Raw genomic sequence first — 70,783 nt, 5'->3', positions numbered from 1 at the left:
TGTGGTTATCTGGACCACAATTCATTCTTTTCTTTTATGTTTGGGTGCTACACAAAATTCAAAGCATTGTAACTATGTCCTATAAAAGAGCAACAAAATAGTAAATGCCTTAAATATGCTATTTTATACTAGAAATAATTCTTTATTGCGGGGGAAAATGTGTGCTCTACATGGGCAAAGACCATTTATTCAATCCAATATTCTATTTCACAATTGCAACAAGTGATGACGAAGTATATTGATTCAACGAGGTATTCCGGTACTTCGGATTCAATTAACTTCATAGCGAGCTTCTTGCTCGACAGCTATGGCAATTATTTATTATCCTGACATCAATTTTAGGGCCGATCCGATATAACATAGGAGATTCTTCGTCCATAGGCTAGGAGCTCTCCCCCTCAATTCATGATGAGTGTGCTATTAGGATTGTCCTTTTCTTTTAATGTTTATAGTTCTAGATTGTTTCACCTTGACCTGTGTTCTACTCCCCCTTTTCCTCTTCTCCGTTGAGGTAAGTGCACCAGGCTAGCTGCTAGTGTTGAATTCGTTATCAACTGCGCTAGTTGGTTTTGGAAGATATGCTCTTCTACTGAACACTATCCTGAACCCCGAACGTTACGCAATTCCATTATCAACTAGTTAGGCATACTTCTTATATGTGCACCAGTGATACTTGCGTGCAACTTTCGTCGCGTTCGGCTAGAACATTAAGAGTTTCAGCGGTATTCAATGCAAATTCGATGCATCGTGTTACCATACTCTCTCTGGGTCATCTGCTCGGTGAATCTAGTTGAAAATACCCATTCTTATAATTCTTGCTCTATGAGAGGTAGGGTATGTACCATAATCTTCTAAATACTAACGCACTTATTCTTCTAGCCTACTCATTCATGAGAGTAGCTTGGAGGCACTAGCGAGAGTTTGAAATGCTAGATCAAATTCATCGAGTCAATGCCTATAGCGCGATTGGATTAACGGTACCATAGAGCTTCTTGCTCTACTGTAATTAAAATATATCAGAGATATTCTAGATTCAACAAATTTTCTAATCCGTGATGCCAGTCATCTTTCGTTATTCAAAAATATGCGCAAATTAAATGCTGGTAAAATGCACAAGTGTTGCAATATAATGGTACACAAATTTCCCGCAAACAATTCCAGTATATACTATGAAATTCTATTCATTTTACCGCAACAATATTAATTAAAAGTAATAAAAGCATCACAAATAATCAATAATCGTAAATGCGATAGATAAATTTCACAATCATATATATCAGCAATAAAAGTACCTGAAATACAAAGTTGAGGTCGAAATTCAATGTCCCGTGGCTCTTTTATGCAAGAATATGATTTTGGTGATATTTGCAAATTTCGAATGCCACTCAAACAAATATTCGAATACAGAGGGTTAATTGTGTATTTTCTGAAAAATCCAGGGTTTAAAAAGGCAAATTTCCTATGCAGTGGAATATGCACTTAATTTCCAAAAAATACGAGGGCAGTTTTGCAAAATCACGGGAAACTTTCCATTTTTCCTTTTTCTTTCCTTCTTTTTTTTTTTCTTTCCTTTTCTCTTCCTTATGCAGTTATGCTTTCCTTGTTTTCTCCTCCCCCGATTGCGTCGCCTGCCATACGCGGCAGCCGGCCGGCGGCGCGCGGCGCGTCGGCGGTTGTTGGCCGGCGAGCGGCGGCAGTGCACCCGTGCGGCGGGGCGCGGCCGAGGCGGCAGCGGCGCGGGCGCACGTCGGCACCGGGCATGGCGAACCAAGGGCGGCGCGGCGGCGGGGGCGCACGGCTGTGCGGCGGAGCGGCGGCAGACGTCGGTGGCGCGGCAGCCGACCGAGGCGAAGGGCGCGCGTGGCGTGCGGCCCTTCGTGGGTGCGGCAGACGGCCAGGCGGCTCACGGCTTGACGCCGTGCGGGGCGGCGTGGGAGCGGTCTGGGCGGCGCGGGGCCGTGCAGCGGCGGTCGTGCGAGCGCAAGGCAGCGAACGCGGCCGGATGCGGCGGACGGTGGGCTTGCCAGTGCGCGACGTAGCGACCTCTGCTCCGGCTCGACCAGGCCTCTGCGGGTGGTGAGGCACGGCGCGGCGAGGCCGACGGCCGGCAGGGGGGACGGTCGTGCAGCGGCTGCGCATCCCCCCCCCCCCCCCCCCCCTTTTTCCTCTTTTTCATTTTGTTTTGTTTCTTGTTTCCTCGCGGTGCAGAGCGCAGATCGACACAGCTCACGGCGGCGCGTTGCGGACGCGGCCGTCATGGTGTGAGGCGTGGTGGCCGGTGCGCGGCCAGAATGGCACTGCTTGTCGCCTGGGTGTTCTCCCCTTTTCTTTTCTGTTCTTTTTCTCTTTCCTCCGTGGCCGGTGCCAAGAGTAGCGCAAGCGGCGGAGCGACAACCGGCGGCTTGGCGGTTCGTCGCTTGGCAGCCCTGCGGTGTGATGCTCGGTGTTCAACGATGTGTTCGACCATGGCAGCCAACGGCGAGTCCACGCGATGGCATGCTCTGTTGTCTGTCCCCGTCTGGCACTGTGTGGCAGAGGCGCATCTCGTGCTGATAGAACACCCCAATCGGCTTGTGCCGGCAACTCCAAGTCGGCAATGGCGGTGTTCATCGGGAGTCAAAAAAAAAACAAGAACGAGAACATAGAGATGAATTCGTTTTCGCGATTGAATCAGCGGGATGCAATGCAAATCTTCGAGTTCTTACCCTTCTTCTTTCTCGGTCTCCGGTAGAAACGTCGTGCTGATAACGTATTACACAACCCCTCCTGCTACCGAGATAGTCCAAGAGGGATTGCGTAATTCTACAAAAGTGGAGACACAAGATATGAGAGTGTGGCATCCTTTCTCATTCATCCATTGCATTCTCAAGTGTACAATCCTCCTCTCTACTCCTCTATTTATAGCCATTCCCTCTTCCACCTTCCATGTTAAGTGATGGGCCCAATTAATGGGTAACTGGGCCGGGCCTTCATGGGCCGGCGGTTTCCTAACAATAACCACCGCAGCTTCGCAGCATGTCGACACAAACGCTGTAACCAACCAGGATACTATTATTTTCACCTGCATTTTGCAGGGGACACACTTAAGCTGTTGTGTTGTACTAGTACTACTCCCTCTGTCCAAAAACAACCTAACCTAAGAGTTGGATACTCCGTCCAAAAAAAAAAAAACCTAACCTAAGAGTTGGATAGGACACAATCTAGTACAAGGTATCTGGATAGACGCCTGTCCAGATTCGTTGTACTAGATTGTGTCCCATCCAACTTGTAGGTTGGGTTTTTTTTGGGAAAGAGGGAGTATTTTGGAATGAAATTGCTTGTTTTTTTGGGGTAAAGCACTGCCCCCAGCGATAAGACCATTTACCATGCTCCTATGTGACGTGCGGTTCCAGGTGCCACTATAGGAGCAATGCTGATGTGGAGGAGATGGGAGGTGGGGGACGATCTTTTGCAAGATACAGTGGGTTTGCCGGAAAAAGACGCCTGCCCAAAACCCCGCAACACTCCTTGACCTCGCCTCCTCAACAAGATCCAGTGGCCAAGAGGAGGGCTAGAAACAACATACCCAGATCTAAAGCAACGGTTGCCGCCTCGATCGATCTAGTTGTCACCACCCCGATCTTGCTTAAAGATAATGACCGGTAGGGGTGGGCAAAAAAAAAAACAAAAACCGACCACCGAACCGTCCCAAGTAGCGGTTTTGTGGGTTTTTGGATGTACCTTTGGTTTTTATTTTGGTTTTGTTCGGTCCTTTGTTGTATCTTTGGTTTTTTATATAAACTGAAATATTCACCTCTCTCTCTCTCTTCAATCTTTTCCTGATTCCCACATGCACCCTAAATCCCGAATCCTGCATCCCGCCAATGCACAGCAGCGGCATTAAGGCTCATATTGTCAGCAGCAGTGATACAAGGTCAAATCCACGTCGGTGGCACAGCCGCATAGGTGCGCAGATCTGCAGCATAACAGCGACAGAAGTACAACGTATTGGGCGCAGGGACGGTGCGAGAGCTCATCGTCAATGCAAATCTGGATATGCGGTGGTTCACGCATGCTCGTTGATTGGATGAGAGCTCATCGGCTTGGGGTGAAGTAAATGTACAGGAGTTAGCAGTGGGCTCGGGAGCTCAACAACGGCGTCAAAACTCGTCATAGGCATCGGAGCTTGCTTGGCATAGGCGTATGCGGAGGCTCACCGAAACGCGGCGGAGTAGGAGCTATATGATTCGGTGGCCTACCACTCAGCTTGAACAGGTATTCAATTCTCTTCGGTAAAAACCGCGAGTAAAAAAGCCAACCCGGTTTTATTCGGTGTTCTTTTCCTCGATTTCATATTTTTTTGGATCATGTTTCAGTTGCCATTTTACACAAACCGAATGATGCGGACATCACTACCTCGGATACACACAACAATCCTCCAACGGTCATTCAAGGACTGATAACAAGAGCTCGTGCGCGACAATTAAATTTAGAGGTGAGTTCGTTCCTATGTTCTTCTTTGTATGAATTCGAGAATAGATTGCTACCTAATGATTATATTGTGATTAGGAACAATGGAGGGGACAAGGAGACACTTGGAGAAGGACTTAGAGCCATGGAGGACCATCGGGGACGTCCAAGTCAAGGTGGAGGCCCAAACCAAGTCGACGTCGGGTGCAATTCGGGGTCCAGGACCAGTCTGCACTAAAATGGGTGCCCAGGTCGCATACGTGCTCGGATTGGGGCGTTCTTTATATGGATGGAAAGCTAAGAAGATAATCTTTCCAATGGTTTTGGTCTCACATCCAAATTCTTTCCGAGTCAACGGGAATTGACCGAAGAAGTTGACGTCCAGAATCTGTCCCAGTGCTGCGTCACCGTATTTGGGCCTTTGGCCTGTGTATCGTGTTGGAACCCATTAGGGTTGCGTCGAGAGGGGTTTGCACGACCCTAAACTCTATATATCAGTACCCGCCGTCATCTTTAGGTTTTTGGGTTTTGCTTAGATTAATCTGTCGAGAACAGTTTCGCCGCTAGATCGGTTTGTAAGACCCCAACTCGTGAGCTTAATCATTCATCTGCAATTTTGGTTGTTTTTCTATCTCGTTCTTGTTTGTGTTCTTCGATTGGCAAACAGGGATTAGCCTTCTCGGCAAGGTCATCCGCGTTTCGACACGGGTGATAACCAGAGGAGACGTGGTGCTGCGATTGCGGGGCTCAAGAGCGTGCGCGTTCAAGAAGCCGGATCGATTTGTGTCGCGACTCCGTTCAAATCGTTGTTTATCAGAACCTTTCGGAAGATCGGGAACCCTAGTGCACATCAAGTGGTATCAGAGCTCTAGGTTCACCGTCAGGTTCGCTCAGTTCTTTGCCCTAGATTAGTTTTTGTTTTTCGCAATTATCCTAGAGTCTATAGAAAAGCCAAAAAAAAAATTTAGTTGTTAGTTACCTTAACCTAGACCGTGTTTAGCCTTTGCATGATTCTTTTTAAGAGTCCGTAGTGTTGAGTTTGAGTCCTAGTTTAAGTTCCTGTTGCTAGTCTAGTGCGTGTTTTAGTCTAGTCGTGTGTTTGTCCTTTGTAACCCTAGCCGCTACCTTTCACCGTGTGTTAGGGTTCATCCTTTGAGAGCCGTTTCCGCCATCATAAACACCCATCCAGATCACCACGCATCACTAGAACTGTCTGTTCGAGCTTGCAAAATTCGAAAATCTGGCTTGCAAAATTGTCTGTTCGAGCTCACAAGTTCCTGCACCTTTTTTATAGTGGTTTCAGAAAAATCCATAGGCCACATATCTACTCCGATTGAGCTGTAACATGGAGGTGTGCCTATTTTTGTGTTCTGAAAAAAGAAAAAATATCAAAAAAAGAAAAGAAAAAAAAAGAAAAGTTGATTTCCACTAGTGCCTATCTGCCTGTTCAGTTTTGTAGTTTTTGCTGAAACTCGCCGAAGCTTGCCTGCCAGTCCTTCTTTGCTGCTTAGTAGTGTCATATTCTTTGAGCCATCTTTGTTATCACTACTGTCTAGGACACGAGTAGACCAGCAACTAAGGGCAAGTGACTTGGGATTTTTATTCAGCATTACTATCTGTCATTGGATTATGTACCACTCATATACATATATTTGGCCTTCCTAGCTCTACATATTACTTCTGGACAGCACAGGTTCTTGATCCCTGCAATCGCTGACTACGCCTTCCAGGTATCCTTTGCTTTGCTGGTAAGAACCTTATAAGAGCTTGGTTAGGAACTCCATATTGCTGAGAATCGTTGAGAGGCACCACTACACCTGCGTAGTAGATTATTAGGGATAACCTTCACCGTTTTGTTTCTGTTTTGGTGTTTCAATGTCAGGTAACAAAGGTGAGAAGAGTCCCCAGGATTTTGCTGACTGTGTCAGCCAAGAGCAACTACGAACTCTCCAACAAAATACTCAAAAGGACATCACGGAGGCCGTTGCAAAGTCTGTCCAAGATGCCTTCACTAAAATCGGCTTCCTGAACCACATGGAGAGGTTGGACAAGCGGATATCCACGCTAACTGATCGGGTCGCCGCGTTGGAGACACCTTCCAATGAGGAAGTGGTCAGTGGTGACGACGATGCTCATCCCGAAGACACGGTGTATGATTCCAATGGCTATATTGACGCACCGGCTACAAGGCAAGCACGGCTACGACGTCGCCTACGCACAAACCGCACAGGTATGGGTGGCACTCGCCACCAACAAGGTAATAATAATAATCGTGCGCCCGATGATCCTTATGCTAAGGTTAAGTTTAAAATACCATCTTTTTCGGAATATTATGATGCTGAGAAATACCTTGATTGGGAGATGACAGTAGAACAAAAGTTTAATGCCCACCTTGTACCCGAACAACATAGAGTTAGACAAGCCAGTAGTGAGTTCAAGGATTTTGCTATTATGTGGTGGGCTGGGTTATCTGATGAGGGGGTACTACCTACTACTTGGGAAGAACTTAAGGTAGCTATGCGCGATAGGTTTGTTCCTCCATCTTATCATAGAGATATACGCAAGAAACTGATGCGTTTGGAACAAGGGGATAAATCTGTACAGGATTACTATGGTGAGCTACAAAAGGGTGTGAGACGCTGTGGCATAGTGGAGGGGGTCGAGGATACTATTTGTCGTTTCTATTCTGGTTTGAGGGAGGAAATTCAGAACATTGTTGATTATAAGGAATTTAACTCTGTCAACCAGTTGTTTCGATTTGCTATGCTTGCAGAGAAGGAATTACAGGGGCACGACCATCAGGGCAAGAGCAAGGCAAGCACATACACTCCGTGCACGACGCCATATGCGGGACTGCCCAAGGCCGTCTCTTTTCGGGCGTCCTCCCGGCTAGCGGGCAAGCGACCAGCAGCATCCAAAGCTTCTGCGGCACCAAAACCATCTCCACCACCACGACCAGCAGAAGAGTCAGGTAAAGGATCCTCGCAGGTACCTGCCAAGAGTATCTCATCCGTTGCCAAGGGTTTGGGCATGTGCAGAAAGATTGCCCTAGTCAATGGGCCTATGTGTAATACCCCGAGTTTTAAATTAATATATCTCGCGGAATATTAGAGCAAACGCGCAAAAGTTCAACTTTTAAACCATTGTTTGTATAGGCGATCGGGAACCGTGGATGCGTAGAGCTCGCCGAGTAGTGCAAAATAGACTATAAATTTATAGGAATCGGAGTCCGAACGAAGTCCCGAGGATTGAATAGATGTGAGCCGTTAGATCTTATTTAGTCTCTTTATATAACCAACCAAAAAAACAAACGAAAAAAAAAAGAAACAGGAGCGATTCTCCTGTAGCCCTAGCCGCCGCACCTCCTGCGCTCTGCCGCCGCCGCTGCTGTTCCTCTCTTCGCCGGCGCCACCGCTGGTGCAACCGTCGCCGGTCGCCACAGCCGTCGTCGTCCGCAGCCGGTCGTTGGTGAGCTACTGTTGTTTCTGTTAATTTCCCTGCTGCTGCCGAACCCTGCTGTTGCCGATCTGATCCCTTCCTTGCTGGTGGTGCACGGCTTGCTGTTGCTGCCGATATTCGTTTCTGCTGCTGCTGCTGTTGGCCTGCAACGAACAGGAAGGAGGGAGAGAAGGCAGAGAAGAACAGGAAGGAAGGAAAGAAGGGGAAATTTGATAGAAGAAGGGAAATTTGGGGAATTTGGTGAATATTTCCAAATTCTTCGTTTTTCTTATACATTAGTACTACTAGGTAATCCGTTTTAGTCTATAGTTGTTTCTAATTTATATTTAAGACGATCTGTTTCCGGTTTTTTCGAATTTATTTTATATCGAACGCTAGGCTGAAACCGTATTTTCAAATCTGGTATTAAACCATCAGGAATCAGGTTAGTTGTCCTAAATAAAGTTTGTAGTCATTGTCGATATCTTTCCAACGGTGCTAGTTTTACTCGATTCCGATAAACGGTTTAGGAGAAACAGCAAAAACAGTACTGCTGACCGGGTCCGGAAATCAGGACAGCAGTTCGCTTTTCCTTAATCTGGGATTTTCAGAGGCATAATCTGATTTTGTGCTCAACATGAAAGTTGTAGACAATTTTGTCTAGATGTCCGAAGTTGTATTATTTGCTAGTTTCCGTTAGACGGTTTGTGAGTTACTCATAAAACAATAATGGAACAGCTATAGGTTATTTAATACAAATCGGTAAAAGGTTTATATGTTCTAGGTTTCGATTTTAGTAAATATCCCTTGTAACCATCGTTAGTTGAATATAGTGGTTTATGCGTAGTTTTGCTCCACAGGTGTGGAGGGTTCCAACGTTGGAGGAGTTGAGTCGGAGTATCGAAGGAGTTAAGGCAAGTAAAAGACGGACTTATGTGATGGACAAAACTGAGTTGTTTTGTTTGGCTTTACTTGCATAATTATTATTCAATTGCTTGTTATTACTGATTATATGGCTATGACGTTATGCTACTTATTCGTGTTTCGACCCATATTCAAATTCATGACGTTATTCATGTTTCATTATTCCGGATGTTCTGTTTACATTATTCAAGAACCATGCGTAGCCATGGGAGTGCAATTTGGATCTTTATTCATGATCCTTGAGAAGCGCTGATCACGCTTGCTCGGCTTACCGGTAATGCTAAGAGGATATTTACACCTGCCCGGGAGGGAACTACTATCTTTTGACTTCTTTGGTTTAAAAATAAAGTAAATTCAACCCTTCATGTTGGTTTCTTAATGCATAAATCGTGCGTATGTTTTACTAGTTCAAGATTGTACTTGCTGAGTATTCTTTACTCACTCTTTTGTTTAATTTGGTTTTTAGGTACCTAATGACATCGATCGGCATGGGGCGGGAGTAGCACCCTTGGACTACACATTATTATTGCACACAATTGAAATTAGCTTTAGACTATAATTTTTGCTCAGCATAAGTTTTGCATAGAACTTGTAAAGGTCATTTAAGGTTCGGATCCTTATTTTTCGCGTGGGATTTGTGGAGCTAGGATGGTTTGGATTGTGTGGTTTATATCGGTATTGACCTTTCTTATAACTGCCTGTCGTGATGTCCGTATTTTTAGGGGAGACTGCCGAAATTTCTAATAATTTTAGGACTTAGTTTTTGAGTGTATTTTGGTGTGGCATTCTAGGTACGTGGTTACCTGGGGTGTTACACTATGTTGCTACAGAAGATGGCTACATCACCACCTCTGACGTGGAAGAGGAAGAGGAGAAAGAAGAAGTTGAGGATGAGGATGGCGAAGTCTTTGGTCGTGATGACACAACGGACTACAGAACCATCATTGTGCAGCGGGTGCTCAGCACGCAGGTACAGCAGCATGACAGGTTGCAACGCCATAATTTGTTTCAGATTTTCTTCGTCATCAACAACCGTCGTGCACGTGTGATCATTGATGGAGGAAGCTGCAACAACTTGGTGAGTTCTGATTTGGTCAAGAAGCTTGGCTTGACTACACGTACACATCCACATCCTTACCATATTCAGTGGTTAAACGATTCCGGAAGAGCAAAGGTAACACAGGTTTGTAGGGTTTCGTTTTCCATTGGCTCATATGCAGATTCTGTTAATTGCGATGTGGTTCCTATGCAAGCTTGTTCACTTTTGCTGATGCTACACACCATGGTAGGAGTAATAAATACACTTTTGTGCGTAATGGGAAGAAAATTACTTTGCTACCTTTGACCCCTGCTGAAATTGTAAAAGCTGATAAAGAACGAGCTGCTAGTTTGAAACTTGATGAATCTGAAAATCAGCAAGTGGCTAAATCTGTTGTTCCACCTAAAAAGGATAAGCTTTCACCTAGTTCTAAGGTTGAGGGTATTAAGTTGAAGGGTGGTGTTATGCTTGCAACGAAATGTGACATTGCTGATATTTCAAATGATGATATGTGCTATTTCTTGATATGCAAACAAGCCTTAGTTTCTTTAGATGATATTGCTAGTTCGATACCTCCTGTTGTTACTAACCTTTTGCAGGAGTATGAGGATGTCTTTCCAGCTGAGATACCCCCAGGATTGCCACCCATGAGAGGGATAGAGCATCAAATTGATTTGATTCCAGGAGCATCATTGCCAAACCGTGCTGCTTATCGAACCAACCCAGATGAGACTAAGGAAATTCAGCGGCAAGTTCAAGACCTTTTGGACCGCGGGTATGTACGTCAAAGCCTTAGTCCCTGTGCAGTTCCTATAATTTTGGCTCCTAAGAAAGATGGTTCTTGGCGAATGTGTGTTGATTGTAGAGCCATTAATAATATTACTATCCGATATCGTCATCCTATTCCTATTAGACGATATGCTTGATGAGTTGTGTGGCTCTATTATTTTCACAGAGATTGACTTGCGTAGTGGCTATCACCAAATTAGAATGAAACTTGGAGATGAATGGAAAACAACTTTTAAAACTAAATTTGGTTTGTATGAGTGGTTAGTAATGCCTTTTGGTTTGACTAATACACCTAGTACTTTCATGCGCTTAATGAATGAGGTTTTAAGGCCTTTTATTGGACGATTTGTGGTAGTGTACTTTGATGACATATTGATTTACAGCAAGTCTTTGGACGAACACATGGATCATTTACGTGCTGATTTTAATGCTCTACGCGATGCACGTTTGTTTGCTAACCTTGAAAAGTGCATCTTTTGCACGGAACGAGTCTCTTTTCTTGGATATGTTGTTACTCCACAGGGAATTGAGGTGGATGAGTCAAAAATTGAAGCCATAAGGAGTTGGCCGGTTCCCCAAACCATCACACAGGTGAGGACCTTTCTTGGTCTTGCAGGATTCTACCGCTGTTTCGTCAAAGATTTCAGTACTTTTGCTGCACCATTGAACGAGTTGACGAAGAAAGGGGTGGTCTTCCATTGGGGAAAGACACAGGAGAAGTCCTTTGACACTTTGAAGGACAAGCTTACACATGCACCTTTGCTACAACTTCCAAACTTTGGTAAGACTTTTGAGTTAGAATGTGATGCTAGTGGAGTTGGCATTGGAGGTGTGTTGATGCAATATGGTAAGCATGTTGCATACTTTAGTGAGAAGTTGCATGGTCCTGTTTTGAATTATTCCACGTATGATAAGAAATTGTATGCTCTTGTACGTTCCTTAGAGACGTGGCGTCATTATTTGTGGCCTAAAGAACTTGTTATTCACTCCGATCATGAATCGCTTAAATATCTTCGCTCTCAAAATAATTTGAATCGTAGACATGCAAAATGGGTTGAATTTATTGAATCTTTTCCTTATGTTATCAAACACAAGAAAGGGAAAGATAATATGATTGCAGATGCTTTGTCTAGGCGCTATACTTTCTTCTCCCAACTTGATTGTCGGATTTTTGGACTTGAATCAATTAAAGAACAATATGCGCTTGATCCTGATTTTAATGAAGTGATGATAAATTGCAAAGAGGGACGTACTTGGAACAAAATTGTGATCAATGGTGGATTTGTTTATAGAGCTAACCGTCTATGCATTCCAGTTGGTTCCGTTCGTCTTTTGTTGATACAGGAAACGCATGGAGGAGGGTTGATTGGACATTTTGGAGCTAAGAAGACGGAGGATGTTTTGGCCATGCATTTCTTTTGGCCAAGGATGAGAAAGGATGTTGAGAGGTTCGTGGCACGTTGCACCACTTGTCAGAAAGCTAAGTCTCGTTTGAATCCACATGGTTTGTATATGCCTCTTCCTGTACCTTCTATTCCTTGGGCGGATATTTCTATGGACTTTGTTTTGCGATTGCCTAGAACTAAGAGGGGGAGGGATAGTATTTTTGTGGTGGTGGATCGTTTTTCTAAGATGGCACATTTCATACCATGTCATAAAACTGATAATGTTGTTCATATTGCTGATCTGTTTTTCCATGAGATTGTTCGCTTGCATGGTCTGCCTTCTACTATTGTTTCAGATCGTGATGCAAAATTCTTAAGTCATTTCTGGCGCACGCTATGGAACAAGTTGGGTACAAAGCTATTGTTTTCTACAACATGTCACCCACAAACAGATGGACAAACGGAGGTAGTCAACCGCACTTTGGGTACCATGTTGAGGGCTATTTTGAAGAAAAATTTGAAGATGTGGGAAGAATGTTTGCCTCATGTGGAGTTTGCATACAATCGGGCAACACATTCTACTACCAAGGTAAGTCCTTTTCAGGTAGTGTATGGTTTCAACCCTCGTGCTCCAATTGATATTTTGCCTTTACCTACTAGTGAGAGGGTTCATAATGATGCTAAGGCACGCGCTGAATTTATTTTGAAAATGCATGAGTCAACCAAGTTCGACATTGAAAAGATGACTGAAAAGTATAGAATTGCTGGTAGTAAAGGTAGGCAAGAGGTTAAGCTTGAACCGGGTGATTTAGTTTGGTTGCACTTGAGAAAGGATAGATTTCCGGAATTGAGAAAATCTAAGTTGATGCCTCATGCTGATGGCCCTTTTAAAATTGTTGAGAAGATTAATGTTAATGCATATAAACTTGAGTTGCCTCCCGAGTTTGGGGTTAGTCCCACGTTTAACATTTCAGATTTGAAGCCATACTTGGGAGAAGAGGATTAGCTTGAGTCGAGGACGACTTCAATTCAAGAGGGGGACAATGATGCGGACATCACTACCTCGGATACACACAACAATCCTCCAACGGTCATTCAAGGACCGATAACAAGAGCTCGTGCGCGACAATTAAATTTAGAGGTGAGTTCGTTCCTATGTTCTTCTTTGTATGAATTCGAGAATAGATTGCTACCTAATGATTATATTGTGATTAGGAACAATGGAGGGGACAAGGAGACACTTGGAGAAGGACTTAGAGCCATGTAGGACCATCGGGGACGTCCAAGTCAAGGTGGAGGCCCAAACCAAGTCGACGTCGGGTGCAATTCGGAGTCCAGGACTAGTCTGCACTAAAACGGGTGCCCAGGTCGCATACGTGCTCGGATTGGGGCGTTCTTTATATGGATGGAAAGCTAAGAAGATAACCTTTCCAATGGTTTTGGTCCCACATCCAAATTCTTTCCGAGTCAACGAGAATTGACCGAACAAGTTGACGTCCAGAATCTGTCCCGGTGCTGCGTCACCGTATTTGGGCCTTTGGCCTGTGTATCGTGTTGGAACCCATTAGGGTTGCGTCGAGAGGGGTTTGCACGACCCTAAACTCTATATATCAGTACCCGCCGTCATCTTTAGGTTTTTGGGTTTTGCTTAGATTAATCTGTCGAGAACAGTTTCGCCGCTAGATCGGTTTGTAAGACCCCAACTCGTGAGCTTAATCATTCATCTGCAATTTTGGTTGTTTTTCTATCTCGTTCTTGTTTGTGTTTTTCGATTGGCAAACAGGGATTAGCCTTCTCGGCGAGTCATCCGCGTTTCGACACGGGTGATAACCAGAGGAGACGTGGTGCTGCGATTGCGGGGCTCAAGAGCGTGCGCGTTCAAGAAGCCGGATCGATTTGTGTCGCGACTCCGTCCAAATCGTTGTTAATCAGAACCTTTCGGAAGATCGGGAACCCTAGTGCACATCACCGAAAAGGCGAAAAACTAATAAAACCATACCAAGGAAATCAAACGCCCACCCCTAACGACCGGCAGCAACGAATGGAGGCACTACCATGCCAAATTGAGGACATGATGGTGCTGGTGAGTACGGGAGGGCTCCACTGTTGGGTGGGATCAGGAAGGCCACCATCGGGGTAGGGTTTAGGCCAAGCAGCGGGGGCCACCTCAGCTTCTTTCTCACCACTGTGACCCCAGGTTCCTCGCTGCCACGTGGGATCGTGGAGGCCACTGCCGTCATGACAAGATCCACCGACTACAGCTTCACCTGCCACCACGGAGCTCGCCATCCTCGACCACTGACAACCTCAGCTCGCCACACGTGAGGTCAAAGGTGACGGTGGCGAACCGAGGCCATGGAACTGCACTACCGCTGTCCAGTTCGCAAGGAAAGAGAGGGACGGTGGTGGCCGGAGTGGGGTACAGTGGTGGCCAGAGTGACGGGGTGAGAAGGATGATGGTGGTCATCAGTGTCAGCATTATGCCGATCTCTCCGGACAACAACGAGAAGTGGGTGGGAAGCTGAGGGGTTAATATGATGGTATTTTTTCATTTGAGGGTTTCTTTGTAAAATTAAGACTGAAAATGAAATACAAAACTTTAAAATGACTTGAATGGAAAATAGAGGAGCTGAAACATAAATACTATTTGAAGCCACTTGAAGCTACCAAGCACTGTAAGTAGTTTCTTCAGCAATGGTCCCAACCTACGTGGCGCTTGAGACTACACTTGGCTGGTATTGTTCATCTCTGCACTGATGTGGCGAGTGGTTCCTACTCACCACGTCGGTGCGACGACTCCATGTCAGCCTCTGCAATGCCGCCTGTGCCCTTTTAGGGCACGTGTGCCTCGTCGGATGAGGCTCCTCGTGCTTACAAAAGCACGTGTTGGGTGAGCCCATGCCTCCACCACGGTTTCCCTCCTCTTCCCCCTCCCCCTCCCACCCCACCCACACATCGCCATCCATCGGAGCTCTGGTGGCTAGATGTCAAAAAAGACGACATACAGGATTGGGGAAGAGACAAGCACGATGGGGGCAAAAGAGGGGCCTACCGTTGGGCCGAGTGGCCTACTTCCATCAACGGCTGCAACGGCCGCTCCAAGACAAGGATGACGGGCGAGCTCACGAGGGGTACCTTCCTCGATCTACCCCACCTGTACGTCTCCCGTGCAGTTGGATCTTGTGTTGAGCTTGGAGATTTGCTTCCTCGGCTGCCGCTGCCCTAATCTACTCCATTTGTTGCCTTTAGTGGTGAGGAGTACGTGAGACCTGGAGGCTGGATCTGGGGAGCTTGAGGCCAAATCCAGCAAGCTCGATGGGGTGGTGGGGATGGAGACGGCGCAACAATGACGTGATGGCGACCTCACGGTGGCCCGTGTGGATGGTTACGTTGAAGGTTGCTTGTAGTATGAGACGCAACGGTGCTCGTCACCAAGGAGGGGAAGAGGGGAGAGAAAGTAGAGGAGAGGCCGCAGTAACAACGACTTTGCATTTGGGTCGGAGCTCCAGAGGCCGACATATTTGATCGAGGAGAAGATTGGAAGAGGAAGACTGGGAGAGGGAGGGAGGGGGTGGGTAACCACCGACCAGTGAGCTTAGCAGCCATGTCGAGACAAACGGCACTGCCAGTAGGATTCGTTTCACATGTAGTATGCGCATCCGACAAACTATTAATGTGAACTGATATGATACATTAATTTTAGAGCTAGCAGTCGACAAATAATATCAAACGTGCTGTTAAGGTATCGTGTCCTAGGCTCCTGGCTACTCCCCCACTATTTTGGCCTTTTGCGTAAGCACAGACCCGGCCATAAAAGTAAAGCAGCCGATCGAGCAGCGGTGCAGCCGCCATTCGTGCACAGGCATCATGGCGACCTCCCTGACCCTGATCGCCACACCATGCACGGCTCCTAGATCATCCTCGTCCTTCGCACTCGCTCCACGGCTGCCGCCTCGTTGCAGCAACGCGACTGCAGCACGTCGCCGCGTTCCCGTCCGTGGCGCCGTGAGGGCAACCACGCTGCAATCGGATCAGGAACCTGCAGGATCAGGAGACAGCGGCGCCACGACGACGAAGCTGTCTGCCTGGACCAGCGTCCGCCAAGAACGCTGGGAAGGTGACCTGCCCATCGAGGGATGCCTCCCTCCTTGGCTGGTACGTACGTGTACTACGTACGTGCATGCGTGCTAATGTTTCCACTGATCAGTGTACGTGTTGATGCGTACGTGTGATTGCGCTGTGCAGAATGGCACGTACATCAGGAACGGGCCGGGGATGTGGGACGTCGGGGAGCACGCGTTCCACCACCTGTTCGACGGCTACGCGACGCTCGTCCGCGTCTCCTTCCGCGGCTGGGGTGGTGCGCGCGCCACGGGGGCGCACCGGCAGATCGAGTCGGAGGCGTACAGGGCCGCCGTGGCGCGCGGCCGCCCGGTCCTCCGCGAGTTCTCCCACTGCCCCGCGCCGGCCAAGAGCCTGCTCCACCGCGTCGGCGACCTCGTCGGCCTCGTCACCGGCGCCGCGCTCACCGACAACCCCAACAGCGCCTTGCTGCCGCTCGGCGACGGCCGGGTGATGTGCCTCACCGAGACCACCAAGAGGTCCGTCCTCATCGACCCGGACACGCTCGAGACGGTGGGCAGGTTCCGGTACACGGACAGGCTGGGTGGCATGGTGCAGTCGGCGCACCCGATCGTCACCGAGACCGAGTTCCTGACGCTGCTTCCCGACCTCGTCCGTCCGGGCCACCTCGTCGTGAGGATGGAGGCCGGGAGCAACGAGAGGAAGGTGATCGGGAGAGTGGACTGCCGCGGCGGGCCGTCGCCCGGGTGGCTGCACTCGTTCGCCGCCACGGAGAAGTACGTCGTCGTGCCGGAGATGCCGCTCCGGTACTCCTCCGCCAGCCTGCTCGCCTCCGAGCTCGCCCCGTTCTACGCCTTCGACTGGGTCCCGGCGTCCGGCAGCTACATGCACGTCATGTGCAAGTCCACCGGCAAGACCGTATGTAATTAGTTAAGCTGCAAATGATTTTGTGGCCTGCAGATGTTCTGTTTTTTTGGTTTGATTTCTTGTGGCCGAATTAAGGTGGCGAGCGTGGAGGTGCCTCCTTTCATGGCGATCCACTTCATCAACGCATACGAGGAGGAAGGCGACGAGGCCGCCGTCGTTGTCGACTGCTGTGAGCACTACGGTGACCCTGCCATCATCGAGACACTCGTCCTCAGTAGACTGAGATTGTTAAGGGGCAAGGACGTTTTACCTAACGCCAGGTACGTGGTGTACATGATGCTGCACACCTGCTGATCGATTGTGACTTGACTACTTGACCAACAAAAATCACAAAACGTCACGTAAGGTCGTACAAACTTCCTGAATAAAGTCATAAACGGTATCCTTTTTATAAAAAAAAATTCTATAGAAAATTTGTTTTAAAATTCATATTAACTAGAAAGGTAGCCCGCGCATATGCACGGGCACCTTCTTATATAATGTGAGTGAAATTTTATTATAAATATTTATGTGTGGGTGGCTTTTTATTAAAATATCTTGTATTATATTCCAAACAAAAATTAAATTTATTTTGTGTGCTTTGAACGCTGGTAATTTTTTATAATTACCCTTGCAATAGAAAAAATCAAAAATAAAATTACTTGAGATCACGTGGTTTTGATTGACGAGAAAATATTGTGCCGGAACAATAAAGGTGGTTCCTATGAGAAAATTTAGGGTATTTTAACTCATTAGAAGGATATCTTATAACCTCAAAAGAAATCGAATAATATCATTTTTTTTTGCTTTATTGCAATTTAAAATTTTATATATTTTTTCATTCTAACAGTCCTTGAAAAATGTTTGAATTTTTTTTATTAAGTATGGGTTTTAAATCAAGCAACATTTGTTCAATTTTTAATTTATTTCATGTCTATTTTTAGTTTTTTTTCTTTTGGATATTTTAATTCTATGAATCATCCTTGAAATGATTTGATCTTTGCAATTTGGGACGAAAATATAAGTGCATATAACCTGACATATGGTAAAGGCATACGCTCTAAATTTTCTCACATGATATATTGAAGTAATGTTCATAGTGTATTTAGTGAATCATCGCTAAAGTGGATTGTTTTATAACAAATACATGTTTCTACATAAAAACTTTACAATGTATTGTAGAAAGTTTAACAAAAGAATGTACTGTAGCAAGTTTAACAAAAGAAAAAAAAATGGACATGGTCTTTAATTCCTATATAGAACTGACTTGATTTATTGCTAAGGCCACTGCAAGGTTGTTCTACTGTTAAGATTCCTAGGTGCAACCTACATGCTTATCAGTATAATGTTCAACCAACCACCACCTTTATTTTCAAGCTGTTGTCTATATTGCTAGATGAATACATGCTATGATTAGTGACTTCACAGATCATACGTGTAATTCGGATGCTATGATCATCTTTCTTAAAATATTTATTTATCTCCTAAAAAGATCATTTTAAAAGTATCAAGATCAATTTGTATAGGTACGTAGCCCTTATATGCATGTTAAGAGAAAATAATTAAGTTTGTAGAAAGTCGTTAGATGCCAAACGGGATATAAGTAATAGATGGAGTTCCATTTGTTTTTTTTATTTTGTCCATATAGATAATTTTAATTTTAATTGTCAAGGAGTTAAAAAAAGAGAGAAAAGAATGGTGCACGTTGTACATGGGCAGGGAGGGATGAAGGTTTAGGATGTTTTTCTAAATGATTAATCTAACAACCTGAAATAATGTGTCAGATGTTTATGTCGAAACCAATGGTCGGATGTTTTGTTTTCTTGTCAGAATTTTATTAGGATTTTCTCCGATTTAAGAGAATGACGTAACATCTTAAGAACATTTATAAGATGTGTAATGGACTTTTAACACCGCATGCCGCAGAGAAGGATGGAGGGAAGGAGGTTTAGGGTGTTCTTTTTTTTAAAAAAAAAGTAGATCTAGTGACCTAAAATAATTTATCAATCGATTGAAAATAATGTGTCAATTGATTTATGTCAAATCCGATGGTTGGATGTTTTTTTTCTAATTTAAGAATATCATATAGCAGCTTAGAAGCATTTATAAGATATTTAAGGGATTTTAACAATGCACAGGGTGGGGAGGGAGGGAGAGAGGTTTGGTATTTTTTTTCTTATTAAGAAAAATAACAAATCGATAGGCGAATGCTTTGTTCTTTTCTAAGATTTTCTAGTATTTTATTTAATTTAATAGCACCACATAGCAGATTAGAATCATTTATAGGATGTTTAGAGTTACAAAGCGAGAGTTGCTAGACCTAATAGGTGGAGGTCTATTTATTTTTTTTACTGTAAAAATAATTTTGATTTTAATTTCTCATGAAGATAGCTCGTTGGTACCTACGTGACGGGGAGGTTCCGGATGTGTGCGTTATTTTAAGAAAAAAATCTAATCTTCTAAAATAAAATAATAGATCTATCAAGTTAAATAAAAATTGATGGTCAGATTAGAGTGCCACTTGGCGACCTAGGAGTGTTTGTAAGGTGTCACTTGGCGATCTAAGAGTATTTGTAAGGTGCTACACTGCCACTTGACGACTTATGAGTATTTGTAGGATGTTTAATGAACTTTTAGTATATAATATTTTTTCATGAAATTTCTAAGACTTTCTTTAATTCAAGTATGTCATATAGTAGCTTAGAAGAGTTTATAAAATGTTTAATGAATTTTAACACTGCACGGAGGTGGGGAGGGAGGGAGAGAGGTTTGAGATTTTTTTATTAAAAAATCTAAAACCTAAATTAATCAATTTAAGTAGAAATTGATGCTCGGTTGCTTTGTTGTTTTTATGTTTTTATACTAATTTCTCTAATTTAATAGCACATGTAGCAATTTAGAAGCGTTCATGGGATCTTTGAAGTGAGTGAGGGAGTGCTGTTAGACATAGTAGTTGGTCTATTTGCGATTATCTTCATGTAAAAGTAATTTTGATTTTAGTTTCTCATGAAATAGAAAGTAATAAAGGAAGGACAGAAGGGAAGCATGTATGTACACGTACATTACATACGTACGTTCGAGTATTACTTTCCATATGTTCGTTACAGATGTTTTTTTTAATAAAATAGATCTAACCATCCAAAATAATGGGTCCACCAATTTAACTAAAAATAGATGGTCGGATTTCTCTTATTTATCAGGGTGTCACTTGGCGTCTTGAGAGCGTTTATAAAGTGCCACTTGGCGGTTTGAGAGCGTTTGTAGGAAGTTTAATAGACTTTTAGTATATAATAGATAGATATGGTTTTTTAGGTTTAAAATAATTAACACTAATTAATTATATGCTAATGACGCTCAACTTATTTTGCATATCTTTTTAATTTTATTCTTTTTCCCGGTCTCCTCTCAAACACTCCACTTACATCGAAAAGATTAACACAAAACACTTGGTGATGGCAGGGTGGGGCGGTTCAGGATCCCGCTGGATGGGAGCCCGTTCGGCGAACTTGAGACGGCGCTGGACCCGGAGGAGCACGGGCGGGGGATGGACATGTGCAGCATCAACCCGGCGCGCCTCGGCAGGAAGTACCGGTATGCCTACGCGTGCGGCGCGCGTCGCCCGTGCAACTTCCCCAACACGCTCACCAAGATCGACCTTGTGGAGAAGAAGGCCAAGAGCTGGCACGAGGAGGGCTCCGTGCCGTCCGAGCCTTTCTTCGTCGCGAGGCCGGGAGCCACCGACGAAGACGATGGTGAGCTTACTTTATTCCATTTTGCTATATATTTATAGATGAAAATTTGCCAAATACAAATATAATATAATATTATTGTAACGTAATTACAATATGTCTTTCATGTATAACTATATTTGTAATTAATGCGTACCCTTTTAATAAATTTTTAGAAGAAAATTTATATATAGCCAGTTCCAAATTAGTTTGTGTTAAAACTTTGGCTAAATTTGTTACTCCGTACGTAACAAGGCATCGTCGTGTATGCGGCTTGATCTCTGCATGCAGGAGTGGTGATATCTATTGTAAGCTCCGACGATGGCGAAGGGTACGCACTGGTGCTAGACGCGACCACGTTTGAGGAGATTGCGCGCGTCAGGTTCCCCTACGGATTGCCCTACGGCTTCCATGGCTGCTGGATCCCTGCAACGGAAGAGTGACTGAGAAGGAAAAACCCGTATGAATATGTGTAGCCGAGAAGACAAGGATCATATGTATGAGCATCCATGTAACTCTTGGGGATTTTTATTTTAAGCACTACTGAAGAAACCATCTTTCTTGGGTTAGGCAAAATCCACAATAATCCCAGTTTGAATATAAACCGAAACTAAAGATGATTTTTTATCCCGGTTTAAAACTTTATCGGCCCTAAGTGAACACCAACCGTGACTAAAGATGATTTTTACTTCCGGTTCTTTGTTTTGTCCGAGGCTGTCAGGGGGGCGGGCATTTTTGGACTAAAGATGATCTTTACTCCCGGTTCATTTTCTATCCGAGGCTGTCAGAGGGCCAGACATTTTTAGTCCCAGTATATAATCCCTACGACTTATCCTCCCAAATTCCTCATCTTCCTATTCCTCTCTCTTATCCTTATCCTCTCCTTCCTATTCCTCCACTTATCCTTATCCTCTCCTTCCTATTCTCAAAACAAAAGATCGAGCGTGAGAGTGAGCGAGTTGAGGCCGGCGGACGGCGCGAGAGCAGGCGGAAGGAGGCGGCCGGCGGCGTGAAATCAAATATTCAATGTTAAAAACAATGAAAAAAAGAAAAGAAAAGGAGCAACTAGACCTAGCCTGGCTCCATTTTTAGTCCCGGTTGGTATGTTACCAATCGTGACTAAAAACAGATTTTTATCCCAGTTATTTCACCTCCCAGTTGTATAACCGGGAGTATAGGGGGGTTTCCAACCGGGACTAAAACCCCTTTCTCCCTTAGTGAAGGTTCTCAGAAAGTTTATTTGGACCACCCATTAGAACTTGATCCAATAGTTTATACTCCATGTAGTATAATCTAATACCTTTGCTAGAGGTAAGACCTCATAATAACAAAAGTAATGATTTTTTTTTTTGCTTTTGCCACTAAAAGTAATGATTTTAATAAGGTAAGTGGAGTAATTAGTAAAAATATTTTTTAATTATGTTGTGATTTCAAATATAATATACCAATTAAATACCAAATTCTAAATGTTAGATTTTGAATCCAATTTGAACTGTACTTAATCAGAGACCAAACCAATGAAAGCAAAATTTCAAATAAGATTTGAAAACATCAATATATACACAATAAAACCCGGTTTGCATTTATTAAAATTTAAAGATGTGGAAATTTTTTTGTGATGTTCCGATATTTGAAGGTATTTTGTGTGGTTTAGAATGTCACAAGTTCGAAATTATTAACCCATGAACCTTAATTAAGAATGAATCAATAGAGATTAACCCATGAACCTTAATTAATATAGTGATATTCATCTGCGCACATATCTTATCCTCGTTGGACTTGAACAATACCTCGGCTGCTGAGAACAATGTCATCGTGTCCTTGTCGACTCCATACTCTACATCCTCCTCAAGACAAGGAATGGGAAAGCATCCCCAATGAACTTGCAGTTGAAGATTGTCAATATCATGGATAAGGCATACCCAATGATCTCGGATTGGGCTCGACGAGACCCACCATATACCAAATCGATTTGTACGAAATCATACCTCGCATATAGAAGGTGTTTCGGATACGGAAGGAGAAGCAGAGTTCAAGTTGGAAACTACAATGACTACTCGGATTGTATCCATACTTGTTTCACTAGTTCTACTTGGACAAAGGGACATCTGTGGGTATAAATACAAGAATCCCTAGGAGGAGAGGGGGGCCTCAAGAGGACGAGGCCTGGCTGGTGAGCTTGATAGACCGGCCACCACCAGCGCACGCCTCATCTCGGCCACCTGTGTGAGGAGGCTCGCAGCAACCGACGCGCCGCTCGTCCTCGGCCTCCGCAGCCTGGTGCCATGCAACGGCAAACTCATGAAGGAGGCGGCACAGGTGGCTTCAAGTTTGTCGTGGAGGCGGCAAGATCGACGGCGAGCTCCATGACCTAAGCACTGCTCGCCTCTGCTATTTGCCTTAGCTAGCTCCGTCGCTTGCCTCGGTGCACCTAAGATGGAGAGAGAGGGGGATGGGCGAAGAGGAAGGGAGAAGAAGAGGGATTGGGCTGACAAGTGAGCCTCAGCATGTTTATTTCTTGTGGCTGACAACTGGGTCCTATATATTTTCTTTTATTTTGGCTGACTAGAATACCATGTGTGTGTCCACGTAGGACCAAAACCACCCTAGATCGATTTAGGGGTAATTCATCCGGTTTGTAAAGTTTAGTTTTAAAAATAACTGGTACTGGAGTTCAGAGTTAAAAATCAGATGACCGTAATTGTTGAGGGGGTAATTCGTACTTTTCCTTTTCTATTCAAATGCTAGCGATGCATTTTTTTCCATTGTCCCAAGTTTTTGACTTGTAGGACCTGTAAGATTAGTTTTACAGGTTCGGTTTTTGCTAGTGAAGGCCAATGTTCCACCATCATCATGAAACAATGGTCAAGATTTTTCTAAAAAAAAAAACACCGCGGTTAAAAAATGCCGCAGGAGACACAGCAGCCTGCGGGGGCAGAGCAAACAGGGCGCAGGGGGAGGAAGCGGCGTCGGCGCCGGGCACGAAGGCGGAGACGGGCCTCCCGGGTACCCACTGCGGCAGCCTGTTGTTCCCCACGGCGGCTACATCGTCGGGCACCTGCAGAGTGGCGAATTGAGGAAGGGAAGAAGCGAATAGTAGGGCTACTCTGCTGCTGTCACGCATTGCTCGGCGTGGCTCCCCCCTCCCCCTCTCCCTCTATCAACGCGCACGGGTGTTTCCGTGAGGTGCTCCTGGCGCTCAAGCAGCTCCTCGCCGAGGCCCATGCCGCGCTCCACCGCCGCTCGGACCGCGACCTCTCCCGCCTCGCGTCCACAATGTGTGACCTCTCCTACCGCTCCTCTTTCGCCGTAGCGACGTTCGACTCTTGCGAGGCCGCGCTAGCCGAGGCCGTGGGGGCCGCCACGTGCCGGCGGCGGCCGCTTCCGCCTCCATCTTCGTGGGCCTCGCATCCGCCTCCACCTCCTCTGCCTCGCGGTCGTTGGTGGCTGCCTCCTTATCCCCCCCTCCCCCACCGCCGCCTCCGTGTCACCCTCATCCCCCGCCTGCTGCCCGTGAGAAAGAGAAAGAGTAAGAGAGAGGAAGAGTGGAAGAGTATGACAGGTGGGTCCCCCATTTTTTTTATAAATAGAATGCTTAGTCATTTGGGTCGAGGAGGGTAAGTCCTCCGGTTTTGTGGTTAGGGGGGTAATTTGGTCGACCGCGATAGTTTGAGGGGGTAATTCGTACTTTTTCCAAGAATTTTTAATCCAACTTTGTTACCTATGAAACTATGAAAGCCTCAATTTGCGTTGTGACAACTTTTCTTAAGAAATACGCTATGGAACACAAGACATCAAAAATCTTAGAATGACATGAGAAAGATGATATGTAAGGCCTAGTCTTTTTCTCAACTCCAAACTTCAACTTTCTTGTTTTTCAAACTGTGGTGTGTTTTTGACAAAAAGTTTCTACATAGAAGTTGTTTAAAAAATCAAATAAATATATTTTTATTTTATAATAACTAATACTTAATTTATCATATACTAATAAATTTTCTTCGTTTTGTGTGCACTGAAAATATCTACCACAGCTAACATAACGAACTGGGCCTAAGTAATAATAAGTACTAATATTATTGATTTCATTTTGCTGTTGCTCCTCCTCCTCCCTGCGGCGTCTTCTTCGCCATAACGCCATGGCGAGCCCTCCTGCGGCCAGGGCGAGGTGGAGCCCTAGCAGGAAACAGATCGGCATCGACCTCGTATTCGACGTAGCCTTTCTGCTCGTACTGGCTCTTCACCATCTCCGCGTCCGCGCGGATCTCCTTCTCCCACTTGGCCAGCTGCGCGTCGATCTTCGCGAAGCGATCCTCCTCCTCCTTGGAGACGCCCGTCACGGGCTCCAGCGGGGGAGGGTCGAACGACATGAACAGGTCGATCTGCGGCTGCGACATCCTCACCGTCGCCGTCCTATTCACCTCGTCTCCGGCACCGGCAGCCGCAGCCGCCGTCGATGAGGAATCAGCGGCCACCGGCGCCGCCGCTGCAGCCTTCTTCCCTTTTCCCCTGCTGCTGTTGCCCTTCTTATTCTCCGCTGACACGGAGCCCGAGGACGGCGGATCCATGGTTGGCTCTTTACCTTTGTCCGGCGAACTCGCCATAGTTAATCCTCAAATCCGATGCCTCCTACTCCTCCTCGCTTAATACTCCTCAGATGTGTCCTACTCAAATCCCCTTCTATCCGGCTTGGCTTGGTTTTAGAGTTGGTTTTTTGTTCGAGCGGAGCGGCGGTATTGGGGATTTTTTAGGAGAAGCAGATCATCAACCCTAGAATAGCCAGCCGATCGGCTTCTTTTCTGAGTCGGGTTGGCATGGACCAGAATTTAGCCCGGCCCAAAACAGAAAGTCCTCTTTCGACTCGGCCTCCTCCAGCCACGGTCCATTTGCCGAACTCAAGTCCTAAACGTCCCTGGCCCCCTCTCTCGATCGGCCCACCCCGTGGGCCGCGGCCAGGCACCAAGCACCAGCAGTCCAGCACGTTAATTGATCGGCAGCAGCTTTGAATACGACTTATACTCCCACCGTCCCCAAGCGAGTTTGATTTTTTCTTACACCGTTTAACCATTCATCTTATTTAAAAAAATTTAAAATTATTATTTATTTTATTTATGACTTACTTTATTATCTAAAGTATTTTAAGCATAACTTTTTGTTTTTTATATTTGCACAATTTTTTTAATAAGACGAGTGGTCAAATAGTGCAAGCAAAATGTCAAAATCTTATTATGAGACGGAGGGAGTAACAAACAAAAATATACACAGATGTATATATATAGACATACTTTCTTTTTCTTTTTCGAGGAACGCGAGTAGAGAGTGATATGATCAACATAATTTAGTCGATGCACAAGCAGCTAGGGGACCTGGCAGCCTCACAGCCTCTCTTCTCTGTCGCTCGTGTGCTTTTAGTTCATTTAATTTTATTTCTATGTGCCGACCTATGTAGCTCGATTATGAGCAAATCATCACCATGATTCACCAATAGTTCCAGCTGCTCCACGTACACCGACTCCATGCCATCCGTTAAACTCTTCTTTTCTTCGCCCAACAAGTTGCAACTACATGTAAGCTCCCCATTATATATCTCTCTTCCCATCCTTACTTCTCCATTTTTATAACACAGAACCATTACATAACACTCACGTGCCTAGAAATGTGCCTTTAAGACAAGTTTAAAAGGCGAAATCATTATCCTATTAAATCTGTATTTACTAGTTTTTTTTAGATAATGGAATAAACATCTCGATCTTTACTCAACAGAGTTACAACCAATTATTATAAAGTATCACTCTAACAAAGAGTGTAGTTCAAATAGAATTAAACACACCCAACAAAATAAAAAGACCAAATCAAGATAAGGAATACACATTTATTTCGTATTTACTAGTAGTTACTTTCATGTGCTTGATATTCATAAACATCAGAATTTAAAATTATAATAGATGAAATCATGCACCATTAACTTTGTCACCATATAGCTGAGGCTTCTGATCCTTAATTTGCTTGATAGACTTTGTTTCTTTTTTATCACGAACTGAATTCAAGATGCAGCCCAACGTGGCAGCGTTCTTTTCCTTATAGAAAAAACTCATAATAGAAATGAAGATTTTGTTATTAAAGAATAATGCTGCAAATGATTTGCGTGTCGAAGTAGAGTACCACGATCTTGATAGGCCGTGTGATCACCCGTAGCCTTTCATTTGGTACCGCCTTTTCCGATCAGGTTCCGCACGTGGGACCACCACGCACAGGAAAAAGGTATCCACGTGGATACTCCAGTCCGACGTGGCGCTGCGTGTGGGCCCAGTGATATCCCACGATTGACAAAAGCAGACAAGGATTCCATCCAAAAGTACTACGTGTCCCCCCATTGTCTACCCAGACGAACGGCCCACAGCAAGCAAGCATTCACCCACTGCTAGCTTCCTACCGGCAATTGCCCAGTTTTTTTTTTTTTTTGGTTTTAAAGGGTACGTACAATGGTATTTATTAGTAGACTCTTTCAATTGCCATATAAGCAAATTTGATGGGTTGAAAAAAAGAGAGGATAGAAAATGAAAAATCGTTCATTGCTGTGACATCGGCTCAACAACTTCCTAGAGCGAGCAAAACACAAAGGAGACGAGTGTGGAGATTATGGGTACCCATACCCACATGGCGTGGTTATCCGACTAGTTATAAGGGATAACTTATATCTATAAAATATGTAACAAATCATGACTTGGGTATTACGTTTCCCTGTATATTATGGAACGGCCTAAAGTCCTGGTTTGATAAGATTGTAAAGTAGATTTAGGAAACCGATACCGTATTGGTTAAGGTTTCTATCTTGTAACCCTGCCCCCCAACCTATATAAGGAGGGCAGGGAGCCCCCTCTAGGGGCATGAGCACATATGATCGTCAGATCTATACTACACTCGGCGGATTCAAATCCCCAAACAGGAGTAGGGTATTACCTCTCATCGAGAGGGCCTGAACCTGTCTAAATCCTTTGTCTCCGCATCCATCCACTTTTAGGTCTCGTGCGCTACCCCCTTTTATTATTGCCGAATTCATGTTTCGACAGTTGGCGCGCCAGGTAGGGGTATGCCGAGTTATCTATCAAGAAGTGTGATAGAACGAATCTCAAGAATCGTCGGTACTGTCTTCGCTCCAAGATCCAATCCAGTTGTGAAAAGCAATCCTGCTAAATTCAATGAAGATACTCTCCGACGTCGCAAAGCCGATGATGAGTTCCGCCGGCTACTGCTGATGACGGCATCATGGCGAAGATCGACGCGCACAGCGTGTCAACTGGCCATCGCTCGCCACGCCGCACAACTTGGGTTGGTTGTTCCAATTTAACTTTTATTAGATTGATTATTAATTAATCTCTGATCGCCGTTTTGATTTCCTGGCAATTTTTGTTGTTTTTCACATGCTGGGTGAGATCACGAGTTCACGACACGGGCCACACGGCCATCATCGTCGCCAACTCGCGGTGTCCTTGCCGTGTCCGAGTGCTCCTCTCCTCCCTTCCATGCAGATGGATGTACTGCTGGATTGGCACAGGTCACAGGAATACTCGGCCGCCAGGAGCAAGCGCGTGTATACGTCGATTTAATCTACACGCACATGGCAGCATGGAACCAGCGTGCAACAGGACCATGCAGGCTATGGAGGGAGTAAACAAATTAATTTACAAACCTGCTCCCATAATAACTGCACATCTATGCATTAATTTTCCGATGCTAATCTGATCGCATGCAAAATATCTATACTTGCTAACAGATAAGTTAAATTTTACCGTTTGTTTTGCATGTATGCTGGAGCGATGGTTGTTCGCATGCATTGGATGGCAATCGAGATCAATCGTTAGCTGCTGCGATGGGATTTGGCCGTGCTGCCGAGCCCATCTGACCAACCAGATCAGGGATAGTCATATTTACATGAAAATATGCACGCCTATAGCATGCATGTATTTCTTTCCACATACTTAGTTATTACTAACCAAATTGGTTTGTTGTGTTGTCATGTATGCATGCCGGGTTGCAGATTGCTCGATTACGGATGCACAGTATTAAACCAACTACCAATTCTCTCCGTCTCGGAGTCAGTCCGGTCGAGGAGATAAATCTCAGCGAGTTCAACAATTTAATCTCCGACTTCGCTGGGTTTTTTTCCTTACAACTTATTATTTTTTCATTAGATTGATCTCTAAATATCAGATTAATCTCTTGGTATTTTCTGCTATTTGCATGTAATGCCGCGGCACTACTCTCGCCGAGTGGTGTTTTCGCCTGCATGGCTGGCCTATTATGCTGCCGCTGTTGGGCGTCTACGACTTCACCGCCGGCCTGCCTCTGTCGCCGCCGACTGGTGTTCTCGCCTATACGGTTGGTTGGTCACACCACCGTTCATGGGCGTCCACGTCTTCACCGACCGGCTGGCTTTCGCCGCCGCCAACTGGTGTTTGCGCCTGCACGGCTGGCCTATTATGCCGCCGCTGTTGGGCGTCTACGACTTCATCGCCGGCCTGCCTCTGCCGCCACTGACTGGTGTTTTCGCCTATACGGTTGGTGGACTTCGCCACCATTAATGGGCTTCATCATCTACACCACTGGCTTGGTTCCACTGGCGCCGACTGGTGTTTTTGTCACCATTGATGGACTGCTTCGTTCCCACATCGGCTACTTTTGCTGTCACCGAGGGAATATGACAAAGCTAAGTCATCATTTATTTTATTCTTTATATAATATTTTGCCTTTTCCTTTGCCTCACTACATCAACTGGTTCGCCGTTGACTAGTGAGTCGGGGGCTACAGATGTTATATCATATTTTTTAAACAATTTTCATAATATTTATCTTGATTGCTTGCGACATATTCTTAGTACAAAAGTGCCTATCGAGTTATGGAGTTCCATTTTCCTATGCTTTCCGTTTGGGTTGCCAATGGATAGTTGCCTTTGGGCCGATTCCTAGCACCCGGGGGCTCGTTGGATGGACCGAGTAACGCAAGGTGCTAAGTATTATTCGGAATAAATCAAAAGCATAGAGATAAGATAATTTATTTTCTGCTCTTAATAATTGCAAAAGTACCCGAGTAGTAAACTCCGATCCGTGAAACTTTGTTCCATTAATGACGAACTCATGTCACTCATATGCATGTTTGGGAAGTGCTTAGGCCGACTCCCAGTGCTTGGTGGCTATAACTAGTCGGGCAGAGTGTTTAAACGTAATGAGTCATCTGCTCGGGGAAATCAAAATTAACAAGAGAAGAAATACATATTTATAAACTGCTTGAATTTTTCTCGAGTATTATATTTACATCAGATACTACTCATCCTATATGTTTGTTCTGCAGGATCCAAATCCAGATATGCATAAAAGGGATTCATGGCTTTAAGCTTATCTCTTACGCTCCAGGAATGGATCAGTCAGAACATCACCACCGGCTCGCCGTCGTCGCCGCCGACTGGTGTCTTCACCTATACGGTTGGTTGGTCACAACACCGTTGTCCGGCGTCTACATTTTCACCGCCGGTTTGCTTTCGCCGCCGCCGACTGGTGTCACCGCCTACACGGCTGGCCTATTATGCCACTGTTGTTGGGCGTCTACCTCTTCACCGACTGGCCGCCTCGTCCGCCTCCGACTGGTGTCATCGCCTACACGGCTGGCCTATTATGCCGCTGTTGTTGGGCGTCTACCTCTTCACCGACTGGCCGCCTCGTCCGCCGCCGACTGGTGTCACCGCCTACACGGCTGGCCTATTATGCCGCTGTTGTTGGGCGTCTACCTCTTCACCGACTGGCCGCCTCGTCCGCCGCCGACTGGTGTTTCCGCCTGCACAGTTGGCCTATTATGCCGCCGTTGTTGGGCGTCTACATCTTCACCGACCGGCCGTCTCGTCCGCTGCCGACTGGTGTTTCCGCCTGCACGGTTGGCCTATTATGCCGTCGTTGATGGGCGTCTACGTCTTCACCGACCGGCTTGCCTTCGCCGCCGCCGACTGGTGTCTCCGTCTGCACGGCTGGCCTATTATGCCGCCGTTGATGGGCGTCTACGTCTTCACCGACCGGGTTGCCTTCGTCGCCGCCGACTGGTGTCTTTGCCTGCACAACTAGTGTATTATGCCGCTGTTGCTGGGCGTCTACGTCTTCACCGACCGGCTTGCCTTCGCCGCTGCTGATTGGTGTCTCCTCCTGCACGGCTGGCCTATTATGCTACCGTTGTTGGGCGTCTATGTCTTCACCTATCGGCCGCCTCGTATGACGCCAACTAGTGCTATCGCCTTCACGGCTGGCCATGTCGTCACCACCGCTAATAGGCGTCATCATCTTCAACGCAAGCTGTCTACGTCTGCCGCCGACTGGTTTCTTCACTTCCATGGCTGCATGATTCTGCTAGTGTTGATTGGCCTTATCGTCTTCACCGCCGGTCGTCTCGTCTGCTACTGACTAGTGCTGTCGCCTCTACGGCTGGTTTATACTGCTACCACTACTGATGGACATCATCGTCTTCCGTCGTCGACTGGTTATGCCGCCGCCGACTGGTGCTTTTATCTTCACAACTGCGCGTCTTCACTACTGGTTTGCTTCTGTTGCCGCCGACTTGTGTTCACTTCATTACGGCAATACAACTTTGTCATCATGGTGGAGCGACTTCATCTTTATTATCTTCGGCACCGGCAAACTCTATTGTTGCTACTTCGCAAGTTTTACTACTTCACCAACCACGACGTCTTTGTGAACCTCGACATCTCGGCATGCGATGCCGTGTTATTTTACTACAACAAGTGGCTCCCCAATATTCAGGATTTCTACTTAGACATCTTCAACACATATCTTCAGTCAAGCAATGACTATTCGACGACAAGAAGTTACAGTTCTTGACTCAATGTTCAGTTGTTTCCCAACTAATCAAAGAGTCGGGGGCTACACAAATACAAGACTCAAAATTTGACAAATTTTATGTCAAGCTGAAGAAATCAATTCATCAACCCACGAGTCAACTCCAGGAGTCATTATCTTCATCTTTGCTTCGGAGCAGACATTCTACTTCAACAACATCAAATATTTCGGTTTAGACGAGTTGGACAACAGCATCAACTCTCCTCCAAGTGAAGCATCTACAACAGCTATAACATTAATTTGATGGATTATTGTCACTGACATCATCACCAGCACTTCTGCTTCATCGGCCCTGACATCTCCGCTGTTGCTAATGGATGATTATGTCTTCACCGACTTATTATTTCACCTTCATGGTTGACCTACTATGCAAATGCTGATGAGCGTCTTTGTCATTATCATTGGTTGCTACACTGCTATTGACTGGATCACCAACATCGTCATCTTCATCATGTCGGTTGCGTTTGTCGTCGTCAACTATTTTCTTCATCTTCATGATTGGTGGATTTCGTCATCGCCTTTGATCTGCCTTGTCTGTCACCGACTGATTATTTCGCTGCCATGGCTACACAACTTTATCGCTGGGCGCCTTCATCTTCATTGTTAGTTGATCTGTCTGTCGCCGACTGGTTTCTTCGCCTCCATGGCTATGCGACTTCAGTACTTTTGATTGGTATCACTATCTTCACTACCACCAATATTTTTGTCACCTCTGCTGGGCAATATTATCTCTATATTGGTCGTCTTGTCTCTATGCCAACTGCGTCAGCTACCATGAATGGACAATTGTGACTACGACAGAAGGACAAGCTATATGCTCAGGGGCTTACTAGCTCAAACACAAGTATTATATCTTCAATTTGGACTTGCTCCGGATACATGCAACATGAATTCATGATCATGGGTCTATTTTATATGCTCAAAGACTGGACTATTTATTATTCCCCGTAAGGGTTATCAACTGAATACTTGCGCCAGTCGGGATTCAATTGTTACATCTATTTTGGAGTATCCCATAAGGGATAATCACTCAGATCAGAAGCTATTCATATGAGCTACACTTGGTCTATATCACCCGAAAGATTTATTACTCGGGAGCATGTTATATGCGTCATTCTTTAAAGGGTGTCGAAGGCATATTTTTTGGCCTAGGCCTAATATGTCTGCAGCCCATATTTTCAGGTGTGGCCTGTCACGTTCTTTTAGGGACTTAGGCACTTTTTTTGCTTAGGCCAAAGTGCGCGTGATCAAGTGCCCAATACCTTAAAATCCTTTTATACCGCAGTTACTCAACTTTTTAGGAGTTGGTACAATGCATCTTAAAAGGTGTCAAACAGTAAAGGTTTATATAGCTGTCCCGCTGACTTTTTTTTATATATAAGTCAAGGTGTTGTTTGGGTTTTTAAGCAATTGATTGGATACAATATCATTGCTTTTCGCCACGTAAGTGTGCATTTTTATTGACCAATATTATGGCTTAGGCTGATTATATATTGTGGTCATTTTCTAGGCGGTTGGTAAATCCTTTATGAGTTTATTTACTCGGATTTTACACCACATATGCCATATATTTCCAAGTGTGGTGAAACCATGTGTCTTTTAGGGACTTAAGCACATCTGTTAAAGCAGTGTGCGCATGGCGTATGCTCGATACTTTAGAAATTTCTTTATTCACAACATACAAGCTTCTTTATAGCTGTTTTGCTATGTGAATTTTCAATGATGTAGTCGACTTTAGGTTGCACGCATCATATTTTACAAAGCAGTCGGTATATCACTTGGATCATATTATTCAGGGATTCACACCGCATATGCTATATATTAATATTAAGTCACCTGGTTGACTACAATTATCGAAACCACTCGGTTGGTTAGATTATTTATTCCTTGACTATATGTTTGGTTTGTTCAATTAACCACATAGTCGGGGGCTACACCTATTAGGTGCATCTAGTCGATGCACCTGACTTTATTTTTTTAGCCCTCCACAGTCTTCTGATTTGGTAAAAGTACTCGGAGACCATGGCAAAGATGATTGAAGCACTCGGCTTTGGAGTAATCTGGTTTGAGAAAATATTATCTTTTTAACTGCGAAGGTCTCAGGGGCTACTGTGGAGATTATGGGTACCCCATACCCACATGGCATGGTTATCCGACTAGTTATAGGGGATAACTTATATCTATAAAATATGTAACAGATCATGACTTGGGTATTACGTTTCCCTGTATATTATGGAACGGCCTAAAGTCCTGGTTTGATAAGATTGTAAAGTAGATTTAGAAAACCGATACCGTATTGGTTAAGGTTTCTATCTTGTAACCCTGCCCCCCAACCTATATAAGGAGGGCAGGGAGCCCCCTCTAGGGGCATGAGCACATATGATCATCAGATCTATACTACACTCGGCGGATTCAAATCCCCAAACAGGAGTAGGGTATTACCTCTCATCGAGAGGGCCTGAACCTGTCTAAATCCTTTGTCTCCGCATCCATCCACTTTTAGGTCTCGTGCGCTACCCCCTTTTATTATTGCCGAATTCATGTTTCGACAACGAGAGTCTCATCTCGTTGTACCGCTCTTCTCCAATGAGACCTGCAGTTTGAGGTTCCCATGCAATTTCCTTTGTGATTTTTGGGTGTAGGAATATCACAACGGCGGGAATCCACCACAAGTCCTAGAGTTTTCTCCACATCAATCTTTCCCCCAACATATCAACAAAGGAAAAGAAAACCGCGTGTGCAATCCGTATCAACACAGAAAAAATCCGTATATGCTTGATGAATTGCTTGCTTAATGCACCGTGAATGTGTGTATATTGCCCTTCCGGATTCTTTTGCCACTTTGTACAAAGAATAAAAACAAAAGTTATTCACTAATTACCATGTATTAATGAAGAGTCAACTTAAAAGGTAATCCTTTTGTAGCCTTGTATGGGAGTGTCTTTCAGCTCCAACTAAGAGACCGTATCGGGCTCTACCTTTGAACATGCCCCTAAAGGCTGGTTTGGTTTGAGGCCTAAAAGAGCCTTACAAAATTATGGCCATAAGCACATTTTGGATGGTCAATGGTGTGACCAATTCTTTTCATAGACCAAGCCGACGTTTGGATCCAAACCAAAACTTTACTTTATACTATTTTTTATGGCCCAACATTGGTAAGGCCATTGTAGGCTACAAACCAAACCAGCCTAAGACCGCAACTACAAAGCTCTCTCTCAGACCTTCTGTTGGTAATGCATGTGTACTTTTAAGCGCTTAATGAGACATGTTCTTATATCCATGTTGCCAACTCCTTTACTCTCAGTTTTTCATGCGCCTTCTTCACAAACTGCCAAACTATGTGTTTTTTAAAATTTTCTATAAGAAAGTTGTTTAAAAAATCATACTAATTTATTTTTCAAGTTTCTTTAGCTAATATGTAATTAATTATGCGTTAATCCATCCCATCGTTTTACGTGCCGAGAGGTATGGCATAGCTCCAAACATAGCCTAAGTATTGCACATTATTGTTAGGGAACTCATGTTATTACCATTAATCCATGGATTCAGGGAAGTACCTTTTGTCCCTTGAACTTTGCTCGAAGTTTATCTCACTCTGAACTCGAAACTCCAATTTTCAAAATTGAGAGTATAACACCCTAAACCATATTTTATGGTGGTCTTATTGATAGGATAAGTGGTTTTTCACTCATATGAACATCAATTATCATGTTTCATAGTCACACACCTAACTAAGTGACATTTGCATAAAATGTATGTATGATAAGAGTACAAAATAAAAAAAAAACCACCTCCATTTCCAATAATCACTAAAAAGCATAAAAGCTTTCAACATCTTAATACCAAATGCAGTAATGAATCAACCCCAAACTTCAAATTAAACCTAAAGGGAGTATCGACTAGTTACAAGGTATGTTTTTTCAGTACATGAGATCTTTCTTGCTATGCTGGTATATATTGGGATAGTAATTATGTAAACATTTTGATTTTGTTTTCTAACACACTTTTTTTGTGAGTAGACAATAAATAGTATCAGTGTCCAAATCAATCGGCAAAAATGAACAAAGAAACAGGATGAAGCTACTTAAACCTAACATGCATACTGATCTAGAGTAGAGTAGTCTTGATTCAAGCACTATAGGAAGGTTGGCTGGTGGATGAATGAGGCATGCACAATGAAATATAGTACCGGATTGGGAAAATTTGGACCACTGGCTCTATTAGAAAAATCAGGACGATTCTTGTTCATTCTTCTAACGGAAAAAGGATTTGAAAGTCGATAAATGGGCTAGCCATGCATATAGGCTCAATGGATTCCCAAAGAGAGATTTGGATGCCTAATATTATTATGAAACATGTATAAAGAGGTGTGCTGGCTAGTGGAGGTTTGGAAGAAGTGTGACTCGGTTGACCATAGTCGTATGAGCTAATAATCTAATGTGTCTAACATTGATCAAGCCATCAAAATTAATGTTCTATAAATCATAAACCATAGTTTATAGGTGCACATTCATCCATTCATTTCTATTTTTTTTAAAGAAGACAAGAAGTTAGCAAAGGGGGACACATGGATGCTCCTGGAGATTAACGTGAATACCCAAAAATTTCTAAAAATAATTTAATATAGGTTACATAATTGGGTCCAATGCTTCATTCTTTTTTTTAACAATTCATTTATTGTGACATTAATTTATTTTTTATGATAATTTTTATCTATGATTACTGAGTAAATACCCGGTCTTAAAATCCTACTTATGTTGAGGGCCTATCGAACAAATAGTCAAAACAAAATTTCATAACCACATCTAAGGCTGAATTTGGTAGGGAGGTTGGCTTTTGTAACTTCATCATTGGCCATGAGCACGCTTTCTAAACTGCTAAACAATACATTTCTTTAAAAGAAACTTTTATAGAAAATTCTTTAAAATAAAATTAAATAAACCTATTTTTAAGTTTACAATACTATTCAATACTCAATTAGTTAGACGCTAATGACTTGTCTCTTTTTTGTCACACAAAATCCTTAAAGCTGAGTTCAATATGCTACTAGAGGGAGCAACTTTCTTGTTCTTTGTTTATGGTGAACACACTTTTCGAACTATGAAATGATATATTTTACGAAAACTTTTTTATTAAAGTTTCTTTAAGAAACAAATAAATCTATTTTTTAAGTTTGTAATAATAATAATAATAATAATAATAACAATAATTAAAATTTAATTAATTACACTTCAATTACTCATCTCGTTTTGTGTGCAACAAAAATGTTTAATCGGTCGCTCACTTGAACATACTACCTTCGTTCGAAAATATTACTACATCCGTCCCAAAATAAGTGCAGCCGTGGGTCTCCGTGCCCAGCGTTTGACCCTCCGTCTTATTTGAAAAACTTATGAAAAAAATAGAAAAAAATAGTCACATATGAAGTAATATTCATGTTTTATAATCAAATAACAATAAAAAACACTACCAATCATAAAAAATTTTCAAATAAGAGAAACGGTTAAACGTTGGACATAAAACATTGTAAAATTATATTTATTTAAGATGAAGGGAGTACTATCTAGTAGTACAGGATAAGATATCATCCAGTACTATGAATATGAATATAGATACTTCCTCCGTCCTATAATATAAGAGATTTTGAGTTTTTGTTTGCATTGTTTGACCACTCTTCTTATTAAAAAATTGTGTAAATATAAAAAATGAAAAGTTGTGCTTAAAATACTTTAGATAATAAAGTAAATCAAAAAAATAAATAATAATTCTAAATTTTTTTTGAATAAGACAAGTGGTCAAACAGTGCAAACAAAATCTCAAAATCCCTTATATTATAGGACGGAGGGAGTATATGAATATAAATAGGGTCTTATCCTATAATCATCTAGACCGGTTGTCGGAATACTGAAACCACAACGAGACAAAAGCCTAAAAGGGGCCGGCCGCTTAAACGGCTGGGAGACTGATCAGGCTATTTCCACGATGGATCGATCAAATCTGTGGGTGCATGGAGCGTAACATCCACTCAAGCTGTCCAATTTTTTTCCCCACCCTCTCTCTCTCTCTCTCTCTCTCTCACGGTGGGTCCGTCTATGGATGAGCATGACTGCAGGAGGAGCATCGTTCTCTCTCTCTCTCCTTGCTGGCATCCAGATCCAGAACCCACCCCCAAAAAGGGCAAACTATCTCCCCCCCTTTCTCCTCCTCCGTAGCTTCCTTCGCCTTCCATTCCATGGCCACCACAGACACCGCCCCCCGCCTGGCGCTCCTCCTCCGCCCCGCCATGGCCTGACCTGACCTCCCCCACAACCTGCGGCCTACGAATCGATCGGGAGAGGGGGTTCTCCTTCCTTTCCTCGACCTGCTGCTGGTGGGTTGGTGCTTTCTGCGGGGGGAGGCGGCGATGAGGGGAGGAGGAGGAGGAGGGAAGGAGGTGGAGGAGAGGGGGAAGGTGATGGGCCCGCTGTTCCCGCGGCTCCACGTCAACGACGCCGCCAAGGGCGGCGGCCCGCGGGCGCCGCCCAGGAACAAGATGGCGCTCTACGAGCAGTTCACCGTGCCGTCCCACCGCTTCAGCGGCGGCGGCGGCGGAGGCGGCGCGCTCGCCTCGGCTCGGGGCAGCCTGGCGCGCTCGACGTCGGCGGCGAGCCAGAGCCAGGTGAGGGGGTCTGCGCTTGTGCTCGATTGTTGTGGGGTTGTGACTAGTGAATCGGATAGAATTAAAGCTAGGAAGATGATTTCGAGGCACAAATCATGTGCCGATTCACATGCCGTCAGTATGTAGTAATACCTCTCTATATGTAGTCATAGACCGATTAGCATATGCTTGTGCACTGCCATAATTGAGCCTCTTCCTCCATGGCTAACAACCCATTTGATGTGCATTTTGCATCACATGTTCGGCAGCTCTTCTTGTAAAATCGTGTGCAACTCCGCTGTTTTTAAAAGTCCACTAATCGGTCAAGTGTCCGGCTAAGATTGTTATTCATGCGAGTTCTTCAATGTTGAAGTACATTTGAATTGTCTACCTTTCCACATTAGCTTAAACTTTCGGGTGAACTAACAGGTGGCCAGGTGCATGCGACACGACATGGTATCAAAGCCAAGAGGTCTCAAGTTTGTATATTGGCTTGTTGAATTATGCACAAAATAAAAATCACACTCCACTTCTATTCCACTTCTGAAACCTGGAGAGAGCGTAGGGTCAAATTATAATTGAATTGGCTCTCATTTCTCATCAGCTGCTTTTGGGTGAACTGGCAGTTAACGCAACTCAATACCCAGAGTTCTTTCTTATAATAGGATCGCCTGGCCAATTATCATGTATTAGGAGTTATTGTTTAGGAAATTCTTCTTCGCAAGCTTTTATTTCGGAACATTTGAATTCTATGGCTGGGATTGGGAAACATCAGGACAATGTTTCAAGTTTCAACCAATTGTGTGCTGAGGAGATGCCAACTCAGCTTAACTGCTACTATTGGATATTATAGTCTATTGCAAATTGTTATTGCTAGATTTGGTAGAAATTGTGTTTGCTGAGGTCTGGTGTTTGTAATATACGGTTGACAGGTAAACTGGAATGATCAAAAGTTACTTTGTTATGATGTTCAACGCGTATGTGATAAATATCGATTATTGACTACTTCCTCCGTTTCATAATGTAAGTCATTCTAGCATTTCTCACATTCATATTGATGTTAATGAATCTAGATAAATATATATGTCTAACATCAATATGAATGTGGAAAATGCTAGAATGACTTACATTGTGAAACGGAGAGAGTACTATCATCTTCTTTGAGTTTGTATGAGGGGAAAACTACACTGGAGGACAATCCTGTAATATCTTCCTACAAGAAATCAATTAATTTTCTATAATGGGGGTAGTTGTAGACATGAAGTACCTGTACCTGTGGCAAATGTCCCAAGTCATAGCTTGAAGTAACTTAGTATTCCTTTAAAAAAAAAAACTCGATGAAGGGGGAAGGACGACCCTTCGCTTAGCTTTAAAGAAGGGGCCACCGAAACCTTATTTGGGGGGGGGGGGGGGGGGCAATTGGATACAAATGAGGCACCTAGGATTCAAGCCCATGGTGCGCGGCGCCTGTAATGAGTGCTCTACCACTGAGCTACATGCTCATTCACGCTTCGTATTCCAATTATATATATTCAATAAATGAAGTATTGAAACAAATTTCTGCTTCCAGGTATATGGATGTGACATGCCTCTTTTTGAGCCATTCAATGTGCCTTCCAATGGACCTGGCCATTCTGTTGAAAAGATGAATTCAAATTCTGTCAACAGACAGATTAATGGTTCAAGAAAAGATTCGGGGATGTTATCCACTCAGCCTAAGGGCATTGATAAATATGGTTCAGGATCAAGGGCTGAGTGTGCCCCACAGCAAAGGGTGGAAAAGGGCATAAAGAGTTCTTCGGGAAAGAAATTGGCTGATGATGATGAATTCATTGTACCTTCTGTTTTCAGTGCCAGATTTCCTCAACATTCTACTAAAGAGCGTGCAGGGGTTCAAGAGGAGTCAACACCCCTTGTTGCTCTCAGTCCGCACAAAAGCCCTCCAGCAGTGTCCAAATCACCGACAAAGTGTTATAACACTGTTAGTAAGAACTTGGAGAGAATCAATGTTTCTGATGTGAAATCAAGGGGTTCTCCGAAAGACAAGGAGACAGGACCAGCACAAACATTGAAAAATGTGGAAGTTGAACATTTTTCATCATTTGAGGCATCCAAAGATATGTTTGGAAGCAGACATGCTAAAGTATGTCCTAAGACAGGCACTATAAATGATTTGGATGAGCCACATTTGGAAAACAGCGAGCATCAAGCGACAAGTAGAAACGGGAGTTCCGTGAAATTTCAGAACCCTCCAGTGAGAAGAAATACAATATCCGCTAAACCATCTCCTGGTATTGAAAATACCAATGGGCATTATAATTTACCTCAAGGAGGCTTAAAGGAAACTGGTACAAAGAGAAAAAGGTTGGAAGCACAGGATAATGCAGAGAAAATTGATGATTTGTCTGATTCCTCAGTGGAGTGTATAACTGCTTGGGAGATTTCTCCAGATGAAATTGTTGGTGCCATTGGTGCAAAGCATTTTTGGAAAGCAAGGCGGGCCATCATAAAGTAAGTGTACTATGCTAGAATAATTTGTTTGTATTAAGTATATCATTGATGAAAGCAAAATATAATGATATACTGATTCTTCTATAGTAAGTATAGGGCTGCAAGAATAGCTGTAGGTTACTAGGCTCATGAGCTGCTTAATCAACTTGCTTTTTACCTCAACTCAAGATCAACTAAAATACAAATGAGATGAGTTTGGGTGTATTTTGTAGTTTGACTGTAAAAGATGAGTGTGAGTCGAGGTCATATCTTTCTAGCCTTGTTTCTGCAAACATATAGATTTCAGATAACTAACTTAAACTATCGCCAAAAAAAAAAAAACTAATTAACTAACTTTCGTGACGTCAACATTCAGTACCCAAGGATTTAAGTGAGCTCGGTTGCTATCATAATGTCATTTTGATTGTTTCTTTATAGTTCTATTTATTTATGTAGTTCTTGTTCCCAAATTGATATGCAAATTTGAAAGGTTTAGAAAGGTAATCATACGGTGGTTCGTTGTTTATATTTGGCTTGAAACTGTTTGAGCTTGTTCGATTTTTAAGATGAGTCGAACGGAGCTTATTCTAGCCTGCTTAAACTCAACATTAGTAGTTACAGTTTAGTTTGTGTAGCATTCATGAACAAAATGTCCATATTTTGTTTCCTTGCTTTACAGTCATTTGTTCTTAGCTTACAGTTGATTGTAATCGTCTTAGAGGGAAAAAAATGAAACAGACTATCTCATTATTTTTTGGTTTTTCCGGTATGTGAGCAAAATATATGAGCTCCAGACGATATTTAAAAGACCATGCATGGCATTCTGTCTTGAGCATGCAAGCTATGCTCACTTGCCTAATTTTCCGACATCGATACTTTAGCCATCAAACAAGAGCTGAACATAAACCTCACTTATGCCAAATATATTGAGCCTACAAATCAGCATGTTTATTGATTCTAAGATATGAATACTTATATTTGGTGTCACATTTGCTGTAACTGGATTAGTTATTGTCAGGAAAGGATTCAGGCCTGTTAAAAAACCTTAAGTGATACCATGTCAGAAACACCAACCTCTTTTGTCAACTAGGTCAATCTGTTTGTCCATGCCTTTTGTTGTACTGTACAGCTGTGTTCTTGAAATGTTCTCTTTTACAGATGTACAATGGTTTCAATTTTCTTTTCCTTTCAGTGAAATAGAAAGGCACAATTTTATTGAAAAATATTGTTATGTGCAGGGATAGTATTCATGTGGACCTGCTGGTTTGCTATTAGTTGGAAATTTGAGATAAGAATAGTTTGTTTCCTTACTAGTTGGGGTTTCCTCTTTATACATATCTCCTAGGTATTAGAGGAGCTAATCTTAGAGAGAGAGATTCTCTTTGCAGTAGTCATTCCAATAAAAAATTAGCACATAGCCATTCGAAATTAAGCAATGTAGGTGAATCAATCTGGCCTCTCTCCCACAAGTTTTTCATCCCAACCTATAGTCTCCTCTCATACCAACCAAGTCAATGCTACCCTGTCACCCTCTAAGTGGTGTTTGCCCATAACAATTGTAAAGGTGTTACTATTAAATTGATGCAATGAATATTGCTTTACCAAATCATTGCATAATTTTGTTTCTCGGTTTGCACTCAAAATCTTCTTTGAACTCTATGCAGTCAACAGAGGGTTTTTGCTGCCCAAGTTTTTGAGCTGCATAAGTTGGTAAAAGTGAGTCTACACTCTACATCAAAAAGATATAAGTTCTCTTCTTTTTTGTCACTCATAAGCAGGTTAGTTCATGGATACAATTTGGTGTAGAGTATGAAATTAACCACAATTTGTATTTGACTTACAAACAGGTGCAGAAGTTGATTGCAGCATCGCCACATGTACTTATTGAAGGTGATCCTTGCCTTGGCAATGCCTTGTTAGCTAGCAAGAAAAAATTGGCGGAAGAGAACTTGAAAGCTCAGCCTGTGTTAGCTGCAACCAATGATGATGTGCAGCCAAGTCTACAGGAACCAGAATTATCGAAAGAAAATTCTGAAGAGAACCCACCCTCTCCTCGTGATACTGCACCTGTCAGTGGTCATCATGATCAAACGGCAAAAATCAGTGCATCAAAAAGCAATCTTCGAGCTACACCCATTGCTTCTGATAATAGACAGAATAACTGGGGTGTTCAACTACAACCACAGCAGAATCAGTGGCTTATCCCTGTCATGTCTCCTTCAGAAGGGCTTGTCTATAAGCCTTATTCTGGCCCATGTCCTCCAGCCGGAAGCATATTGGCCCCATTTTATGCCAATTGTACTCCCCTGAGGCTCCCATCAACAGCTGGAGATTTCATGAATTCAGCATATGGTGTTCCTATACCTCATCAACCACAACATATGGGTGCTCCTGGCACTCCTACCATGCCTATGAACTACTTCCCGCCTTTCAGTGTACCAGTGATGAACCCAGTTGCACTAGCATCTGCAGTAGAACAAGGCAGGCATCCTTCTATGCCACAGCCTTATGGGAACTTCGAGCAACACTCTCGGATGTCATGTAACATGTCACATCCAAGTGGCATTTGGAGATTTCATGCCTCAAGAGATAGTGAGGCGCAAGCCAGCAGCGCTAGCAGTCCTTTTGACAGGCTCCAATGCGGTGGAAGTGGTCCTGTGTCCGCCTTCCCTACAGCATCAGCTCAGAACACACAGCCTCAGCCCTCATCTGGCAGCCGGGACAACCAGACCAATGTTATTAGGGTCATTCCGCATAATAATTCACAAACAGCTTCAGAGTCAGCGGCACGGATTTTCCGGTCAATACAGATGGAAAGGCAACAAGATGACTCGTAGCTGGGAAACTGGCAATTATATGCTGGATGGCATTTGACTGCTTGTAAATGTAGAGAAGAGTTTTGCCAGATTATGGTAAGCGCTATTTTTGTCTTGACCATTTATTAGAAGCTGATAGATTGGATGCTATGATTGATCTTATGTTTACTGTACATACTTGTAGTCCCTCAAAGTCGCAAATAGACTTCATTTTGGGCATCAATATGTTCTCTCAAATACAACTTTGATCACTAATATACAATGTAAAATACTTATAGAACTCGCTCAATGTGTTATGCTAGGAAGTGCTTTTTGATGCAAAATCAACATGTATGATTTTCATGTATCAAATTTATATATTTAAAAAGATGTTGACCCCAAAGCTTCAATAGTTTGATTGGATGCTTTCCAAAACGACTGGTATTTGTGACAGGGAGCAGATTTCTCTTAATCGGGACAGGCTTTCCCACTTATATTTTAGACGAATTTATCTTGTTTTAGGTATATGGAATTGTCTTAACAGGTTTGTCTAGCGAGTACGTAACCTGATTTTCTTGGAAGTGGCAAGATCATTTTGTTGCTGGAGAACAGTTGTATTCTTTGAGCTTGATTTCATGAGCAAGCTCCAAGCTGTATGCATGCAAATGCAGACAAGCCTGAATCATGGGCATTAAAGTTAGGCATGCGGGACAAGTACACTAATTTACGTTCATTTTACAGAAAAAATAGGTTAAGTACACTAATTTACGTTCATTTTACAGAAAAAATAGGTTAAGTTACCCTAGAGTTTGTTTGCTTACCAAACATAGCCTATCATATAAAGTTTGTCACCAATGGATTGCTCTGTCACATGCTTCTTCTCCACACTATGTAGTGGGATACTCAGTTATATGCTACCCATGTAAGTAACTAAGTATGGTTGTATTTAGATTGGGGCGTAAAGTTTTGGTGTGTCACATTAGATATACAGACACACATTTGAAGTATTAAATATAGTCTAATAACAAAACAAATTATATAATCTGCCTGTAAACCGCGAGATGAATTTATTAAGCCTAATTAATCCATCATTAGCAAATGCTTAGTGTAGCACCACATTATCAAATCATGGCGCAATTAGACTTAAAAGATTTGTCTCGCAATTTACACGCAATCTGTGTAATTAGTTTTTTTCTATATTTAATACTTCATGCATGTATCCAAATATTCAATGTGACAGGGTGTAAAATTTTACAAGAGTATTTAAACAGGACATATGTAGTAACAAGCTATGAAAGTGACATATGCTCACATCGCTCTATTCCACGTCATATCTCGCGGTCATATTCTACAAGGCTAAAAGAAGGGGGGCATATGTTCCATCCGCATGCGAGATTGTCTTTTGTCATATATTGGGAGTTTGGGACGACACCTACGTGTGAACGCTGCGTAGAGCCATAGCTGATTGGCTTGCCGGTTAAGCAGAATAACAGAGAAGCTAATGAGCTGGGGAAAAGACACCGCTCTCGGCGCTCTATTTCATTTGTGAACACTGATTACGAGTTTGTTCCGCTAATAAAGAAGGGGTCGGCGGAGTCATCGGACAAGATTGTTTCGGTGTTTCCTGGGCCAAGAAATGCGGTATAGTTTCAATGTTTCCACCTATTCACGTCCAGGTAGCTTCACAAAGCTCGGCGGCGCCATCGCCTGATCACATACGCGCACAATCCTGCCATCTGGTATTCTCGTGCATGCATGTGTTGTCAACACAAACAATTCTTTTTGACATGCTGTATTACCAACCGAGAACAGGTTGTGCTAAACATGAGCATTATCAGGAGTACCAACCAAAGCACAAGCCAAACAAACAGTCATCAAACAGGTAAAATCATCAAATAGTCGCAAAGACAACAAATCAAAACAGCATCCCAAACAGTCAGAAACCAAACCACACATCTCAATTTTCTCAAGTCCTCAATCCGATGATCCAAGTAATACCGTCACCATGCAACAAGTTCCCATCAACACCTACTTACCATAATACCACGACACTACTAGAGATTACTCCATTACGACATACTGACTGAGGCACCGTATCTGCAGTAGCACTAATCCTGTAATCCAACGATTAAACTACACTAAACCCATCAGCACTAATCCATCGATTGAACTAAACTAAACCCATTAAGCATGTGTTACTTAGACCTGACCTGAGTAATCGCTCGTAAGCATGCAAGATCGATCAGATTCGTGACCACCACCACGATCATTCTAGTGACGAACACGACAAATGGTAGGCTCGCCGGCCGGAGAGGGGAGAGATGATCAGTTACCGACGGGCGCGCCGAGCTTCTGGAGGCAGACGGCGGCGATCTCGAAGCAGAGGTAGGCGTCGCGCGCCGCGTACTTCCAGTCGCTCTTCTCCAGGTAGCAGCTGCCCCAGTCCGCGACGGCCGCCTTCTCCGGCCATGGCGCCAGCCGCATCTCCGGGCCGAGCGCCACGTGCGCCATGCGCTCCATGCTCAGCCCCTTCACCACCTCCGCCACCGGCCGCCTCCCGCGCTTGCTGTAGCTGTAGTGGTCCTCCTTGGCCGCCTCCGCCTCGGCCTTGGCCTCCGCCCTCAGGAGCGCCGACGTGGTCATCCACCGCCTATCCGGCTCCGGCTCCTTGGGCGGCTTCACCGCGTCCACCCCGGCCACCTTGCCGAACGCGCGCGCGAACAGATCCGTGAGCTCCACCGGCCGCGCCACGTCCACCTCCCACTCCTCCGCGAGCTTCTCCGCCGCCTCGCGCGCGCCGACGCAGGCCACCGTGACGCGCCTGTCGCGCAGGAACGCGCGGAGCCGCGCCATCTTGCAGCCTCCCTCGCTGAAAGGCAGCACGCCGCCGGTGTACTTGGAGCTGCCGCGGTCGCAGCAGGGCTGGTAGACGAGGGCGTGGGAGCCGCCGACGCAGATCGCGATGCAGCGGATGGGGTTGCGGGGGTCCCGCGGGTGGCCGCGCACGCCGCTCGCGTCCCATGGGCACCAGTTGTAGGGCGGCGCGCGGCCGCGGAGCGCGACGAGGCCGACGACGAGCGGGGCGCGGAGGCGGTGGCCGCGGCACAGCTGCGCGATCCCCCGGAACCACGGGTTGGTGTCCATGTCGTCCACGGGGAAGGTGACGTCGACGAGGGCGAGGTCGTCGCCGATGCAGAGGACGGCCTCCCTCCTGGGGCTGTAGTACCACCGGTCGTCGTCGTCGCTGTCGTCGTCGCCGTCCAGGAAGGTGACCTCCACGGGGCCCTTCATGGCGGCGCGGCGGCGGCGGCGGTGGTGGTGGTGGTGGTGGAGGCGAGGGTTTTGGCCTTGGGGTTTGTGTGATTTGGGAGGCGGTTGCGATTGCGACGAGAAGCTGGAAAAGGTGGGGGAATGGAGAGGCGTGGAAATGGTGGTGGTGGTGCGTGGGTTGGGGTTTTTGTAGCAGAAGGAGGCGGTGTACGTGGCTCAATGTGGAGCGTTCGATTTGCGGTGAGATCGGGTTGGAGCCCGCGCGCGGCGGGAGGAGAGGCGGGTTCTGGAAGGCGTGGCAGGTGACCGTGGTGTGGTTAGAAATGGGTTTTGCACTTTTGCTGGGTTTGTTTAGCTCCCTTCTTTCAGTTGCTTCTCATTTTCTCGGTACAGTTGAATCATTTTGAAGGACCAAACGTTAACGGTGTACTCCGTGTCACTTTTCTGTTTTGATTAAACGAAAGATGGGTGAATCCCTGAAACTCGGTAAATTCTCAGTACAAGTGCAACTGAATTTGAATCCTAATTGATGAATATTATGCACCCACAACCGAATTTGAATCCTAATTGATAAACAATATGCACCCATGACTGTACTGCCACGCGGGTACTTTTGGCCGGTGATCTCTAGTGGAATAGAATGGTTATCAATGGAGGGCGGGTTTTCTCTGAATTCCTGTGGTATCCAAGTCTTCCAAACAGATAGCTTCCATTTCAGAAGGGGAGACCGTCTTCACAGAAGATGAATTTCACGGTTGAAAAACAAGATCACAAATCCAGCAAGGATGACAGAAGTGGAAGCCAACAAGGCAACAACCTTTCTGTTAAACTCGTTTGAAATTCTAGTAGAACAATATCCTCCTCATTTTTGCGAATTTGCCAACTTTTTTGTCAGGTTCAGTTTCCAGCATTTTCAGCTGCAATCTACAACTGTACGGTCACCAACCAGCGTACCAACTAACACCAATCAGCAAATGCAAACATCCTTATCAAGAAAAAACTTGGGTTATTCTGTATTTAGTATTTGAATTTAATCAAACATCCCAGTGGTAGAATGTCGTGTCAATCCAACTGTCCTTCAAACAACAACACATACTGCATTGTAGTGTGGGGCTTCAGATCCTTAACATACAGAGATATAAACAAAAAAATGATCAAAGCACCCAACTTCAGAGATAAGGGGGGAGATGGCCACAGGTAAGAAAAGGACTGACAAAGATAAGACCAGAAAGATGACAGAATTACAGAAACTAACATAAGACTTAACTATTAGCACTGACCAAAAACGACTTGTAAGGACAGAACCACAACAGGTTAGTATTGTAAGGTACTATATAAGATTCCATGGTATGATGGTAACAGCAAAATTTTTCATACTCTGATAGTCATTTGCTATTCCATTAGGCTACGGGTTCCTCTGTTGACAAATTTCGCATGCGGGTATGATAATGACAGCCTAGGCGGAGGTGCGGTAAAGCTTGCCGAAAACATGCAGAAGAGCAACGACGGCAATGAACCCAATGCTCATGATGAGGACTGAGTTCGGGGACATCTTGCGCCCAGCAGCCTCATCGGTGTAGAACTGGAGCATTGTGCTGGCACCGCCTCCACCAGTGCCACTGCTGGTGGTTCTACGCCTGCGCAAGCTTGCAGCAGCTGCTGCACTACCTCTAGCCGGGGCATCTCCATTGGCCACCATGTTGCTTTATCCCTCTGCATGATAATGAGTTTCAAATGTAAGGTTTGCAGCACTAATATTACAGAAAACCAACAGAACAACAGAGTTTCATCCAAAGTCGTATTGCATACATAGGAAGTGTTAAAGTACGTCTATCATTTTGGTAGATACGGTTTATACTGTCACGTTTAAATGCCATGATGACTAAACAAACTATTTTATAAGCACGGAAGTTTCTTCAATATGGAATATGTCAAAAGGCAGAATAAGGTACACATCTTGGAAGTGTATAATAGTACTACACCAATACCAGTGAAGTTTTGGTTGTCACATTTGAGTGCTAATAAAAATATAAAAAAGAAATGGTTGCTATCGCTCATGCCTATATACATTCATAATCTATCAATCTAACTGCTCCTGGATGCTGCACAACTATAACTAAACAAGCTTAAGTTAAATTTACCACTGAAAAAGCAAAATTGGCAACTAGTCCCAGAATTCTGCTGAAAAATTTTGGGGCTGTCCTGGGCTTGGCCAAACACCCATTGACATGTTGCTGCCCAAGTGTAAGAAGTGTAAAACAAGTCTTGTGTCTGTGCATGTACAGGGATTGCAGCATATTCATTGCTGCAACACAAGCTTCGCTACATGAAACCAATTTCTTACGCTGGAATATGAACAAACAACATTGAGGAGAGATTTTGTGATAGAATTTTGAGCAAATATGTTGGTACGGACGAAATGATCCCAAACAAAAAAACCGCAGTTTCCAAATTCTAAGGGTAAATTCTAGAACATACGAACATTTATCAAGAATTCAGATCCATTCGCAGATCCTGATTTGCCACAGATTTACTCCTGACAGAGCACTAGAACTACAACAGAAATACTTCGATAAAACAATTCACCCATGATCCCAACATCGCATCAAACCCCCCGCGGCCAATCTGAATTCTGAACAGCAAGATCTGGAACAGAAGCGGTACCCATCCCAACCCGCGGAATTCTAAATCGGCCAAACCAAACAAGCCCGATCTAAGACATCGATTCAAGATGAACGCGTACGGAATCAGCGCAGCGCTAATCGGAGAGATAGCGAAAAGAGGATGATTTTCGCGCGCACCTGATGAATCTGCCCTTCGCCAATCGCTCGCGCTCCCGTCCCAACTTGGTCACTCGTCTTCTCGCCCGAAATCTGAGTGCGGAATTCAGAATTCTCTCCGCGTCTGAAGTCTGAACCCGCGCGCTGATATCTACCCAACGGGCTGGATTAACGGGTTCAGTTCAAGATCCAATATCAGGTGACGTGGTCGGCGCGATCTGATTGGCCGGAGCGCGTCTCGGCGCGTCGATCTGAGCCGTCCGATTCGTTGCCGGGTCCCGATCGCGCGGCCTGGTGTGAAACGGGTGGCGTCACCGCGTGCGGCGTGGCACTGTGACGTGGCAACGGTTATGCGGTTATGCACAGTCATGGGCTGGGCCTTTTGGCCCAACATCTGTGGACTCGTGGACCGGGTTTCGGCCCTTCTATCCGCTCTACGGGCGCAGTCCACGTCAGCCGAGGTGGGTCCCACCACGATGGGCGTGCCTCCCTCTAAAAATTGCCAACGATGATAAGAGCAAAGACGGACGGGAGGGGAGGGGTCCAAATTAAAACTCCAAAATCCATTCGAACAGCGAAGGAAATTTGTTGGAAAATTTTGAGATTTGGATTTTTGTTCTAGGAGAGGGGAAGGTTAGACGAAGTTGAGATCGGTGGAGAACTGGAGATCGAGGGAAGATGGATCAGATCATGGGGAAAGTGGGCGGGTACTGGTTCAAGCAGAATGCCGGCAAGGAGATCAACAACATCGGCGACGATATCAATGTCAGCAACCTTTCTATCCCTTTCGATCCTTTCTTTCGAATGCTTTTGTTTTCTCATCTGATTGGAGTCGTCGCATTGCACGATCGATAGTTCCCTCTTCTTAATCTCGTCTTGTCGTCTTGTTCAATTCTAACCTGGATCGTGGTCTCCTGTTATTGGTAATTTTTTTGGGCTGTTTGATTTTCCTAGGATAAATTATTCGTTGGTTCGTTGTTTTGTTGGATATTACGAATTTCCTTTGTCGATAGTCTCTTAGCCTCTGCGGAAGATTATCCTTATTGAAATTGTTACTTGAATTTAAACGAGATGATTGTTCTGGTAGAGAAAATTGATTTGATCATGAATCTATTACAGAACGTGCTGCACACATATCGTAAGGTGGATTTTGTAATGATATATGGATTTGGTGAAATTATACATTAACATTATACATTGGGAGAACTTGATTTGCTTGAAGCCACATCCATCTAGGGTGAAAATGATCAACTGATATAAAGTTTCATAAAGAGACTGGAGGCTATTTATACGTGATAATTTAGGTGCCATTAGTTGCACAATGATTTTCAGGAGGTAGTACATTTAGGTGCTGATAGTTGTGGGGATATAGTGTAGTTAAGGAAGGAGAAAGTGCAGTGCTACAACAGGGAGGTGAATATGACAACGTTGGCTGAGGTTGTGGCCTTGTGGGATTGGTGACTTGGTAGTTGAACAGCAATTAGGGCCATGTATTTTTCTGTATTGACAATCAGGACTGTGAGATGGTCTTGTGCATGTGGACATTGACCATGAATTTGTAACAGCAGGATATTGCAAAAATGGGTATCTTATAGACATTCATGCTGCATTATATGATGTGATTGTAATGCTTCCAACTTCCAAGTAATAGAACATTTTCTTTTTGTAGCTTGTGTTCTGACTATATGCAAAATTTCAGTCAATCTCTAGCAGCATTGGAGATGGTGCCAAATGGATGGTCAACAAGATCAAAGGTAAGGAGATATCTTTATATTGGCCATGCCGGTAATAGTAGTACAAACTTTAAGTACTTTGTGTTCTCCATAAACAGATGTACATTTTAAATGTGCAGAGAGCAAATACTCCACTCTGAACCGTTATTTTCTAGTGGCAATGTAATCTGCATAGGAGCAAGCCGTTTCTTCTGAACTTTCAAGTTCCAAACTGCATGTCTTGATGAACATTGGCATATCAATTTTGTAAAAGCAAAAATTTCAACCATCGATCGTTTTTTTCACACTAATGTGAGCAAAAACACCTCACCGTGTTCAGGGAAGATGCAGAAGCCATTGCCGGAGTTCCTCAAGGAGTACGACCTCCCGGTGGGTCTCTTCCCGCAGGACGCGACCAACTACGAGTTCAACGAGGAGACGAAGAAGCTGACGGTGTACATCTCGTCGGCCTGCGAGGTCGGCTACAAGGACTCCTCCGTGCTCCGCTTCTCCACCACGGTGACGGGCTACCTGGAGAAGGGGAAGCTGTCGGAGGTGGAGGGCCTCAAGACCAAGATCCTCATCTGGACCAAGGTGACGGCCGTCAGGACCGAGGCCACCAAGGTGCACTTCGCCGCCGGCATGAACAAGGCCAGGAATCGCGACGCCTACGAGGTCGTCAGGGATGGCGTCGGCATAGACAAGTTCTAGATTGATTTGGGTTAGATTTGCTTGGTTTGTGTGGAGATGCTGACTGTGTGAGTTGAGTGTGTGTGTGTGAGTGAAGATTGGTGTGTAATCAGCAGCGCTTGCTCCTCTCCTGCGGTTTCCAATTGTACAAGAGTGCGGCTGTGCTGGGCTGTTCGTTGTGTTTTTTATCGATCAGGTGTATTTCTTTGTTTATCGTGTAAAGGAAACATATCTGCAAATTAAGCAAACCCTTGTAGGGCAGCAATGTTGGATTGAAAGGCGATTTGAAATTGATAGGAAAAAGATCATGAGCTCATCTTTTGCATCATTCATTTTCACCTGCATGACGACTTAATGCTTATGGTGATATCTTCTGTTACGTTATATTTCACTGCTCAATTTAATGGTCTTGGTTATTGAATCCTCTTCGTAAAATTGTGGATGAGATCATGGTATCCATGTAGATTGCTGAAAATTCTACGAACACAAAAGATCATGAGCTCATCGAAAAGCTAAAAATAGTTTATGACAAACCTTTATATCTTAGCTATTTAAAAGTTAACTAGGGAGGAAGCCCACGCAGATGCGCGGGCATCTTATTTATTGTTTTATGAAATAGTGCTAAAAAAAGTCACATCTCACCATTTCTACGTCGTGAGATAGATTATAAAGTATAATATACTTAAATGATAAGAATATCTCTCACACTAAAATAAAAAACACTTTATCCCGATTACATGTAAATTCTCCTATTCTCTTAACAACTCATTATAACAATTTTAAAAGATGACTATACCTATTAATAGATGAATCTGCATATGTGTGAATAAAATAAGCCTAATACATCATTAATACATTACTTAGCTAAGTGTCCATGTCTCACTTATTTTCAAATACATATTTGAATATTCTAAAAATACCATTTCGTACCAATTAATCGGATAACCTTCAAGTTAAACATGAATGCCTCACTAACGGTGAAGTAGGACATAGCCGTCGATACTTCCTTTCTCTATTACCTTGAAAGATGGGTACCTCATCGATGTAGCTATGTCCTCTCAAGATCAGGTTGAAGCATAATTTTAATGTCTAATTTATTATAACACCCTCATAGAGTATTGTATTGGTACACTGGAGTTGCCTCAACTCAACCATTTGTACGTCCTTGTTATATTTACGACAGCGTAGCAAACTCTATTGCCCATGCTTGGTATCCTTTAGGGAAGAACAAAGAGAAGATAAAGGTAACCAAATAGCTTTTTAAGCTTTGAGTATATTTGTGATATAGAGTGGACACGATTTATTTGTGGACTTACTCATTACTAATTTAGCTAGAATATTCTTTTTTAAAAAAAGAATGAGCGAGGTTCATCATTTGATGGTAACTTAAAAAAATATAGCTAAAGATACATACCACCATGATAATCTCCAGAGCATCGTATTATTGTTTATATTTTTACAAATACCTATAGTTTAACACGTGGTTTGTTTTTATCACCTATTGTTGATAATGACATGATACACCTTTACTAAGTTAAAGAATATATTTATTATTTCAAACTTATTTACAATAACTAATTCATGGGAGTATACTTATATTTACATCGGTGAGGTGTATGACATACATCATCAATAATGTCTGACATGTTAGAATTCCTAGAAAATATATCATGATTATTTTATTGCACATGTTACCTAATTATTCATTTGTTGTTGAAACTATTTGGCAAACAAAAAAAACATGTATACATGACAATAAATCATAGGATGGATTAAGGGACTATTTTATAGCAAGATCATTGGCAAGAAATATTTTTAATATTTTTTCACATCTACTTACCACGTATGTTGCTCACTTCTCAAATACCAATTAAATAGTTCTGAAAAATTAAAAAAAACTTTGAGAACTTAATCTGAAACAAATTAAAATTAAATCAGATCTACTTAAAAAAACACAACTAATTATGTTGTTTTCATTTTTATTTGCATATGCAGATTGAAAGTAGCATTGTATATTTATCAAGTGATATTTAACACCTAAAATATGATATGAAATTATTAAAAAATTAGCATAAATTTAATTATTATATGTTGGCCCCATGTGTCATGATATATTTAGGGCCATAATATAAATTTTATAAGACATAAGTTGTTCATTTAATTAAGGAATACAACGGATCACAAATTAGATATATAATTTGAAAATAATGTTAAAGATGAACGTTCGAGATGGTTGATTTGATATTTGATAATTATATTATAGATCTAGTTTATATTTGTTCATATTTGTGGAGTAATATATTTTTCTTTATATGGTGAAAAGTTCTATTTTTAACCCGACAGTACTATGTCGATTTTTTTATTAGCTTTATCGTTTTTATACGTACGTACTGTACGTATGTTTTTTTCTTGCTGCGAATACTATACTACCGAAGCTTTATTTCTTTTTTCAATCTTATGCGTACGTACTTATGTTTGTATGTACTTAAGTATTTTTTTTAACAATTGAAATATATAGATATAATCCAGTGGTGTAAAATAACGGGTTCACCAATTTAAATGAAAATCGACGGTGAGATTATGCAATGCCACGTGGCAACCTAGGAGCATTTGTAGGAGCGCCACATGGCGGCATAGGAGCGTTTGTGTAGGAAGTTTAATGGACTTTTAGTATATAATAATAATAATAATAATAGATTTAAATGAAAATCGACGGTGAGATTATGCAATGCCACGTGGCAGCCTAGGAGCATTTGTAGGAGCGCCACATGGCGGCATAGGAGCGTTTGTAGGAAGTTTAATGGACTTTTAGTATATAATAGATAGATATTAAAAATAATCTATTATTAAAAACCTTAAAATCAATCCTAAAATTCAAATCTAAATCTAAATATTCTCAAGCCGGCAGGTTTGCCTGTTTATGATTGGGCCACTTGGCGCTGTTAAGATGTAAGATAAATCAGGATTATGGATGGTAAAAAAAAAAGAGAAAACACTTGCATGCTCTGCGCCACGCGAGCATTCTCGAACTAAAGTGCAGCAAGCCAGCAATATTCTAGAGAGGCTTCCGAGTTCCGATCTACCTGCCCTCAAATATATTCAACTGCACAAGTTAATGTTATCCATGTCATAAACTATTGTGGATGAGATCATGGAATCCATGTAGATTGCTGAAGGTTAATGTTCTCCCAGGAGGATATGCACACACACACAAAAAAAGGAAAAGCATAAACTAGTAACAAAAATGTTGATGGGATCTTCAAATTGTAATGTTGTTAACTAATTTTATCACAAAACAATTGAAAATCACAATAAATTGTTATGTTTTAACAACTCTAAAATAAGTTTCATTTTACATTTTTTTAAAAATATATATATATTTTTAAATATTTAGATTAGATATATGAAAATCGTAGGAGTTAAGATGTGTGTTCATTCCCTTAGAAAAAAAATACGTGTTTATATGGATGAGTACGTGCACGTTTGTACTTTGTTGTAAAAGAAAATGAAAATCATACACAAAGGTTTGACTTGATGTTTATCCGGTGTAAAAGGGCTTACGGCCCAAATGGCATTACATTCTGACTAAAAGTCTACAACAGGTAGAAGATTGGGCTTCGTGCACAAATTTGTTGCTGTCGTCGAGAAACGTGATCTCCACTACTTCACCCTTGCCTTCCTACGCTTTCTTTCCTCATCGCCGGCCGGCGGCGGCGGCGGCCATGTCCATCCCCTGGAACGGCCACCTCCCGGCCTCCACCGACCTCCCTGACCACTCCTCCTCCGCCTCGGACTCCGAGGCTGAAGCCGAGGCCGACGCCGACTACCGCCCCATCTCCGGCGCCGCCACCGACTCTGACACCGACACGGATCCCGACCCGGCGCCCCACCACCGCCTCGGCTCCATCGGGAACGGCGTCTCCGAGCTGGATCTCGACTCCGGCGGCGACGACGACCACTGCGAGGGCGCGGACGGGGAGGATGCGGTGGCGGAGGAGGAGGAAGGCCTGAGGCTTGGGGAGGAGGCGGCCCGTGCGTTCTCGGAGGACGAGCGGCGCCGCCGCGCCCCGCTCCCCGCGGGCGCTGCGGCGCGGATCGTGGACGCGATGCGCGGCGTGGAGTTCCCCGGCGCGCCGCCGCCGTGGGCCGGCAGCGTCCCCGAGGACCAGTGGCTCGACCGCCTCCGCTCCCTCCGCGCCGGCCATCCCCACTAGGAGGAGGAATTCATTAGCTGCTTGGGAAATTTGTGCACAAATCATTTGCGGTGACATTTGTGTGTTCTTGTTGTTGTATGGAGTAATTACTTACTGCAATCTTGATTTTCTTACTGAACTGAAGTATGTCATGTTGCTTTCCGTAATTTCACGAACTGATTTTTTTTTGATAATGTTGGAAGTAAAATCATCAGAGAAAAAAGTGCCACTTCCCCCAGGTCAAATCGAGCTCATCAGGCTATTTTATTCGAGCTTTGATCAAAGCCAAAGCTGAGCTTAATCTCAGTTGATAAAAAACCACACTAGTTACCAATTCACTCAATTCAAATTTTCGAATAGCTCTGAGCAAATTCATCATATTTCAGCAAAAGAATTCGTTCTCCGAACGCAAACCTTGGAAGGAAATGGACGTGAGTACACAGAGACCGCATTCTATATTGTCTTTAACTAGAGACTCATCTTGCTTACTAGTACACCAAATGATACATATCTTTTTTCTTCTTCTTATAGATTTTTCTTTTAAATTATTTATCCGATTTATAATCCGATTTATGTTCGTTGCAATTAAATCTTTATAACAAAACCTTACATGACTGTATTTTGATAAAATAAATATCTATGTTGTGAATTACTTTTATTATATATGTAAGTTACTTTTATCATATATATAAATTACTTTTCGATTTGATTAAATTACTTATTATATATTCATAATATTGCGAGTTGTTTATTTTATTATCATTTTTAGTCAATTCCATTATTTGTGCTGATTAAATTTAATTTATAGATATACTCACGCTTTGACCTCCATAATGATGACAAAGTTACTTCCTTTTTGTTTTAAGTTACTTTTATTGAAATTACTTTTAATCTTTATTGAAATTACTTTTATATGTCTAAGAAGTAGTTTAGTGGTACTAATCTTCATTGAAATTACTTTTATATGTCTAAGAAGTAGTTTAGTGAAATTTAAAAGTAATTTAGATATACTATAAAAGTAATTTGCAATTTTTCATCAAAATATAATCATGTGAGATCTTGTTATAAAGATTTAATTCTTACGAACACAACCGTGTAATCGGATCGTAAATCGGATGAGTAGTTTAAGAGAATTTTTTTTAAAACATAAATGCTTAATGAGAAAAGATATCTAGATAGGTCTCTCATTAGCATAAAACGAGAGGCCTCTGGAATTAGATTTTACCGAAGGAAATCCCAGCGAATCCAATTCCCGAATCCCAACTCGTCCACTGGGTCCATTCATATGACCAAATTACCCTCGAAAAAAAATCCATGGAACACCATCTATCGCACCGCCAAATCCAGGGGCATTCTTGTAAAAACCCTTGAAACGGCGTGCCCCTGCAAGTCGCAACACGACAAATTCCTCTCTCTACGCACTACCGCCGCGACTCCGTTCTCCATTCGCGAATCCACCGGAAGCGAGCCCCCGATTTCTCGACTTCTTCGGCGACCAACCGGGGTCCAGAATCCTAACCCTAACCCTAGCGAGGAAGAAGGCGGCGGCGGCGGCCGGAGGGGGGAGATGGTGTACTACGCGCTGTACTGGTGGGCGGACCTGGACAACCTCACCAACCTGCAGCCCCGTTACGGCTGCGACGATCCGACCTACCCCTACTACTTCAAGGTCCGGTGCTCGCGTCCTCCTTCCTCCTCAGCTCGATCGCTCCTCCCTTTGATCTCTCGATTTGGGTGGTGCTGACGGTGGTGACGCCTCTGTTGTTGTTGTTGTGGATCGCAGCTGCGGTGCGAGAACTGCGGGGAGGTCAGCGCCAAGGCAACCTGTGTCTCCCTCGGCGAGGTCGTCGACCTGCCCAACGGCCGCAGCACCGCTAACCTTGTCCAGAAGGTATTCTGTCATAGCACGCCTCCTCTCGTACCGTGGCCCTGAATCTGTGTGTGGGGAGCAAATTTCATAACCTTTTGTTCTAGTGGCTGATGATATATGGGGCTGTTTGTTTGTTCGGCTTACTATATTGAGCGGCTTGTTAGTGTGTTGCTTATTGTGTTTTAGGAACTAGTATCGTTTGAGGCCTTGAGGGGAAAATTATGGGATGGCTTGGTTGCAATGGTTGACTTGTATAGTATGGGGATTGGACTAGGGAGTGGAGGGTCATATACTCGTATCTAAAGTTTTTATCTTTTAGGATTCATTTTGGATGGCCAGGAATCCTGTTATTTGTGTGAACTTGGAGACCTTGTAAGTTGTAACTCAATGCCTACTATGGGCTGGCAACACTGCCCTTTTTGTCGAGAATTCAGGTGGCATCAATGAGATATTGTAAAACCAGAAAAATCTCAATTTTAGTACTTGCTATCCCTGGAATGCTTTGGGGAACATTTTATTATTCTTTAACAACCCTTGTTGTCTTTGTTCTATTGTCATGTTGATGAGAAAGTAGGCAAGTTGCCTTATAATGGTTTTGATTCCATGATGTAGATAGCACGTAGATGTTTTGCTTGAGATAATGTTTAAATGTTCTTGTGTATCTATAAATCACAGCACCTAACTTTACTATTAATAAGAAAATTTTATCTGTACACTGCTGAGAAGTTTCACATTTTTACAAAATTTCCAAGTCCAGAAGTAAAAATTTCCTGTAGGAACTGGCAGCATGAAAAAGAAAATCATTTTGGCATGTTTCGAAAAGAACTTCCTGTATTACCTACTCGTTTAACATGCCTCATCGTGTTTATTGCCTAAGACTCTATCAATCCCTAAGTTGGAGTAATTCATGTTATATGTTGGGTGGTTTCTAGTCTTTTTGTCATTGATTTCAATAACAGAAATTAGATTTTCCTGTTGGTAAGAAGTTCTGTCTCAACATGACATTTTAACTCTTGTATGTGCATTGCGTTGGTTGGCTAAGACTGTTGTTCCTGTCATTTGTCATGTAACTCTGTGCGGTTGCAATGATTGGCCCGGAACCTTGTGTGTCCTATGCCTGTTTGAAAAAAAAGGTTTTCTCATCAACACAATATCTTTGTTTATTCCATGAAAACTCTAGACTATTAGAATGAGAAGTCCATAACAGAGGGAACCTATGCTTGATCAACGGAAGTTAGTTTCATAATTCTGTGGTGTTCATCTTTGTTGGTTGATGGGGTTGTTACCAAACCATTTTGAAATGCATTATGGTGCAAATAATTCAACCACATTGATCATATTCCATCTATGCGGATATATTTTTCTGCGATCCTTCAGCAAATCTGTTTCAGCCCCCCCTCCCCCTCTTCTTTTGATTTCCTCTCACATTGCTGAATAGTGAATATACATTGTCACAGTTGTTTCACATAAAACCTCTAATTTGTAAGTCTGCAAGGACGTCAAACTTTGCCAAATGTAGATAGTCCCTATTTGTTATTCAGTGATCAAATGTAAAAAAAAAAAGAGAGTAGATATAGGACTCTTTTATCGGCTACGTTATTCATGCACCTTGATTAGAGCATTACGGCATTACCGTGTCTACACATATCAATGTGTGGCAGACCTCATAATTCCATTGCACATTTCTTATTAGAAGTGATTTTTTTCATACCTTCAGGGTATCATAAGATCCATAGTTTCTGTTTCGAAACATTACTGACTTTGTAGCAACGCATTAAATGTTTTCTTAACAAACCTATTTCTGTACCTGATGCAAGATTGTGTTGCCGAATTTGTCTTAAAGGTTATATATATATATTTAGTTTGGAGGTGTAAAGGAGCCAACCAACTAAGTTATTTTATTAAATATATACATTTAAACTTTGTTTAGTTGTCAATTTGTCATATTCTTCTGTACCTTATATATATGTGTTTTACTTCTTCCCTCATTGTAAGCTTTGTAGAAGTGATGGACTTGTTATGATAATTCCTTGGCAGCGAGTACTACTCACTATTTGATGTTCCGTTGTCAATTTATCATGGTTCTGCTGTACCTTGTATACATACTCATTATATATTTTGCCTTTTCTCTCAGTGCAAGCTTTGTGGGAGGGATGCATCGATTGTGATGATTCCTGGGCAGGGGACACCACTGACAATTGAGCAAACCCAAAAAGGAGATAGGACTTGTTTGATGGTCTTTGACTGCAGAGGCTGTGAACCTATTGATTTTGCTTTTGGTAATGGCTGGAAGGCTGAATCTGTAAGTTGTTGGTCTTATATCACAGCAAGAGTCATGTGCTTTAATTTTCTGTTTGCTACTAAACTTTTGATTTGAGCCCAGGATTTTGTTTGTTAGCTGCTTACATATACCGAGCCAATCTTTTAAGTTTAGTAGTACTAACATATACTCCCTCCTTTTCATATTATAAGTCACTTTGACTCCTTTTCTAGTCAAACTTCTTTAAGTTTGACCAAGTTTATAGAAAAAATTAGCAATATCTACAACACCAAATTTGTTTTATTAAATATAGCATTGAATATATTTTCATAATATGTTTGTTTTGTGTCGAAAATGTTTTTACATTTTTCTTAAACTTGGTCAAACTTATAAAAGTTTGTCTATGAACAAAGCCAAAATGACTTATAATATGAAATGGAGGGAGTAATTACTTCATATGCCATAAATGAACCATTTGTTACTTTTTTCTTTTACTACGCTTCTGTATCCTGTGAAGAAAAAAAAGCATTAAGAACAACTCAAACATTGTTTGATTCTGTATATTTTCCCATTTTAATTTATCATTTACTCCTATGTTAATTATTGTTCTGCTTGTATAATTCTTTAGCATATTCCGAAGTTAACGTATTCATAGAATGTTTCTTACAATGGGCAACATGATTTGTAGGAGCAATTTTCATGTATTTTTTGGTGCGACATAAATTTATGCTTTCTTCATCTGTACACTCTTAAGAAATTGAGAGGATAATCTATGGCTGGCTCCTGATAAGTGCTGGATCATATGTTCCTTTAAGATATTTAAGAGAGCATAGAACTATTAACTGGCATAAAAAATACAGTGTTTTGACAATGTTGTCTGTACCTCAAATCTCAAACCCTGTCTGGTTATTTCGATTTATGGTGTGCTTATATCCTACATTCTCTTTTTAAGCTGGAAGGGACTTCATTTGACATTGACTGCTCTGAAGGCGAGTTTGCTGATTATGATGAGAAGGGAGAGTGCCCTGTAGGTTTGGGCAAGCTGCGCTCAGAATTCAGAGTGGTAAGCAAAGCACCTATCTTTCAATAGCAAACATGATGTAGTCAATAGTGAAGATGATTGTTGGAATTGCGCCCTTCAATTGTTGATATCTTTGTGCATGATTACAGGTGAAGAAGCAGGAGAGTCGTGGGAAGACTAAATATGTCTAGATCCAGTGGCGTCTGAGGTATTCAATCATTCGAACTGGAAATGTATAAAGCGTGTTATGAAATGAGACCTTTGAATGTCGTATGTGTGAACTAAGCTCGTGAACATCCTTTTGTTGATGCTGTGGGGATGCCATGGATTTGGTTTATCTTCCAGTGATATATGGCAACATGTTATTAGGAACCGAACCATCCATTATTCTGCCTATCAGTGGCATTAACCTGGATCATTTTGTCAAGTCTTGCACAAATCCTATATTGCATGTTTTGGTTCTGCGCGGACCATATCAAATTGTGTCAGTACCTTTTATCTGGTAGACTAAGGGGGTGTTTAAATCCGGGTGTAAAGTTTTGGCGTCACATCGGGTATTATATAGGGTGTTGTATGGGGTGTTGGGACACTAATAAAAAACTAATTATAAAATCCGTGAATAAACAGCGAGATAAATTTATTAATTCTAATTAATCTGTCATTAGCGTCGCAGGGGAAGCGAAGTCCCGCGTCGAAGAACGCTGCGAAAACGATGGTCTGGTTGTCTCATGGATGGGGACCACCGCTTCGCCAGCTGTGAAACCCTGCCCGGCGGCCACAGCCCCGGTGGCAACAAGCTTCGCCAGATCCGCCTCTTTGAAGATAGATACTCCGAGGGAGCTTATGAACTCGTCGTTTATCCGACCCGGATCAGGACCAGATGTCGAAGCCGGGGCGGGTTTGCGACGAGCCATAGCGTCGAAAGGCAATGGAGCGGCGAAGCCAGAACGGGAGAGGGAAATGAAAATGACGGTGGGGGTAAAAGCAAAAGCGACCCGCGGCGGGGGTTATATAACCTGACGAAGTGACGGTTCGCCTACCACCCAATCCCAACCCACCACGTGTTGTCAGAGGTATACGAAACGGTAAATTCCCGTTGAAATGGGTCGTACAGTGCAAGGCCGAATATATCTACGCCCACGGCCCAACACTGTTAAAAAAATTGTCTCATATAGGCGAATGACGAAAGGGTAAATTACAAAGTGTTAACTTATGTAGGTGAAAAGTAGGTTTCGGCACGAACATCGGCCGAAAGGGGATGCCTCATGGCATACCATACATCTTGCACGGTCTCAGTCGAAGCTCCTTACTCACCCTTACCCGTGAGGGGCTTACTGGAGGTATGTCAGAGAGGCTTGCTGGAGGTATGTCACGATGGTCTTTGGCCAACCTGCCAAAACTATCAAGCATCGACTAAGTCCCTAACGGACACCAATGGCGAAGTACTTGGGCGAAGTGAAATGACGAAGACCAAAGGGGTTCCGCCATCATGACTGGACAAAGCCATGGAATAAAGACTGAAGGGTTCACCTCCAGGCTTGTTGATCAACCGAAGATCCACCACGAACAAAGGCCGTAGGGCGGAGCACAAGGTCATCGCCCGAAGTAGCAAATGCCTTCGGCCAAAGGCTTAGGTGGCCCTGTGGCCCATAGAGGCCCTTCGCTAACCAAATGGGCCAGCCCAAGGGGGCCGTCTCAAGGCCCACTAATACAAAAGACACCGTATACCCATTGTAATGTCCCTATCATAAGTGTAACCATGTAAATTCCCTGTATTAACCAAACCTTAGAGGATATGAGCCTGTACTAGGATTATAAATAGCCCTCTAGGATCATGTAATGGGGGATTCAAAAAATTTCATCAATTAATACATTGTTTTATTATTCCAACCATTCATTGAGTTTACCACGTCCTTCGACGTGAAGCAGTTGTCATTCGACAACAAATAGGTTTAATGTTATGGCCCTTTTTAGTTCGTGAGACAACAAGTTTTGGTGGGTCACATCGGATATACGGACACACATTTGGAGTATTAAACGTAGTCTAATAACCAAACAAATTACAGATTTCGCCTGTAAACTGTGAGATGAATTTATTAAGCCTAATTAATCCGTCATTAGTAAATGTTTACTGTAGTACCACATTGTCAAATCATGACGTAATTAGACTTAAAAAATTCATCTCGCAATTTACACGTAATCAGTGTAATTAGTTTTTTTTCTATATTTAATACTCTATATATGTGTTCAAACATTCGATGTTACGTGCTGGAAAGTTTGTGGTATAGTATTGATCTTGCTCTCAAAGGCGAGCTAGATAGCGAGTAGTTGAGGCGACCGCGGCGTCTGCAATACGGCAGAGGTGCGGCCGGGAGGATGAGACGACGAGTTTCATGATCTATTGGGCGAGGGTGACGGCCAACTACCACTGCACATGGAGTATATATGGGGCCTGGATGAAATCAGGAATTAATATGGTAATAAACATGGGTATCAATGGCCAGTGATAAGCGTTATGCATGATATGGTAATTTGCCTTAGGAGCAAGGAAGATGCCAATAAGTAGGGATGAAACTGGTACAAATACTTTCGGAAATGCTGGCTACTGGACGACCGGCGGGGTTGGAGCCGATCGGGCGCTCCCCTGTGCGCCCCGCCTCCCACGCGCTGGCACTACACGTTCTCTGCCCCCACCTGCCATGTGTCTCCACCACATACTCCATTGCAATAAATTACCCACATATTTTGGAAATCATCTATTAAGGTATTCTTTGTTCCACAAAAAAATATTTCACCTAGTGTACTTACAATGTTTCACTATGTATGGATCCAATGTTGTAGTGAACGAAACATTCTTTTGCAACAAATCACCCATATATTTTGGAAACCCTCTATTAAGGGAATTCGCTTTATTTTTTGTTCCACCAACAATGTTTCACCTAGTGTACTCACAATGTTTCACTATGTATAGATCTAATGTTATAGTGAACGAAACATGCTTTTGCAACAAATCACCCACATATTTTAGAAACCCTCCATTAAGGTAATTCGTTTCATTTTTTTGTTCCACCAAAAAATGTTTCACCTAGTGTACTCACAATGTTTCACTATGTATAGATCTAATGTTGCAGTGAACTGAAACATTCTTTCGCTATTTGCTGAAACATTGTTTTTATATAAGGTGAAACAACACCCGATTTAAACGATTGAAACATTTTCGATCTACTTAGTGAAACAATTCCGATATACTTGGTGAAACATCGTGCAACATTTTAAAAAAAAATTCAATAATAAGCTAAATTTTTTTTCGTCGGAATATATCCACGTGTGGTCTTGTTTTGAAGATTTAATTGCAACGAATTTAATGGTGCAATCAGATCATGATTTGGATAAATAATTTAAGAGAAAAATTAGTTTAAAATTATTTAAGAGAAAAATTAGATTAAAGTAGTTTTCCACATATGCGTGGCGCTGACGTCATGCTGACATCAACGCTCGATTTTTGGAGATTTGGATTGGGCGACCGATCCCTAGTCCCCTCCAAATACCTTACCTTTGTTTGGATGTTTTTTCAAATCAAATAGGTTCGGTCGGATAGTTCTGGATATTTTTGGATTCAGAAAAAGAATTCGGATTTCTTTTCTCGAAAACAGAAATGAATGCAATAAGGACACTATTCGTCGGAATCGGAAAATGGTCGGATACTATCTGGGATTTTTTTCCGATATATGCAAACATGATTAGTTTTTAGAAAAATACGTTGTAACTTTTCACACGGAGTTAGATGAAGACAAACTTTACATCAAAATTATAGAGCTCGATGAGATCTACAACTTTGTTGCTGATAATTTTATTATTTGAAATCATTTAAGTGTCTAAATATTCATTATAAAATACCATAGCTGTTTTTACAAAATCTTGGATCTACAATTCAAACGACATCCGATGGAGACGTGCTCCATATCAAAGTTGTAGAGCTCAATGGGATCTACAACTTTGTAGTTTATGATATTTGTGTTTGAAAACATTTAAAGTGTAAAGCAAACATTACAAATTTTAAAGATGTGAAATGAAATAAATAACATCTTCAATCTATACGACAAGAAGTTGATAAATGCTATGGTAAGTAAGCAATACAAGAAATAGGAGGTCTTGATACTAGAAAGTGGATAATCTTATTTACATGCGGATCTCTTAGGGGAATGGCCATGAAAATTGATTTTCACATATGGTTGTGGTATCGCTTACAAAATTGATGATATGAATTTTAGAGATGTTACCTAAAATAACATGTGATATCTCTTCCTTGTCAATTTGAGGGGTTTTTTCATATCTCGGCAAATATTCGTAACCGTATTCATTCTATTTCATATTCGCTCCATATATGTATTCAATAATATTCGATTCCATTTTCGTATCCTGGTTTTTGATTCCGATTCTGATTCTGAAAAAAAATGACAACGAATATGATAAAAGCAAGTTTCTGTCCATTTCTGATCTGTTTTCATCCCTACCAATAAGCAGAGACCACCTGTAGGGCCTTATCTTTTCGCTTATGCTTATGCTTATCAGCGAAAATTTGAATTTTCGACCTTAAATTTGGAGTTGATTTTGGGGTTTTTTCATTGAAGTTTATTTTCCAGCATTTGCTTTTAGATCGCTAAGAATACGTATATGAAAGTTTTATTCACAAATTATTTTTCGTTTACAAATACGCCGTTTCGCTTATTCGGTCATGTAGTATAGTAGCACGAGTCATCAATAAATATTCCCTTTGCTTGTGCTAGTGAAGCCAAAAGTTAAGAACATCACTGGCATTTATCTCTTAGTTTGTACTTAACTGCTAAACTCTTTTATTTGTTTATATTTATATATCATTTGCAAATAATCACCTACACAAATACTCCAAGGACGTTCCTGGTAAACCCTGTTGGGATCAATGAAAATGAAATACTTCGAGAAAAAGTGTTACATTATATTGATACAAAAAATAAAAAAAAACAATTTATATACTCAACTTTGAGTTTTTTTTAAGAAACTGTCACACCCCAATCTGGCACCGCCGTACAACGGCACCTGACGGGAGCATGTCGTAGGAAAAACGGCGCGAACCGCTTACTACGAAACCGCGATCTCAGTACCAGTCACAGGACATAGCGCTGGTACCCACGGTGACAAATTTGAATCATTGCAATCCTTAAAATAAATAGAGGACTTATTTACCTTAACATAGGTTGCGGCTCAGGACAGCCCGAGAACGCAACCGACGACGCAGACAAGGAAACACCAACAACAGCAGCAACAACGGAACCAATGGTCTACCACCCAACACCACAGGTGACGGCTGGGAACCAGGACGAAACCCTAATTTTCACTTCACTTCATCTTCACTTCCAGGCAGAGGAACTATATATATTTATATAGAGCAAGGGTGAGTACTTTCGTACTCAGCAAGTCACGGGATTTTAGGTGTTTAATGCAAGCTTGGAAGAGAGGCAAGATTGTTTTGCAAATCCTTTGATTGAAATCATTTTGAAATCACTAAGTGATTTATTTCTTTTTAACTTTTAGGTCAAAAGGAGACTTGCGTCTCGATTCGACTTAAGAGATGCTTTTCAACAAACTCAATTGGTAATGTACCGACTTCCGGGGTCAGATCATTACTTTTCGGCTCCCAGAGCCATTTCACTTGATTAATCGGCTCCCAGAGTCTTTTTCATTTTTCGGATTCCCAGAGTCCAGCTGCCCAGCATGACAGCAATCCGCTTCTACTCGGAAAGCCTAGTCTATGATGCCCGCAGACATCCCGAATCACATAGATTCGTTTCTGACCACTCAGGTCATCCATCTGGTACATAGGCTGATTCTGGTGATGATTCCCAATCGACAACAACTTTTCACAAAGCACAGGCAATCAAATCTACGCAACGGGAACCACCTCACATCTGCCCATGACCGTGGGCACGGCTGTTCGAACAGTTAGTTAACCTTTGCAGAGGGGTACACTTTACCCACAAGACACGAACTTGCTCCCATTGCCTGACCCATGTTCATGACGCACGGTGGAAAAAAGGAGATTCGCTACAAGGCCTTTCCGAAGCCAACCCAGGGATACCTCATGCCACATAGAAGGATCAAATCCTCACATAAATATAGGCCATTTTAGGCATTCACAAATCAACTCCAACCACCTCGATCGGTAAGTTAGCAAGCTTCTCGTCCTTGCCTTACCAGGAACCCGGTTTGGCTCCAACCGACCCCGCCCCAGCGTTCCCAACTATTGACATGCGAGGTTTCCCTGAACCGACTAGTTACTTAGCCAGGGTGGCCCATTCCACCTTGTGGTTGCACTTTGATTATGTTCGATGAGTTTCCCACAGGAATCGGTCCTTATATGCGAATACAGGACGGTGCCACACAGACACAGCACCCGCATCGCGAGTTTTCACAATTTATTTTATTTTCAAACACACTGACACCACATGTCGGGTTTTCAAGGTTTCTCAAACCTATTTCCCAAGTTTTCGACAATCAACGGTGTATGTGGGATATTTGGTATACGCGCTCAGAGAGCACGGATACCGAGTACCACAAGGGTGGAGCGACAAGGAATCAGGGTAGTACAACCTACAGGAATTAGTGCGACTACTGGGTAGGTCCGTCGGTTTGGCGCGCAAATCGAGGCCAAGCAAGTTAAGTGTGTGATTCTAATAATGCAAGTTACAAACAAAGTAATAATGACTTTCCAATTATAGGGGCAATTGATCAAACGGTGACTTGCCTTGCTTAAGGTCTTCACGAATCTTCGAGAAATCCACGACTGACGAAAATCCGGTAACCGCAACTATACGCAAACAATAAAAAACCTAAACAAAAGATCAAGAAAAAGATCCTAATTAGGCTAATTAATAGTGCCATTATATAGATCTCAGCTTTACGGAATTATTGGAAGTGGAACGGAGTCAATCGGAGTTATGGATAGAGAGATATGGATTTTCTAAGGTTGATTGGATTTTCTAATCAAAGGAAAAATGATTTAATAATTTATTAAACCCTTTTTAGAAAAGAGATTGAAGGAGGGACGGATTTCAGACTTTCTCGCGTGCTTGGACGCGGTCCGAGAGGATTTGCGCGGCTTGGCCGAGCTATTGGGCCGGGCACAGGTGCGAGGAGGCGGTCCATTAGGGCGCGCGGAGGGGGAAGGGGATGTGGTCCGGTGGACCGAGTGCACCGTGAGAGGTCCCAGGTGGGGCCCGCTTGTCGGTGGCGCGGTTCACGGAGGAGAGGATGCACGCGAGATGCGGCGCTAGGGTTTGGTGGGCGCGGCTCACAAGCGGAGCGCCGGGTGGACGGGCAGGCGGCGGGCCGACGCGCAGCCGCACAGCTCGTCGTGGACCGCGCGCACGGGGGAAAGGGACGGAAGGGGAGGCTGACTGGGCTGCCTTGACTCGGTCTTGCCAAGGTGGCGCCAACGTGGCGCCTACGTGGCAGCCACGTGGGCCGAGCGAGAGGAGGAAGAAGCACAGGAGCTCCAACCAACGGCGGCCGACGACGGTGCTTCACTGGAGAATGGCACGTTGATTCAATCATGGGGGAGTACACCGGAGCGAAGATTGACGCGAGAGGAGGCGAGCCAACGGCTCGGATTCCCCGGAAGAACCCCGACGGCGGCGGATTTCGACGGCAGCCACCGGCGGCGAGCAAAAGGGGAAAACACGGCGAGACGACGAGGGTTCGATTCAAAGGGGTGGGAGTATCTATGGGGGTCGGGGAATCCGTTTCCGGTGCTAGATGGGGAGGAGAGGCACCGAGGAAGGCCAGCGACGAGCGGTGACCTCTGGAAGCGGGCGGCAATGGCGGCGATGCCGTGCCGGGCGGCGGCGGGCATTGGGGCGGCGTCTATGCGCGTTCGGGACGGCTACCGAGCTACTGTGCGAGCTAAAGGAGGCGAGGGAGATCGAGGTAGGGGAACGGAAGGGGGCACTACCAAGCCGGGACGGCGCAGTGATGGGCGGCGGTGGTGCGGGGGGAGCTCCCCCGGAGCGGCCGGGGAAGGGTAGGAAGAGGGTGCCCGGAGTCCCGCGTCACTCGTCGTTGCACGTACCGGCCTCCCCGGTGCTTGGCGGCGGACGGCGACAGCGAGAGCAGAGGGAGGGCGACAATGGCTCGGCGGCAGAGGGAAGAGAGAAACCGAGAGAGAGAGAGATGGGGAGGCTCGGCCTGGGCTTTATAGATGGAGAAGAGGCGGTTTGGGAGGGGGAACCGACATAGGGCGGTCAAGGGTGCAAGGACCGCGAGCTGGCGGTCACGGGCGCAAGCGACCTGACGGTGGCAGAGGAGATGACGCCGGCTGAGATTTGGGAAAAGGAGAAAAAGGAGGAGGAAAGGGCGGTTTGACTCTTGCTGGTTTAGGAAAAGGCGAAGGAGGGAGAGGATGCGCGAGACAGAGAGAGATGGAGCCCTGCCTCCGATTTTTTGGATGCATGCGCACGGAGGTGGGGGCGGTGAGGATGACGCCGGCGACAGGGTGGCAGCGCGTGGCGCTAGCGACGCCAGGGCCTGACGCGGTGGGCGGCCAGGCTGTCAGCCACCGCGCGGAAGCGCGCGCGCGGAGCAAAGGGCGCGGCTGGATTCAAACGGCGACGGTGGGAAATCGGCGCCGGTGGGGGAGTTCATTGGGAGAGAGAGAGAGAGAGAAACCGAGAGAGAGAGAGAGAGAGAGAGAGCGAAGGAGAGAAGAGAGAGCGAGAGCTGTCTCTCTTTCGGCTCAGGCACAACGCACGTGCACGGCACGCGCGAAGGGAGGGGAGGAAAAACGGGCTGAGAGGAGATGGGCCGGGGAGGAAGAGTCGTCCCACCGAGCCAGAGGGAGGTAAAAAAAAGACTTTTGCTGGGAGATCTGATTTGGGGAGGAAAAAGGAGTTTGGAAATGGAATTTGAATTCAAAAATGGGAATTTGGATATTTTTGGAGTCGGGCGAATATTTGGCGAGGATTCAAAGGATGCAATTGAATTTCGGAGACTTGTATCAGGATTGGAATCTTGAGGTGGGGAATTTTTGATGAGGCGATTTTTGAATTCGACGAGAGGGATCAAGGAGATTGAATCGAGATCCATGGCAAAGAACAAAAATTTTCGCGGATATGGTTTTCATTAAATTAGTTTTTAACGTCTCACGAAAAGCGGAGCGTTACAGAAACAAAGTACAAACTCAGACACTCACAACACGCGCATACTTACCCCTATGAACACCTCCGAAAGATTAGACCGGTATATCTTGAGATTGATGAAGTCACCACAGACACCTCGCTAGAATAATTAGGTGAACTATGAGCACCCATGTCAAGTACTCTAAGACTCGAATCTGTGTGGGCTGGTTCTGTCACAAGAAACCTAGCTAGTTGAGCTACGCTCTTTTGGTTGCTACTTTGA

The 70,783-nt window shown here is 43.6% G+C and overlaps 7 protein-coding genes across 8 annotated transcripts; 5 read left to right on the top strand and 2 right to left on the bottom strand.

Annotated features, from left to right (window-relative positions):
* The first annotated feature begins 15,855 nt into the window (after nt 1–15,855).
* On the top strand, nt 15,856–21,368 carry LOC127757444 (carotenoid cleavage dioxygenase 8 homolog A, chloroplastic). Its single transcript, XM_052282946.1, has 5 exons — nt 15,856–16,179; nt 16,270–17,025; nt 17,110–17,294; nt 20,473–20,765; nt 21,033–21,368. Exons 1-5 carry the CDS (start codon nt 15,892–15,894, stop codon nt 21,182–21,184), a joined length of 1,674 nt encoding a protein of 557 aa, XP_052138906.1. The 5' UTR covers nt 15,856–15,891; the 3' UTR covers nt 21,185–21,368.
* A 3,385-nt stretch (nt 21,369–24,753) lies between these two features.
* LOC127760173 (uncharacterized) lies at nt 24,754–25,482 on the bottom strand. The gene has a single exon (XM_052284394.1). The coding sequence runs from the start codon at nt 25,340–25,342 to the stop codon at nt 24,824–24,826; it is 519 nt and encodes a 172-aa protein (XP_052140354.1). The 5' UTR covers nt 25,343–25,482; the 3' UTR covers nt 24,754–24,823.
* A 12,295-nt stretch (nt 25,483–37,777) lies between these two features.
* On the top strand, nt 37,778–43,877 carry LOC127781893 (ELF3-like protein 2). 2 transcript variants are annotated; one of them, XM_052308960.1, is made up of 4 exons: nt 37,778–38,291; nt 39,841–40,781; nt 42,425–42,476; nt 42,608–43,877. In XM_052308960.1, exons 1-4 carry the CDS (start codon nt 38,037–38,039, stop codon nt 43,595–43,597), a joined length of 2,238 nt encoding a protein of 745 aa, XP_052164920.1. In that variant the 5' UTR covers nt 37,778–38,036; the 3' UTR covers nt 43,598–43,877. The 2 variants fall into 2 exon arrangements, with proteins under 2 accessions (XP_052164920.1, XP_052164928.1); XM_052308968.1 differs by lacking the exon at nt 37,778–38,291 and adding an exon at nt 38,806–39,293.
* A 1,611-nt stretch (nt 43,878–45,488) lies between these two features.
* Nucleotides 45,489–46,966, bottom strand: LOC127762197 (uncharacterized). Its single transcript, XM_052286610.1, has one exon. It carries the CDS (start codon nt 46,844–46,846, stop codon nt 45,881–45,883), a length of 966 nt encoding a protein of 321 aa, XP_052142570.1. The 5' UTR covers nt 46,847–46,966; the 3' UTR covers nt 45,489–45,880.
* Nucleotides 46,967–50,138: 3,172 nt separating this feature from the next.
* LOC127756574 (uncharacterized protein At5g01610-like) lies at nt 50,139–52,313 on the top strand. The gene is made up of 3 exons (XM_052281933.1): nt 50,139–50,370; nt 51,305–51,359; nt 51,658–52,313. The coding sequence occupies exons 1-3, from the start codon at nt 50,284–50,286 to the stop codon at nt 52,026–52,028; spliced, it is 513 nt and encodes a 170-aa protein (XP_052137893.1). The 5' UTR covers nt 50,139–50,283; the 3' UTR covers nt 52,029–52,313.
* A 3,241-nt stretch (nt 52,314–55,554) lies between these two features.
* Nucleotides 55,555–56,524, top strand: LOC127755266 (uncharacterized). Its single transcript, XM_052280926.1, has one exon. The coding sequence runs from the start codon at nt 55,730–55,732 to the stop codon at nt 56,219–56,221; it is 492 nt and encodes a 163-aa protein (XP_052136886.1). The 5' UTR covers nt 55,555–55,729; the 3' UTR covers nt 56,222–56,524.
* A 1,097-nt stretch (nt 56,525–57,621) lies between these two features.
* Nucleotides 57,622–61,790, top strand: LOC127760230 (uncharacterized). Its single transcript, XM_052284453.1, has 5 exons — nt 57,622–57,869; nt 57,984–58,091; nt 60,205–60,372; nt 61,283–61,393; nt 61,501–61,790. Exons 1-5 carry the CDS (start codon nt 57,768–57,770, stop codon nt 61,540–61,542), a joined length of 531 nt encoding a protein of 176 aa, XP_052140413.1. The 5' UTR covers nt 57,622–57,767; the 3' UTR covers nt 61,543–61,790.
* The last annotated feature ends 8,993 nt before the right edge of the window (nt 61,791–70,783 follow it).

This window comes from Oryza glaberrima, chromosome 1 (assembly GCF_000147395.1).
Source record: "Oryza glaberrima chromosome 1, OglaRS2, whole genome shotgun sequence".
Lineage (NCBI taxonomy): Eukaryota > Viridiplantae > Streptophyta > Magnoliopsida > Poales > Poaceae > Oryza > Oryza glaberrima.
Note: the sequence above shows the minus strand (reverse complement) of the source record. Positions and strands in the feature narration are given on the sequence as shown.

Coding starts and splice junctions, on each gene's coding strand:
- LOC127757444 (XM_052282946.1), top strand. CDS start 15,892: ATGGCGACCTCCCTGACCCTGATCGCCACACCATGCACGGCTCCTAGA. Junction 16,180..16,269: donor GATGCCTCCCTCCTTGGCTG/GTACGTACGTGT, acceptor TGCGCTGTGCAG/AATGGCACGTACATCAGGAA. Junction 17,026..17,109: donor GCAAGTCCACCGGCAAGACC/GTATGTAATTAG, acceptor GGCCGAATTAAG/GTGGCGAGCGTGGAGGTGCC.
- LOC127760173 (XM_052284394.1), bottom strand. CDS start 25,342: ATGGCGAGTTCGCCGGACAAAGGTAAAGAGCCAACCATGGATCCGCCG.
- LOC127781893 (XM_052308960.1), top strand. CDS start 38,037: ATGAGGGGAGGAGGAGGAGGAGGGAAGGAGGTGGAGGAGAGGGGGAAG. Junction 38,292..39,840: donor CGGCGGCGAGCCAGAGCCAG/GTGAGGGGGTCT, acceptor TTCTGCTTCCAG/GTATATGGATGTGACATGCC. Junction 40,782..42,424: donor GCAAGGCGGGCCATCATAAA/GTAAGTGTACTA, acceptor AACTCTATGCAG/TCAACAGAGGGTTTTTGCTG.
- LOC127762197 (XM_052286610.1), bottom strand. CDS start 46,846: ATGAAGGGCCCCGTGGAGGTCACCTTCCTGGACGGCGACGACGACAGC.
- LOC127756574 (XM_052281933.1), top strand. CDS start 50,284: ATGGATCAGATCATGGGGAAAGTGGGCGGGTACTGGTTCAAGCAGAAT. Junction 50,371..51,304: donor ACATCGGCGACGATATCAAT/GTCAGCAACCTT, acceptor GCAAAATTTCAG/TCAATCTCTAGCAGCATTGG. Junction 51,360..51,657: donor GATGGTCAACAAGATCAAAG/GTAAGGAGATAT, acceptor CACCGTGTTCAG/GGAAGATGCAGAAGCCATTG.
- LOC127755266 (XM_052280926.1), top strand. CDS start 55,730: ATGTCCATCCCCTGGAACGGCCACCTCCCGGCCTCCACCGACCTCCCT.
- LOC127760230 (XM_052284453.1), top strand. CDS start 57,768: ATGGTGTACTACGCGCTGTACTGGTGGGCGGACCTGGACAACCTCACC. Junction 58,092..60,204: donor CCGCTAACCTTGTCCAGAAG/GTATTCTGTCAT, acceptor CTTTTCTCTCAG/TGCAAGCTTTGTGGGAGGGA. Junction 60,373..61,282: donor ATGGCTGGAAGGCTGAATCT/GTAAGTTGTTGG, acceptor TCTCTTTTTAAG/CTGGAAGGGACTTCATTTGA.